Raw genomic sequence first — 72089 nt, forward strand, 5'->3', positions numbered from 1 at the left:
GTCAAGTTTTAGGCATCTTTAGAATCACCACAGATTCAGAGCATCTCTTTGGACTGAAAATGCACACATGACATGTGCAGAAATGCACAAAGAGTCTTTCTGTTAAGCGCTGCTAATGATAGGTCAGAATTCAGGACCCATAGAACTTCTGCTTTATATTCTGTCTCTTTATGTAAAAGACAGTTTATTTAAAGCCAGACAGGTTACACCTTGTAAGCTTCCATCTCCCTTTTCTGTTCGCCCCTTTCCCATATCATCAAATTTGTAATCCACAGCTGATTCAAAAGTCCGGAGGGAAATCACTGTACGAAATCTAAATGGGATTTCTTGACGTGTGCTTGTCATGATTAATTGCAGAATTCGGGAGGCAGTTTACTTTTTAAGATGAGGCATGCAGTCCTTTTACAAACCTCTGGTTGGGGGTACTGCAGAACCTTTGGAGTATATTTGACAGCCCTCAAGCAGCAGAACTAGTGGCATTACATAGTTCATTCACGCCAGGAGAAATGGCTCTGTTTAGCGACTCCTTTACCTATGTGTTTATGGTTATTGTGAAGTCACTTAAAGTGCTTCAGTGTGTTGCAGTCAGTGCAGACCACAGCACAGCAATTCATCTCTCCTGTTATCCTGCACCTGCGGGAGTTTGTTGGCAGCCTGCTTCCCTCCCCACCGTGCTTTCTTCTCTCCAACTGTCTCAGTGAAGTTGCCTCCGGCTTCCCATAGTAAGCAGGCCTAGTGTTGAGGGGGTCACTGTGTTTGCACGCAGTGCTAGGCCACTGCAGCTGGTTGGCTTAAACTCAGTGAGTACATCTGCCCACGATGTCCTCTCAACTGTATTATAGACTCCTGGAAATTAATGACTGTGAGATGAATTCTTTATATTGTTGTATGACACCTAGCACAGTCCTTTGCCTCTGGTAAGTATTCGTATTTCTTGCTTGTTTTTTAGATTGTTTGGGCTACACAGTCATCTTCTCCATGGAGTTCCTTTATTATTAATTCCACTCCTTTTTTTTTCTTTAATTTTTATTGGAGTGTAGTTGATTTACAATGTTGTGTTGGTTTCAGGTGTACAGCAAAGTGAATCAGTTATACATATACATATAGCCACTCTTTTTTAGATTTTTTTCCCTTATAGGCCATTACTAGCCAAACTCGAATGTGAATAAGGATCAGCTTGTTAAGATGTGGATTCTTTTTCACTAGGTCCAGGGTGGGGCATTTCTACAAGCTTCAAGGTGATGCAGATGTTACCACGTACAGAGTTCTGCAAGGCTTTAGACAGCAAGGCCTTAATGTGTAATGAAAACACTGTTTTCTGTAGGGGGCTATGGAAGAGCTGGTGGAAATTTCTAGATTGTATCTATATTAGCAACTTGGTGCTTACCTTGAGGATTTTCTTTCTTTCCCTCAACTCTGTCCTCCCTGGCCTTCTTGTGTACCTTCCTTTTAGCTGTCTCTGCAGTGGGGACTTGTTTCCATGGGGAGAGATGCTCAGAGGGTGAAGTCCGGCAGTGCCAGTGTTCCGAGGGTTTTCAGGGACCCCGCTGTCAATACGGTGAGTCGCCAACGAGACCATTTTATTATGATTTGGAGCTGTCTGCCTTGCTTTTAGGGGCCAGCCAACTTTGTCAATTCAGACTAATGGCAGGGTTATCCCTCTGGGGATTGGTGAGCATTTTAAATGAGCCACTAAGCAAAACCCCACAATCTACAGTGTACTCGGCATCGCCAATTATGCTTTGCAGTTTAGTTTTAATTATTCACTGTAAGAGTTCAAAGGGTAGCAGTAAGTACAAAACAGTCTATTTTGTAAAGGAAATGGCAGCTTAATAAGAAAACCTCTTTCTGACCTCAGATGTTAAATCTTTAATGGAGCCATGGTTTGGAAGTGCTGGTACAGTATTCTTCTGTGAGATTTATGTGGTTTGTGAATGAACAAGGTGGAGATTAAGACGAATTCAGTGTGATGTGATATTTACTACTTTTGTGTTCAGTGTTTTAAAAAAAGCATGAAAAACCTGACACTTGCATTATTCTCAAAGTTTCAAAACTCGGTAACCTAGTTTTTAAGGTTGGAGCTTAATCAACTGTCAATTCAGGACATGTGCATTTAACACGTTTCTTGTGCAGGAAATTTTCAAAATGGCCAATGATTTATCTTTTACTGTATCTGCTATGAGATTGGGTGCTTTCAAAAAGGATTTGTTTTGACTTGATCATCTGATTCTAGTCTCCAGAGAATGTGAATGCATCTGCATTTATCTTTTCAGGGCAGAGAAAACTAAACAAAGCAAAACCGATTGTATAGAAGTTAAAGAAATAGGTGTACAAAGCGAACAAAAATATTGTCTTCATTATCTTCTGCTGATGTGTTTGCCTTCTCTTATCCATTACTTGAATCTTTGTCAGTGAAATTGGAACGTTGCTGAGGGCTCATCACTCATGTTCATTTGTCTCCTCTGCCCTTGGCGTAAGGTTCAGGCTCACGTTTTTCATGGGGTACCTCAAAGCTATCCTTCTTGTAAATTAATCTTGATATTCTCTTCTAGGTTGTTTGCTTTTTATTTTTATTTGTGAATTAAAATAAAGCTGTTTTTTTAATCCCAATTTATTCTTTGACTATGGAAGACTAATTGTGAAACAGAGGTCTGAGCTCTAGAGTACATCTTCAGTTGTTTCCATTGTTTCTAAGATGCTAACAGCAACTGTACATTGTTCCATGAGACCAAATTATTTGCCGCTAAAGAAATTGTTTCAACTACATGTGCAACACTGGTTTCCTCATCTTGATCAGTATCTGAGATGGGCAATTACATGTCAGTGATTCATTAAAAATAAAAAACATCAATTATTACTTTCATTTGTTTTGGTAGAGTAAATCTTGCAAAACATCAAGTCCCTGAGGGGAAAGGTAATTAAGGAGACATATGGTAATGATCATAGCCTCGAAATTACACCTGGATTAATTTATTCTTTATTTTTCTACATCAGTACTTGAATATTTTGATTATTCCAATTTCATAACTTTAATTTGTAAAAGTAATTAAAATGATTTTTGAAATTCAAATAGTTAGATTTTGTATTTTTCAGTTTGGGGTTGGTGAAAATACTGGATTATTTTAAACATAGGCAGAATCAGTGTGTGTTTTCCACAACTTTGTTTTTTTTAAATTAAATTTAATTAATTAATTAATTTTTGGCTGCGCTGAGTCTTCGTTGCTGCGTGCAGGGTTTCTCTAGTTGTGGCGAGCGGGGGCTACTCTTTGTTGTGGTGCACGGGCTTCTCATTGCGGTGGCTTCTTTTGTTGCAGAGCACGGGCTCTAGGCGTGCCGGCTTCAGTAGTTGTGACATGCGGGCTCAGTAGTTGTGGCTCGCGGGCTCTAGAGCTCAGGCTAAGTAGTTGTGGTGCATGGGCTTAGTTGCTCTGCGGCATGTGAGATCTTCCCGGACCAGGGCTCGAACCCATGTCCCCTGCAATGGCAGGTGAGTTCTTAACCACTGCACCGCCAGGGAAGTCCCCACAAGTTTGTTTTTATACCAGGAAGTTCCAGAAGTCATGAGGGAAGGTGAACCACACAAAATACCGTTCAGGAGTCTGCATTGCACTTTTAAGTACTGTTGTCCAAGTGTTTACCTTTAGATTTTGACGTTTCTTCTCTCACTGTAGAACTCCTGTTGAATGTAAAAAGACAAATTGATGAACCCTGAGGGATATACAAAACCTGAAATAGAAGTTCAGGCATCTCCTATGTGATATCACATTTCATCCAGCAAAATGAGCTATCATGAAGTGTAGAAATTTAGGAGGGCTTGAGGGGGGAATTTTGAAGACTTTCTAGGAAATCAAATATTTGGTGAGACAAATGGAGAACACAGTTAAGAAGGAATGGCATTAGCTGAGTCTTGAAAGTAGATCAAAAATGAAAATTAGAAAAGATTGTTTTTAAAAAGAATATAATTGATAGGACATATACATACATAGTCTGTCAAGCAGGTGGATCATAGTCTGGCGGTACTTCCTATAGCCGATCTCTTATCCAGTGGCTGGATTTGAGTTCTGAATTATGAGTATATAAACCCTGGTCTGATTGACATTACTCTCTCTCCCTCTAGATATAGTATATATATCAAAATGAAAATTAATTTAATGTTTTTCAAATTATATAAACAATGATTCAAATGATCAAAATAATTCAAATTAAAGATTTTTTGATTATTAAAAACTAACCGGGCTTCCCTGGTGGCGCAGTGGCTGAGAGTCCGCCTGCCGATGCAGGGAATGCGGGTTCGTGCCCCGGTCCGGGAGGATCCTGTATGCCGCGGAGCGGCTGGCCCTGTGAGCCGTGGCCGCTGAGCCTGCGCGTCCAGAGCCTGTGCTCCGCAGCGGGAGAGGCCATGGCAGTGAGAGGCCCGTGTACTGCAAAAAAAAAAAAAAAAAAAGTAGTAAAAACTAACAGTATATACAGTATAAGAAAGTGAAAATGTATAATCCTTTTGCCCTCAGAAAACCATGTGGTCATCCTTTTATGTATATTTAATCATATTCATACAACATATGGAATTTTCCATAACTGAGATCACATCTTATATAATGGTTTTGTCATGAATGCCCCCTCTTTTTTTTTTCTTACATTACTCTTTCTTCTCTCCTCTTCCCATCCAGTATTCTCTCTCCTCCCTAGTAACAATCTTCTGAATACTCTTTTGTATGTCTCTCTGGGCTCATGTACAAACAGCTGTATAATATTCCATGGAATTGATATACCATAAATTTTTAACCACCCATTTATTGATGGACATTCATTTTGTTTGTAGCTTTTTGGCATAACATTAGTGCTACAATAGTATGGTGGTTTTAATTCCGTGATACAGATTCCCAGCAGTGGGATTGTTGGGTTCAATGAATATGTGTATTTTTAAGGATCAAAATATCCATTTAAATTATCTTTGAAATGTTTTGTTGGCCATGGTAATGGCTTTACAAGCTTATCTGGTTGGGATGGGTTAAAACCTAGATGAGTGCCAATTATTTACTTATTTTTTGACATATTAACATAATGGAGAATCACTTGCATCTTCATCTAAAACCAGATATCTGATAGATTAAAACATCTAGGATCAGAGTTATTGTAAACATGGATTGCTCTCAGTATAAGGTAAAGTTGATTTTATTTGAGACGTATGGGAAAAATAAGTCAATAAAATAAGCCAGATGGCCTTTTAAAAATGGAGAAAAGAATCCAGTCCTAGAGAGAGAAGGGACATGCTAATAACTGAGAGAAATGCTTGAAGTTGATAATGATTCTAAAATTGCTGATCTATTTAACTCATTTGAAAAAATCTGCTTCTAATAAGGAAAAATGAAGAAAATGAATTTGGACAATTAGGAAGTAATGAAGAGCTTTCTAAAATAGCTATTGATTAAAGGAATCAAAGGGAATACTTTGAAGATTGAACACATGCAAATCAAGCTAGATGGCTAGTGGTGAAATTTTCTCTTTTTTAATTCTGTGGATCCAGGCAAAACAACTTGGAGCTTCATTAACTGATTAATTTCACACGCAAAGTCACTCCTTTTCTCCTCATTACTTATCCCATCTTCCCTTTTCCTGGTCAGAAGTCAGGTTAAATTGCAATGTGCCTAAGGGTTGGATGCTAAGACTCAGAGGTCTTCTTATTTCTTTCACTTATATATTCATTCATTCATTCTTCTAGTCAGTCTTCTATTTAGTCCGTAGATACTAATACCTCAGTCTGTGTGCTAGGTGCTGCAGATTCCAAAACAAATGTGATATCCTTAGTGTGGTGGGAAATAGAGACCAAGAAATCAGTGATTCTAATATAGCTCATAGGTGCTACGATGGAGGATAGTTCTGTTCTAAAGAAAACAAGAGAGGGTTGCTGTGTGTGATGCTAGGACATAAAGGAAGTTTTATGGAAAGATTTGAAAATACAAAATACAACTTATTCTTAAAGATGAATAGAGCAGTAATATGAAATTTGGCATAGAAAATAGAATATTTACCAGGGACATTAAAAGCACAGCAAGTTCAAGGAATAATAATATAATAATAATAATAATACAAGTAGTTCTCTTGGCTTCAATAAGAGATTCACATGGGACATGGCAGAAAACGTGGCTTTGCTTTCCTTAACTTTTCTTCATCGAGCCAAACCAGCTCTTCCAGAACCTTATGCAGAGATGGTTACTGATTCTTCAAGGACTTTGCCTTCCCTAAGTCCAGGCCCTAAGTCCAGCAGGCAGTCCAGCAGTCGGGGTTTCATACAACCCTACTGGTTGGTGCTTTATTCCTATGCCAGAGTCCCCAAACATCTCCATTAATTCGAGGTGTGATGTTTACACACATTAAAAATGGAGTGTTGCTGGAATGTTGTCTGGTGACATGGAAAACCTCAGAAGTTCTGGGATTGAGGTTGGGTCTCACCAATGACGACTTGGAGAAGTCATTTTATAGCTCTAAGCCTCAATGTCATCATTTGTAAAATAATAACAGCTCTAAAATTTGCCTGAGCACTTTCCTCGTACCAGGCACTATTCTAAACAATTTATATGGATTAAATTATTAATCCTTACAGCAAGTCTATGAGGCGAACATTTGTATTTGTCCGTATTTGTAGCCAACTGAAGCATAAAAACCTATCCAAAGTCAAACAGCTGGGAAGAAGGGCATCTGGGATCCATGTACAAGTGTTGTGGCTCAGAGTCTGCAAGCTTAACCTTCAAGCCATGGTCCCTTTATAATAATATTTGCCATAATTATGTCTGCCAGGTTGTTATTTGTGAGTCACTTGAGATAATGCATGCGATCCATAAGTTGGAAGCATTATTCAAGCATTAGTTCTTTTTGTTGACTGTAGATTCCCTGAGAATCTTTAGGGGAAGTGAACAAAGTGAAGGGAAAAAGGCTCCTGTGGTTGCTTTGCTTCCCATCCTGTGGGAAATCTGAGCAAACCTTGGGCGTTGGGTCACAGGTGTGATTTTAAGCCAACCAGTAGGTTCCAATCAAGGAGTCCAATGAATTGTCTGCATGATATATCTATTCTATGCAGATACAAGATTGGACCAAAGCATTTTCTTAAAATGGCAAGTCCACAAGCATTTCAAATTTGAGAAGTGGTACAGGTTGAATTGTGTTACCCCAAATTTGTATGTTGAAATCCTAATCCCCAGTAGCTCAGAGGTGACCTTATTTAAAAATATGATTGTTGCAGGTGTAATTAGTTGAGATGCAATCGTACTGAAGTACGGTGAGCCCCTAATCCAGTATGACCAGTGTCCTTATTAAAAGGGGAAATTTGGACATAGAGGCATGCACACAGGGTGAATACCATGGGAAGATGAGGGCAGAGATCAGGGTGAGACATCTATAATCCAAAGGATGCCAAGGATTGCCAGCCAACGACCAGAAGCTAGAAGAGAAGCATGGAAAGTATTTTCCCTCACAACACTCAAAGGGAAGCAGCCAGCTGACACTTTGATCTCAGACTTCCAGCCCCTAGAACTCAGATAATACATTTCTGTTGTTTAAGCCACTCAGTTTGTGGTACTTTGTTACAGCAGCCCTGGCAAACTAATCTAGGAAGTTTAGAAAACATTTTCTCTTTATTCACAGCTTCATTTCAGCAGTAGGCCTACTGAAACGATGAAAATGGGGAAAAAGTGGCAGGGGGTTTATAAAGAGCAAATCATGCTAAGAAAACTTGATGGCTTATTTTAATTGAATTATAAAACTAGTGTGGGAAGAAGACTTAATTTGGAAAAATGCAAAATCATTAACTGAACATGCCTATTAATCTGCAATCCTAAATGAGCATTACTAGGAGACAGTATGAGATGAAACACAGGTTATATTATGGAGATAAATTGATATGCCTTCTTAGCATGAGCTGACAGTATTATTTTGTTCATCACATAAAGATGCATTGCATTAGAGCCTTAAGCCCTCAGCAGGGTTCTAGCAAGTCTATATTAGGGCTACGGCATTCTGCTTTACATAACTTGACAGAAGGATACGGCAGTATTGACAGGGATTGAGATAAGTACAGTAAAGGGACAGCTGGACCGTTTATGAGGAAAGTAAAGCAATAACCATTTGACATCTTCCTGTGAGCCTAGTAAAGGGACATCTTATTTGGAATCCATGAAGAAGATTTACTACCCTGACACTGATTTAAAACTAGAAGCCTTGACAGTGCTTTAACTAACATGCCCTTCTAGGTATGCTTTGCATGGCCAGTGTTAGCAGCTATAAGGTAGATGCAGTTTAAAAAAGACTGCTTGAGAATTGCCCGATATTGCAAGAAGGACAACCTTAGAAGAGAATGACCTAGCACCATCCAGGGTTATTTGATTCTACAGGGTATAGTTAGTGATGGGCTAGAAGAGATTGAAGATGGATAATAATGACAATAATAGCTAACTCAGAAATCATGAGTTTCTACATGGTAGGTGCTGTCCTAAATGCTTTTTGCATGTCAGCTCACTTACTAACTCACAACAATCCTGTAAGGTAAGTGCCATTAATAGTCCCCTTTTACAATAACACACCGGGAGTAAGGAGAAATTAAGTAACCTACATGAGATCATACGTGTAGTAAATGATAGAGCCAGGGTGTGGGCTCAGGCAGTCTGGCTCCTGAGTTTGTTCTTTGAACTACTGTGTGATGCTGTTTCTTTAAAATGGAACAACTCACCTGTTTATGAGAAATATAGTTGATATCATTTCCATGAAAGCGACATAAGGGATTTATACTTTACTTTTAGTGTTTAAAACTTGTCAGTATGCTGAGAAAACAATCTTCTTACAAAAAGTATGAGCTAAATGATTTTCTTCACTTAAAGTTTTGCTCATTAGACATACACGTATTGAGGGATTTTTAGAACCTGTGTAAGAAATACATAGCTCTGCTATTGAAAAGGCTACATTCTCGTTACAGAGATAGGAAAACAAATCATTATGATGTGATGAATGATGAATGGTGTTCTCAGAAATACACTAAAAGAGACGCAGGGACTAAGTCATAGTGGGGAGCAGGACTTGGGGAATTATGGCCAATAAGATGCATGTTAACGCCATGCCACTTATTATTGCCAAATTGGATCTCAACTCCTCAGACACATAATGCCACTGAAGATTTTAACATGGACATTTTACGTGTAAAACTGTGTTTCAAAGATATAGCTATAATACAATAGAAAGAGGCTGAAAATTCAAAGGAAAAGAAAACTTTATGTCATTCAAATGGCCAAATCTTGCATGTAGTCATGTGTCCTTTCTTCTTTTTCATTGCTTGCTGCCAAAAGGTTTTTGTTGCTGTTACCGGTTTTTTAAATATCACACTTCTCTTATTTTATCAGGTACATAGTAAAACTTAAAAATGCCCTTTTTAAATTTTTTTGACTATTTTTAAGTCCCATTTTCTCTTAAGAAACTTGATGAGCATAATTTGAAAGAAGAAATCCTGGATAAAAAATTTAACATGTTTTATGGCAAAAATCAATACCGTTCACTATTTTTTGGAATAGTGTAACTGAGTTTTTGCTTCCCATTTGAATTTGAAGTATATGGTGTATATGTGTGTGTGAAGGGTACGATTTTACTCAAGGTTATTTATATCTGGGCAAAGTGAAGTAGGCATACACCAACAGCATCACCATCAGTAATGGCCACTGGGATGCATCGCTTGCTTTGGGTGGTGCAACTTCATTTCTTAGTCATTTTTGAAACCATGCGTTCCTTAATCTACTGTAAAAGCCTACTAATAATGGCTGTAGATGGAATGGAACATTCCACACTTCTCTATTAGAGTTTAGGCCGGTCAGTGTTAGAAACTACTAGTATGACAATCAATCATTAAAATTCCCTAGAGTGATTAGGGTGTTTTATGTTGGGTAAAGAAAAATGAAACTTCTCCACGAGATTCTCTGCTCTCAGGGCAGTCCAGTGAGACTGTGTTAGAGGGTAGGAGTAGGAGATAGGAGGAAGCACCTGATGGGTCTTCTACCTCAGTGATGTTCTCCAGACAGGAGGGTGCTGGGGACCTAGTTAACCTGGTCATGGGCTTTTCTGACGGTTATTTAAAGGTATATTTCCTGAAACAGGCAAAGAAGAAGACTGGAGAAAATAAAGCCAAAAGTCAACTTCTAGGGTAGATAAAGGGTGGAGAGTAGTGATAATCAAGAGAATTGAGAGACTAGATGATATTGGAAGCTACAAATTTAGCTGCACAGATTCGAATCTTTTCTCAACAGGAGCATCTGCGCAGGACTCCCTCTTCCTTACTGGTCAAGCTAGTATAAAGCTGGATGTGCAGGACATAACGCCTTATTATTATATTTTTTAAACATGAGTAATATGTATTATATTTCTTAAAGTTTATTCTCTGGATCAGTGTTTCCACTGCATTTTAAGAAGTGTTGTAGGAAATGAAGTTTCTGTGTTTAAATAAGTTTGGGAAATTCTGTGTCAAATAGACTTACGTTGTGTTCATTCCTGTAGGATTTCCCAGAGCCTGGAATGTACTAATGTGTATCGTGACTCCCTCAGAGGACTATCTAGATTCCTGTGTTTCCCAAACACATGTGATCATATAGCTCTTTTATGGGGGTATTTTGAAGTATTATTATTATTTTTAATACCTTTATTGGAGTATAAATGCTTTACAATGTGTTAGTTTCTGCTGTACAACAAAGTGAATCAGCTATATGTATACATATATCCCCATATCCCCTCCCTCTTGAACCTCCCTCCCACCCTCCCTATCCCACCCCTCTAGGTTGTCACAAAGCATGGAGCTGATCACCCTGTGCTATGCAGCAGCTTCCCACTAGCCATCCACTTTACATTTGGTAGTGTATATATATATCAACACTACTCTCTCACTTCATCCCAGCTTCCCCTTCCCCACTGTGTCCTCAAGTCCGTTCTCTATGTCTGTGCCTTTATCCCGCCCTGCCACTAGGTTCATCAGTACCGTGGTTTTTTTTAGATTCCATATATGTGCGTTAGCATATGGTATTTGTTTTTCTCTTTCTGACTTACTTCACCCCGTATGACAGACTCTAGGTGCATTCATTACAAATAACTCAATTTTGTTCCTTTTTATGGCTGAGTAATACTCCATTGTATATATGTACCACATCTTCTTTATCCATTCATCTGTTGATGGACATTTAGGTTGCTTCCATGTCCTGACTACTGTAAATAGTGCTGCAATGAACATTGTGGGACATGTATCTTTTTGAATTATGGTTTTCTCAGGGTATATGCCCAGTAGTGGGATTGCTGGGTCATATGGTAGTTTGGGAACTATTTTTAGCTTTTTAAGGAAGCTCCATACTGTTCTCCATAGTGGCTGTATCAATTTACATTCCCACCAACAGTGCAGGAGGGTTCCCTTTTCTCCACACCCTCTCCAGCATTTATTGTTTGTAGATTTTTTGATGATGGCCATTCTGACAGGTGTGAGGTGACACCACATTGAGGTTTTGATTTACATTTCTCTAATGATTAGTGATGTTGAGCATCTTTTCATGTGTTTGTTGGCAATCTGTATGTTTTTTTTGGAGAAATGTCTATTTAGGTCTTCTGCCCATTTTTGGATTGGGTTGTTTGTTTTTTTGATATTGAGCTGCATGAGCTGCTTGTATATTTTGGAGATTAATCCTTTGTCAGTTGCTTCGTTTGCAAGTATTTTCTCTCATTCTGAGGGTTGTCTTTTCATCTTGTTTATGGTTTCCTTCTCTGTGCAAAAGCTTTTAAGTTTCATTAGGTCCCATTTGTTTATTTTTGTTTTTATTTCCATTACTCTAGGAGATGGGTCCAAAAAGTTCTTGCTGTGATTTATGTTATAGAGTGTTCTGCCTATGTTTTCCTCTAAGAGTTTTATAGTGTCTGGTCTTACATTTAGGTCTTTAATGCATTTTGAGTTTATTTTTGTGTATGGTGTTAGGGAGTGTTCTAATTTCATTCTTTTACATGTAGCTGTCCAGTTTTCCCAGCACCACTTATTGAAGAGGCTGTCTTTTCTCCATTGTACATTCTTGACTCCTTTGTCAAAGGTAAGGTGACCACATGTGCATGGGTTTATCTCTGGGCTTTCTATCCTGTTCCATTGATCTATATTTCTGTGTTTGTGCCAGTACCATGCTTTCTTGATTATTGTAGCTTTGTAGTATAGTCTGAAGTCAGGCAGCCTGATTTCTCCAGCTCATTTTTCTTTCTCAAGATTGCTTTGGCTATTTGGAGTCTTTTGTGTTTCCATACAAGTTGTGAAATTTTTTGTTCTAGGTCTGTGAAAAATGCCATTGGTAGTTTGATAGGGATTGCATTGACTCTGTAGATTGCTTTAGGTAGTATAGTCGTTTTCACAATGTTCTTTCTTCCAATTCAAGAACATGGTATATCTCTCCATTTGTTTGTATCATCTTTGATTTCTTTCATCAGTGTCATATAGTTTTCTACATACAGGTCTTTTGCTTCCTTAGGTAGGTTCATTCCTAGGTATTTTATTCTTATTATTGTTTTTTGATAATATTCTTCAAGTATTATTATTTTGTGGGACCCAAATGCTCTGGAGGATTATAAATTATATATAAATATATATATATAAATATATATATATATATTATAAATTATATATATAATAATATATATAATTTATATATAAATTATATATATTATATATATAATATATATATAAATTATATATAATATATATAATTTATATATAAATTATATATATTATATATATATAATTTATAATATATATAAATTATATATAATTTATATATAAATTATATATAAATATATATATATAAATATATATATATAAATTATAACACATAAAATATATACATATATATTTTATGTGTTAAAAACCATTCAGTTTTATTAATTAACATATAGTAATTTCACAAAGAGTCTAAATAAAGCCTTTCAGAATGTACTGTATGATCCTAGATCAAAATACAGATTACAAGAATTTAGAAGCATTCTTGATCTTCTGATATAATCATGTGACAATTGTGAATTCTATGGTTTACCCAATAGAGGCTAATTATTTAGTAAATATGGACTTATATTACTTTTATAACCTTTTAGAAAAGGGTTACCTATATTTACCTTGAATATCTTTGCGGTATCTGTATTTCAACCATGTCACCTAATATTAATTTGTATTGCTTTTATGAATATACATCAAGATTTTAATGAACTGTCATTTTTTATCCTGAAAAAAACAACTGAAACAACTATTTAAAATTTAGAGCAGTCCTTTTACTTTAATACAAAAATTTATATATATAAATTCTCAAAATTGGAAATAAAAAACTGAAAGCTATTTTTTCCAATCTATTCAACTAATAATAACATATTTATATAATAGTTAAAAAACATACATTAACAGGGTGCTTTCCCATATGTTATCTTATTTAAGCCTCACAGCCACTTTTTGAGGGAGTTCATATTATTCCCAAATTAGAACTGAAGTGACAGAAACTCAGAAAGCTTAACTGATGTGCCCAAATCACAGCTTGTTAGTAGCTGAGCCAAGGCTTTAACCTATATCTTTAACTCCAGTGATTTATGGTATTGTCTGTCCCACAGTTGCCTGGGGATAAGCAAGGCTTGCCATGGGCCCCAGGAGCATTTTTTTATTTTATTTTTTTCGGACGGCACTATGAACTGTGCTGGGCTAAGAAATGAAGGGGGCAAAGTAGGGTTGGGAAATTGTTTCTCATCTTTCTCTATTCTACCCCTCATGCAGTTTGCATAATTTATGTATTTCTTTTTTCTCCCCTTCATCCGTTAGAATTTAGTTCCATTGCTTCTCCTAGAAACAACTTCAAACTCAAGTATTCCTGGATACTACTGGTCTAACTACAGTCAGCTCTCAGTATCTGTGGGTTTTGCATCTGCAATACAGAGGGCCAACTGGACCAAGCCATTTTATTTCAAAAACTTGAGTTCCTGTGGATTTTGGTAACCTTGGCAAGGTCCTGGAACCAGTACCCCGTAGAGAGATGACTGGAGTAGCTTAACCTAAATGGTGACAGAGTTCTGGAAGTCAGCAGGTAGGCTGATCTTGTTGGTTAGGGTAGCTTTGAGGAATCCCTCTACATGTATTGTGTAGGCTGCTCTTCATCCAGAGGTGCAGAACTAGCTGTGTTGGCCCCCTCCCAGGCAAATACTAGATCTTGGCGGCAATCCACTCCTTCAGTATTTCCATCAAGTGAAAGAGCTCCTGCTATGTTTGTTCCAAGCCCATAATGCCAAGGTCTGGGTTTTTGACCAGGCATCATACTGCCTTTTACACCTACTGCCTTTTGCCTCCATATGTATTCTACTATAAACTAACTTTCTTAAGCTCTGTTTTATTAAATACATCTCCCTTGACATTCACAATGCCCAAGGGCATAGTTACAATCATAATGAGCATGTTTACCATTGAGATAAATGCCCCAAATCAAAGGCTTATGAGAAAAGTAAAGTGTGTAGTAAAGAATTTAACCTTATGCAGAAAAGACTTCTGCCTTTTGACCTCAGCTTCTGGGAGGTCATCTCTAAACCCTTGGAATATCATTATCTGATAAGAGCATTTTAAATTCCTGGGGGCCTTGGGTCACTGGATAGTCTGACAATATAACAATAGCCCCCAATGTCACTGGATGAGGGCTGGACACATCTAGATAGTCTTAGGTTACCACACGAGAAAGACCAACAACCTGATTTAGGGTAGGGGCTTCTGGTTACTTCCAGAGGGGCTGGAGACTGTAGACTGAAATCTGCCAGGTGGGTAGTCAGTCAATCAATCATGCCTATGTGAGGAGTCTCAATAAAAACTCTGAACACAGGGCTCAGCTGAGCTTCCTTGATTGGCAACATTTTATGTGTATTGTCACACACTGATGTCAGGAAAGTAACACATTCTGTATCCACAAGAAGAGGACAGTGGAAGGTCCACTTTTGGTACTTCCTGACTCCACCCTACCCTTCTTCCCTTAGCTGATTTTAGTGCAGTAGCCTTTAGTGATTTCTGTGAGTCCTTCTAACAAATTATTGAATATGAGTGTGGTTTTGTGAACCCTTTGAACTTGGTGTCAGAAATGGTGTGGTTCTTGTGGGGACTGTTCCTTGTAAATTCTCAGCTGGACTAAACTCTCTCAGAAGGGAGGTCACTTCTTTCTTTTCTTCTCTTTCAGGAGCAAGGTGCTTTTGGTCTTTCTTCTTCCTAGTGCGTGTGGGGCACAGGGAAGGTTACGTAGTACTCTGTGGCTGCTCAGTTGTGCAGGATGGTATTGGATGAGGGCTTTCCTCATCACTGGGGAAGAACAATAGTGTCTGGACTGCCTAAGTGGGTTGGAAATAATGGTCTAACCCATCCATTTATTAAATCAGAGGGCAAACCACAGAAGGCAAGTGCAAAAATAACATTTTTATAATCTGTTAGTTCTGAACAATGTAGGAGACTGGGGGATGCGGGGAAGTAGAAGAATAAAGTACATGAGACCTGAAGTTTTTAAGAACCTGCCTGCATTTTTAATGAATATTTGTTGAAGTCATTGTAATGGTTTAAAATGGTTTGAAAGACTATCTGCTGGAGAATATTTAACAACTGGAGATTTAGATATATAACTTAAATAAAGGCTGTTTTTTTTCATTCTGACAGAGGAGATGATATGTTTTGTTCTGTTGTGAGTTCTAGTGACCCCTGCTTAGCTTTCATTGATCACAAATAATCTTCTCCAGGATACTGCGATTGCTGCATTGTTGAGTTGCTTATATTACATTTAACCTTGACGAAGGGTCAAAATAAATCTGTGAATTAAGCAAGAATGCAGTACAGCTGGCTGAAGAGCATGTCAGGATTACCTGAAGAGAAAACAAAACTATTTTTCCCTACAGCCTGTGTACAAGTTGATGTGACTCCTTTTCCATCTACTTGGAGTTTAATAGAGAAATACTATTCTTCATTTGGCCCTAATTTGGGTAAATGTCCATCATGGACAGAGTACTCTCATGGAACAGAGAAAGGACATGGTTGCTGGCCTTAGCTTACTCACATATGCAAGGGGGGAGATACTCAGATAAGTCATCAGCTGTGATCAACCCCACTTACCCAGAAACAAAAACACACAATGAGAAGCTCAAATGCCTTGACTGTACAGATGTATAGTTGGCAGTGGGTTAGAGAAGGTGTGAGCATCAGGTGACCTCAATGGTAACTTCATTATTAACTTAGAGAATTATGGGTACATGCTGATGGCACCTGTAGAGGAAGCCGTGTTGCAAAAGAATACCGGAAGAAGAGTGAGCAAGATAGAAATTAAAATTGAAAGGAAGCAAACCAAACAAAAGACTTATACTGGAGGAAATAGGAATTGACTAATATACTAATGTAAGGAATATAAGAGTTAACATATTAGACATATCTTAAAAAATGTGATTCAAAGTCTTTGTCCTCTTCAAGTTTTTTCCTCATTTAGATAGTCCTACTTTATGATGATGGTACAATTAAAGAGGGAAAAATGTGTTTTCTCTGAGTGTCACTTGAAAAATGTTTTTTCATGACAAGCAGTGATTAAAATTTTATAAATACAGCAGGGCAAATACCATCCTTCAGAGGCTTTTTCATACCAACTAACAGATAAGAAAAGTTAGGTAATAAGAAAATTAAAGCTGAACAACTCTAACAGTTTAATAAACAGGAAATGATAGATGATGTTTTGCATGATTCAAAGTCATTTTTGTACTGAAAAAGAGTGAAGTCTTCAGTGAAGTCACTGATATGATAAAGGGTATTCTGCTGCTGTGTTGGGAGATGTTACGTATTCATTCATTCATTCAAAAAATCGTCATGCCAGATGCTTAGCTAAATCTTTTGACCACAAGGGTTAAATACTCTCAGGGTTAAGAAATTTTCTTGGTGGTTAAGCAAAATGGTTCAGTGCCTTCTGAAACTTTAAACATAAGCTAGTAGTAAATATTTTATTGTCTTCTTAAACATTTTGAAATCCTTCTAAAATGTATGTGACCTTAAGGTAATCGTATTTTTCAGAGAATAGGAACAGTCTTCCACTATTCTATATCAACTGAATTTTACTATAATGAAATGGTAAAGATTACGTTCAAGAAAAATAATAGCACAACGACAACAAAACAACCTTTCAAAAATCAGTAAAGGTGTTCCCCATCATACCCAAACGTCCACTGTTACTATACTCAGAAATTTCCCCCTTTGTTTGAAAAGGTATTGTCTGACTTCCTTACTCTGTTGTGTAGAAATACAGTATATACTATCCTGGCCCTCAGTCCTGGAAGAAGTAATCAAGGTGGATAGAAAACAGACTTTCAGGAGATTTCTTTGTGACTTTAAACTATATTATGATCCTTCTGGCTTCAATTTATCTCTGTTGTGAAATGTTGCCTGTGGGAAACAGCTGGGGATCAGATCAATAGGTGAGACTCAATATTGTGATTCTAAACAGCTTTTAATGTTAAAGACAGTTTTTTGGATATCTGATTATTAAAAGAGAATGTATGTGTACTATTTATTGAATTACACAAATATTTTTGCTAAGCAAAAAGAAAATGCATGAAATCCAATTTCAGAGGCTTGATTAAAGTGGCTACTTCAGTTTATTTAGTTATTTTTGGGCATGACATTGAGTCCTACTTAATTTTTTTTAACACTTTTTTTTTTTTTTTTTTTTTTAGCAAAAATGGAAGATTTTTCTTCCCAGGGAGATAGTACGTTTCCTCTCATTGAAGGTGTACACTTAGATTATGAATGACCATGTGGTAGGATTGGCATAAAGAAGATTGCAAAGTTAGAGAAAAAATGACCTTTAAGTCCATTTCAAAGTCCAAGATTCTGTGATCTCTACATGGTGATTTTGAGGCCAGAACTGAATCTTAGCCATTTTATATCTGGACCCCAGAAAGGGGCCTGAAACAAATTGAGCTTGAAATGTGCCTGTTGAATGAGTGAATTAATAAGATTAGTAAGAATTTTATTTAGCTTGTTGTGTAGATATAAGTTTGAGGCTGCAAAGTGAGGCTTAGAAGGTGGTTTCTTTTTCTTTGAGTGACTATGTCAACCTTTGGGTCCTTGTCTCAGGAGGAACAGTCTTGTGAGGCTGTGGCAGTCTGATCAGCCCTGCTGGGCTTCTCCTGGGGTGGTCTTAGCTTAGTCTCACATTATACCACATGACCCAATCAATAAAGTTATCTTTTGAGAAATAAACTTTTTATTCAAATAAAACATTCCCATCAACCAGTCACTGACGCTGGCATATATTTTTAAAGATGTAAAAACTCTGGAGCAAAATTGAAAGAAATATAAATATCTAGCTTTGAATTAAGTGCTATTATTAAATTTCAGAAGCAACTAATCACTACCTAATCCCACTCCCGTATCCTCCCAGGGATTAAGTAACCAATTCATTCCACAATTTTTTTGGGGTTAGCAATCTTCCCAGCTGTATTCATGGCTTCACAGCGCTTTGGGGCTACAGAGCAACTTGGGCATCAAAGCTTTTATTTCAGTCTTTGATCCTTCTCTTCAGGTTAGACCTTTTTCTGCCTGCTTGCAATTTCTCAAAGAGAAGGCATTAATAATTTGCCATTGGAAGACTTCCAATTTCATTCTCTTGTTTCTTCGTCTAACAACTTTTTTTTTTTTTTTCACAAGGAGAAAGCCTTTTGTGACACTATGTGCTTGGCTTCAGTAACTTGGAGGAGGATTACAGAAGCATTCCTATGGATGTCTGTAGTATGACTTCCTGTGTTAATAGCATTCTCACTCCACTTGCCCTGTTTCTCTTGCCTAATTCCTAACCTTGTAGCCAGCCTTGTAGCTTGTAGCCTTGTAGCCAGTTGTGAAGTTACTATGCATTAAATTAAGATTCCATTTTAACAACTCTTGCAGAATTACTGCTGTTGTAATGGACAGTTTTAAGCTCAAATCTTCAAAAAAAACCAAATCTGATCTCCCTTTTACCTGTAAACATTTAAGTAGAATAGCACTAAGTTTTAAAATGTAGATCTAGTGGATTGCTAAATGATAATTCTGGATGATTCCTTTCCCATTGTAGGAACTCAATATATATTTATTATTGAATGAATGAGAGTGAGAATCTCAGATGCTTGCCATATTTCTCTTTACTGATTTTAGAGTGAGACTGTTGGGTTAAAAGAAGAGAATATGCATTTAAGGTTTATGCTTCTTTTGTATTTCTCTAGAGGTGATCTTGGTACTTAGATGAAATTGTAATGGACATTTGAAAAAGAAATCTTTTTCCACATTGGCTTATTTCAAACTGAAACTAGTTGGATGCAAATCTGCCTATCTAATCGTCTTAGTATAAATTTGCCTTTGATGTTGTGGTTTCATAGTCTAGATGTGCCTCTTTCTCATTATGTCTTCTGGCACACTGGTATTTGGGGAGACATTTTCATTTCCTGTGCTGGCTTGATTAGGGGTGGGTGGGGGAGGGGGGGGGTGAAGGGATTGGTCTACCAGATGCCCCTGCTTGATGGTTGCTCACAAATGCCTACATTGAATGTGCATTGAATGTGCATGTCTATATCCGCAGGCATAAACCTTTGGAAAGCATCTCTGCCCAGGCCACCCTAGTGGCATTCTTTATCTTCAGTTTTCTGCCTCTTTAGGGGGCCTCTCTTTAAAGAGGCATAAGTACAAAACATTCGCTACTGTCAGCAATTTAAATTCATACCACATTTCTGTAATTAAAGTATTTTTAAAATTTCTATTTAGTGTTTTATTTGCTGACAATTTTCAGGTTAAAATGTGGATGCTGAAGACAGATTATAATTATTTAGATTCTACTAAGATACCAGTTTAAAATAGCAGAATTCTTCTAGCCTTGCTATATGCTTTATCATAGAATGTGACTTTTCCAATACTGCAAATATACCTTTATATTTGAGAACAAGAAGGAAACATATTTTGAAGTTAAAACATTTGAAATGAAAAGGATGAAACTAAGAGAGATTTATTTGAAAAAGTCAAAGATATAAGGCGGGAAATTTGGCCAATTTTGTTTGTAGTTCTTCAAAGGTATTTTTCAGGCTGGTTGCAGTTGCGAGAGGATTGATTAATCACGCTGAGTGGCTTTATATTCCTGTATTGAAATGGATGGGTGCTAGGCATAAACACAAGATAGGATATAAAGGGCCAGTCCACTACTATAATTAATTTTTTTGTTTTTTTTTTTGCGGTGCGCGGGCCTCTCACTGTTGTGGCCTCTCCTGTTGCGGAGCACAGGCTCCGGACGCGCAGGCTCAGCGGCCATGGCTCACGGGCCCAGCCGCTCCGCGGCATGTGGGATCTTCCCGGACCGGGGCACGAACCCATGTCCCCTGCATCGGCAGGCGGACTCTCAACCACTGCGCCACCAGGGAAGCCCTACTATCATTAATTTTAATTGAAACCTCTGGGTGACCTCCAATTTCACATTTAAAACTAAAATATGTTTGGTGTTTACCATGTGCCACACAATAGTATAAGGATTTTAGAAGAGAGTAGTTTGCATTTTTCTCCTAATCAAAATGGAAGAGACAGACTGAGATATTAGTGCATTTATTCCCCATGGTAGCTCTATGCAAGAAGCATTTTATTATCATTTCTGTTTCAGAGATGAGAAGATGGAGGCAAAAGAGCAATTAAATAAATGGCTTGAGATCAGTGTATGTGTAGGTGATGGGACTCAAATGAAGAGCCCATGATATGAATGTTATTCTGCCTCTTAGTCTTAGACTTAATGATCCTATGAATTCGTCTTTGTGGTTGACAGCACTGTTTCTGGTCCCACAAAGCTCTTGTCATCTGTCTTGTTAGAGAACCCATAGTTTAACTGGACAATGCAAATTCTCTTGCCTCTGGGTTTTAAAATGACTCCTGGCCAACAGGAATATCTTCTTAGATTTGAAAAGATGTTTTAGGTTTTTAACACGTTATAAATCATAGTTAGTGCCATTTGTCAGAAATATTTTATCGCCTAAAAGTGCACTTGCCACTGATTCACATGCTTTATAGAGCCTATTTAAAATTGAGGATCTTCTGTCGCTTTTAACTCTTTCTAAAAAGAAAACGGCAAAATGGTGATTGAAAAATCATCAGCTGGCTAAGTTCCGATGGTGATATAGTCCATCTTGAGGAAGCACTCACAAGTTTCTGAAATTTCTGCAGCTGTTCATTCAAAGATTCAGGGAGATAGTGCACAAAATAGCAAACAAAGGCACTGCAGCCTGCAGGAGAATTGGGATTTCATTGTGTGTGTCAAAAGTAAATGAATTCAAGAATAACCACTTGAAAAGGAATTCTCCCTTAATGTCTTTGGTGCAAAAATGTGCTCAGATTGTACTGGCTCTGAAGAGTGACTCAAAGAGGTAAATTACTTTCTAGCTACTAGCTTTCAATTGCTACGGGCTCAAAGTGCTAGCTAACCTTGTAAAAGTGGAGCAGAGAAAAGAGTAGTTTGCATCCTAATCAAAATGGAAGAGACAGACCGAGTGAGATCCCATAGTGGCACCAAGATTTCTGATGGCAGAAGTTTATAAATAGGCATAAACAGACCATTGCAAGCCTCAACAAGAACCACTTAAATGTCCTGTATACATTTTTCAAGCAATTTTTCTTTGGAATAAGAGGTCTAGGAAATGGTTTTGATGTGTGAAAACTGATGTTTATAGAGAGTAAACTGTTTTCTTTGAAGGCTTTTCAAGTATGTATTCAGCAGCTGTGTAATTATGTAAATTTGCCTGGGATAGTTAGAGCAGTTAGAAACCAGTACTAATGAAATAATGGGGCATGGGTTCAACCATGGTCTGGGCCAGTGTGTTTTAGCCAGAGAAGCCTTTAGCATAGCCCAGGAAGCATCTCTGAGACTACCCTGCGACCTGGTGGACTCCTTTGGCCACAAGAGGATTGAGGACATAAAAATCAAACCCCTTTCCCAGGAAACCTACCCCCCAGACTGCATGGTGGTTGCATCCTTTGTATCTCAGTGGGTAGAACTGAATAAAATATATGGTCTGGAAGAGAGCTGTGCTGTGAATCTGAACACAGTAGAATGTGCATGGCGTAAACAATGCAGGACATCTTTATAATGTGATTTCATTGAATGAGTTTAGGAAATCTGTGACTTCACTCACAAAATCACTCCAAAGGATTGCACACTTCTTGAATTGCCTCTACCTTGTCCCCATCTGTAAAATGGAGCTACTACTGCCAGTTTCAGGGTTGTTGAAGAATTAAATAAGGTAATGTGTGGGTAGCACCCACTTCAATGCCTGGCAGATACTAAGTATCCAATAAATGTTGCCATTATTATTATTTTCAGGAATCTCCAACAAATACCAGTATTAACTAGATACCACAAACACTACTTTGAAGCATTGATATGAATCAGTTAAAACAAGAATCACCATTTATATACAGAACATTAATACCTGGATTTTATGGATCTCAGGAATTTTATATGCCTTACTGTATTGTAGCAGATAGCACAGGCTTTAGTGAAGAATTCTCTCACCATTACTGTAATCTGATTCATACCAGATGTTGAGGAGTCAAGAAGTAGGTGCATATAACATGCAATGCTTGTATGAAAATGTGTTAGAAAGTTAGGAAGCATTCAGAGATGAACTCCAGTAAATACAAAAATGCATTTCAGGAACCTAGTAGAAGCTGTTGGGCAGATTGACTGAAAGAGAGGGCAACAGCAATGGAGAGTAGATAGACCAGCAACGGGATACATCTTCTTGTGCACAATGTTATTTTGTTTGTTTGTTTGTTTGTTTTGTGGGGGAGGTGATGGGTGATAACAGCAGTCCATTCAAAAGAGCATGTACATAATAGTAGGGGACTTTAACACGCCACTTTCACCAATGGACAGATCATCCAAAATGAAAATAAATAAGGAAACGCTAGCTTTAGCAGACACATTAGACCAGATAGACTTAATTCATATTTATAGGACATTGAATCTAAAAACAACAGAATACATTTTTTTCTCACGTGCCCATGGAATATTCCCCAGAATAGATCATATCTTGGGTCACAAATCAAGCCTTGGTAAATTTAAGAAAACTGAAATCATATCAAGTATCTTTCCTGACCACAATGCTATGAGAGTAGATTTCAATTACAGGAAAAAAAACAGTAAAAAATACAAACACATAGAGGCTAAACAATACACTACTGAATAACCAAGAGATCACTGAAGAAATCAAAGAGGAAATCAAGAAATACCTAGAAACAAATGACAATAAAAACACGACAACCCAAAACCTATGGGATGCAGCAAAAGCAGTTCTAAGAGGGAAGTTTATAGCAATACAATCCTACTTCAAGAAACAAGAAAAATCTCAGATAAACAACCTAACCTGACACCTACAACAATTAGAGAAAGAAAAACAAAAAAAACCCAAAGTTAGCAGAAGGAGAGAAACCATAAATATCAGATCAGAAATAAATGAAAAAGAAATGAAGGAAACAGTAGCAAAGATCAATAAAACTAAAAGCTAGTTCTTTGAGAAGATAAACAAAATTGATAAAGCATTAGCCAGACTCATCAAGAAAAAAGAGGAGTGGACTCAAATCAACAGAATTAGAAATGGAAAAGGAGAAGTAACAATTGACACTACAGAAATACAAAGAGAGACTATTACAAGCAACTATATGCCAGTAAAATGGACAACCTGGAAGAAATAGACAAATTCTTAGAAATGCACAAACTTCCAAGACTGATCCAGGAAGAAATAGAAAATATGAACAGACCAATCACGAGCACTGAAGTTGAAACTGTGATTAAAAATCTTCCAACAGACAAAAGCCCAGGACCAGATGGCTTCACAGGTGAATTCTATCAAACATTTAGAGAAGAGCTAACACCTATTCTTCTCAAACCTTTCCAAAATACAGCAGAGGGATGAATACTCTCAAACGCATTCTATGAGGCCACCATCACCCTGATAACAAAATCAGACAAAGGTGTCACAAAAAAATAAAGCTACAGACCAATATCTCTGATGAAAATAGATGCAAAAATCCTCAACAAAATATTAGTAAACAGAATCCAACAGCACATTAAAAAGGTCATACACCATGATCAAGTGGGGTTTATCCCAGGAATGCAAGGATTCTTCAATATACGAAAATCAATCAATGTGATAACTCCATCTTAACAAACTGAAGGATAAAAACCATATGATAATCTCAAGAGATGCAGAAAAAGCTTTTGACAAAATTCAACACCCGTTTATGATAAAAACTCTCCAGAAAGTGGGCATAGAGGAAACCTACCTCAACATAATAAAGGCCATATATGACAAACCCACAGCCAACATCATTCTCAGTGGTGAAAACCTGAAACCATTTCCTCTAAGAGCAGGGACAAGACAAGGTTGTCCACTCTCACCACTATTATTCAAAATAGTTTTGGAAGTTTTAGCCACAGAAGTCAGAGAAGAAAAAGAAATAAAAGGAATCCAAATCAGAAAAGAAGAAGTAAAACTGTCACTGTTTGCAGATGACATGATACTATACATAGAGAATCCTGAAGATGCTACCAGAAAACTACTAGAGCTAATCAATGAATTTGATGAAGTTGTAGGATACAAAATTAATGCACAGAAATCTCTTGCATTCCTATACTCTAACGACGAAAAATCTGAAAGAGAAATTAAGGAAACAATCCCATTTACCATTGCAACAAAAAGAATAAAATACCTAGGAATAAACTTTCCTAAGGAGACAAAAGGCCTGTATGCAGAAAAGTATAAGACACTGATGTAGGAAATTAAAGATGATACAAACAGATGGAGAGATATACCATGTTCTTGGATTGGAAGAATCAACATTGTGAAAATGACTATATTGCCCAAAGCAATCTACAGATTCAATGCAATCCCATCAAACTACCAATGCATTTTTCACAGAACTAGAACATAAAATTTCACAATTTTTATGGAAACACAAAAGACCCTGAATAGCCAATGCAATCTTGAGAAAGAAAAACGGAGCTGGAGGAATCAGGCTCCTGGACTTCAGGCAATACTACGAAGCTCCAGTAATCAAGACAGTATGGTACTGGCACGAAAACAGAAATATAGATCAAGCAGAAATATAGATCTATGGAACAGGATAGAAAGCCCAAAGATAAACCCATGCACATATGTCCACCTTATCTTTGACAAAGGAGGCAAGAATGTACAATGGAGAAAAGACAACGTCTACAATAAGTGGTGCTGGGAAAACTGGCAGCTACATGTAGAAGAATGAAATTAGGACACTTCCTAACACCATTCACAAAAATAAACTCAAAATGGATTAAAGACCTAAATGTAAAGCCAGATACTATAAAACTCTTAGAGGAAAACAGGCAAAACACTCCATGACATAAATCACAGCAAGATCCTTTTTGACCCACCTCCTAGAGAAAAGGAAATAAAAACAAAAATAAACAAACGGGACCTCGTGAAACTTAAAAGCTTTTACACAGCGAAGGAAACCATAAACAAGGTGAAAAGACAACCCTAAAAATGGGAGAAAATATTTGCAAATGAAACAACTGAGAAAGGGTTAATCTCCAAAATATACAAGCAGCTCATGCAGCTCAATATCAAAAAAACCCCCAGCCCAATCCAAAATTGGGCAGAAGACCTAAATAGACATTTCTCCAAAGAAGATATACAGATTGCTAACAAACACACGAAAGGATGCTCAACATCACTAATCATTAGAGAAATGCAAATGAAAACCACAATGAGGTATCACCTCACACTGATCAGAATGGCCGTCATCAAAAAATCTACATACAATAAATGCTGGAGAGTGTGTGGAGAAAAGGGCACCCTCTTGCACTGTTGGTGGGAATGTAAATTGATAACAGGCGCTATGGAGAACAATATGGAGGTTCCTTAAAAAACTAAAATAGAACTAGTGTATGACCCTGCAATCCCACCACTGGGCATATACCCTGAGAAAACCATAATTGAAAAAGAGACATGTAGTACAATGTTCACGGCAGCACTATTTATAATAGCCAGGATATGGAAGCAACCTATGTGTCCATCAATAGATGAATAGATAAAGAAGATGTGGTACATATATATAATGGAATATTACTCAGCCATAAAAAGAAACGAAATCGAGTTATTTGTAGTGAGGTGGATGGACCTAGAGTCTGTCATAGAGAATGAAGTAAGTCAGAAAGAGAAAAAGAAATACTGTATGCTAACACATATATATGAAATCTAAAAAAGATAAAAATGGTTCCAGTGAACCTAGGGGCAGGACAGGAATAAAGACAAAAAGGTAGAGGTTGGACTTGAGGACACGGGGAGGGGGAAGGGTAAGCTGGGTCGAAGTGAAAGAGTAACATTGACATATATACACTACCAAATGTAAAATAGATAGCTAGTGGGAAGCAACCGCAATGCACAGGGAGATCAGCTCGGTGCTTTGTGTCCACCTAGAGGGGTGGGATAGGGAGGAACGGAGGGAGGTTCAAGAGGGAGGGGATATGGGGATATATGTATACATATAGCTGATTCATTTTGTTATACAGCACAAACTAACACAACATTGTAAAGCAATTATACTCCAATAAAGATGTTAAAAAAAAAAAAAAGAAAGAAAAAGCATGTGTTTAGAAGTTCTAAGCCCGAGCTCTGTTTCTGCTATAAAGTCTTTGTATTTTCCTTGGGAAAGTGACTTGATTTCCCAGGCATGATCATCCTCCTTCATACAAGGAAGAAATTAAGCTTGATTTCTAAGTTTTCTTTCTGTTCTCACATTCTGTGGAGTCTATGGATCTGAGAGAGGCAGGCAATAATGCAGGCAATTTGCTGTGTCCAAATCAGCAACCTTCATGAGACCCCACCCTAAGTAAACCTAAGTCATTGACGCACTGGTGATCACAATGATAAACATTTGTGTTTTCAAATTGCAAAACCAGGGGTGAGGAAGTAGCTGCTTGACACTGCTGAGAACATCTGAAGCTTTGGGGTTGAATAGGATTTAGTATTTATTTGGTTCACTAAGGGGAAAAAAAAAAGGTAGCTTTGTTGATTTGCTGGAAAGAACTGAGAATGACAGAAACCAAGGAAGATGGAGGAAGAGGGGGAAGAAGGAAATCAGTAGATAGTGGCCCCAAAGGAGGAATAAAGGTAGGGAGCAGAAGTGTGGGAAGGAAGCAGAGCTGGTCAGGAAAGGGTAGAATTGGGTACTCTTTCCTTCCTGCTTCCTCTCCCAATAGCAGATTTAATACCACTTATAGTATTGTTTCCCACTGAGTCCACATTTGGCTTCAGAATCCTTCTGAACACAGAATTCCACAAAGTTACTATCAACAGGATGAGCACATTAAAAAGAAATTGCATTTTGGGATTAGGGAATGAGTGCAAGTTTGTAAGTTGTAAGAGTTTCAGGCCTTAGTCCCAATTTTTCTATGGAATTCACTTCAGTTTCATCAACTCACTATTATTTTTCTGCCCTCTCAAATCCTATAGCATTTCCTGTCTGTCAGTTATTTGGCACTTCCCCCCTTCTGTAGTCTGTAGATTATTTGTGGTCTGAGTCTTGTCCTTCCAACTGGATATAAACTCTTTAAGCCTGAGATCATGTCTTCCATGTCTTTGCTCTCCTCACAGTATATACTTGACACTTTAAAGTTCATGGTTTATTTGTGAGTGTATCTTCGCTGAAGAAAATGATGTACCCAATTTTAGTAAAGTTTTTATAAACAGTTGAAGTAAAAGTTTTAGCACCAAACTGAAATGATCTAGAATGTGTATTTCATTAACTATTCTGAACAATGGGCATGACATTACAAAATGCTGAGAACAGACTAACCAACGGAGACACATGCTCATTTGTTGAATGTTAAGACATCTACAGGTTTCCGGAAGAGGCACATTTGAGTGCTGGCTATGATTCCAGTTAGTGACAGAGAAGACTTGATCTCAGCTTGCTGGAATCCCAGTAAAGGTGTACTCTGATTTCCTTCTGTGCTGCTGGAATTTTCCAGTTGCTGAATTTGATGGAGAAAACTATCCCCACAATATTATGGCATGAGCTTTTTTTTAAATGTTGAGCCTTCTTTTTAAATTTATTTATTTATTTATTTATTGGCTGTGTTGGGTCTTCGTTTCTATGCGAGGGCTTTCTTTAGTTGTGGCAAGCGGGGGCCACTCTTCATCGCGGTGCGCGGGCCTCTCACTGTCGTGGCCTCTCGTTGCGGAGCACAGGCTCCAGATGCGCAGGCTCAGTAGTTGTGGCTCACGGGCTTAGTTGCTCCGCGGCATGTGGGATCCTCCCAGACCAGGGCTTGAACCTGTGTCCCCTGCATTGGCAGGCAGATTCTCAACCACTGCGCCACCAGGGAAGCCCCTGGCATGAGCTTTTTAAATGACAGAGGGTCTTCTTCCTCATTAGTGCAGATGAGACACTAATAACTGATATATTGAACTCTTAATATTTGCCAGGCGTTGTTTAAAACACTTTCCATGTAAACTGCATATTCGATCTTTGCCACGTCTCAGTGAAGTATCAATAAATACTCATTATTGCTTCTTCAACCTGAAGTGCAGAGTGGTTATGTAGCTTGCCCAAGGTCACATAGTAACCTCGTAAGTAGGAAAGCCTGGGTTAGAGGCAGCCTGGCCCCAGAGTCCAAGCTCTTCACTCATACGCTCTGTCTCTTCAGGTGAGTTCAAGCCCCAGAGGACTTGTCTTTGATTGACTTCATTAGCTAATCGACATTAGCTAATATTCTCTGCTCCTCTCAATGTGGTGAAGAGAAGGCAACAGTGAATAAGCAAGTTACTTTCTGTAAGGTGAGCATCCGTATAAAGACTGCTTCATCTTTTAATTTGGGGCAATAGAGTCACGTGGTTAAAACAGTGTCCTGAAATTAGACTGTATGAGTTTTTAGTGAGTTCTGCAGGTTTCCAGTCGGTGACTTGGGAAGAGTTATTTATCCTCTTGACCTTAGTGTCTTCATCCATAACATGGAAAAAGAGAAACAGTTCTTACCTGACAGAATTACTGAATGAGTAGATGCAAGAACCTATATAAATTACTTGATACTGTTCCTGACATGTAGCAAACGCCCAATAAATGCCGCCATCATCATCATCATTGTCATCTCATTGCCATCATCACTGATTTGGCAGAAGGGTAGCTGTGCTACAATGTCTGGCAGCCAGCCACATTCTTTGTTTGCCCTTTTGTGAAAGGGACAAGTCTGTCATAGAGTCACCTGATTGAGTGGCCTTTTTCTAGACCCGATTGTCTTCATAGGACAACCAACTGCATGTATATCTATATCTACAAGTACATATTGCATAGAGTGAATTATTAATGACCCAGTGATGATCCTGAGTAGTGAAGAAGGTATTACCTAATGTTCACTCTGTGTCTTATATGTAAGAAGCACAATTCATGGTATATTTTAGAAGTATTTCTATTAAAATTATATTTAAGGTATGAAAGCTTAGACTTACCTATTTAGAAATCTTTTTTTTAACCTAGAATGGTTCATTCTCAAAGAATTCCAAGTAACACCCATTTTACTTTCCATCTTAATGTACTACCATTTTACATTCAAATCTAGTATAGATTATCAGTTAGATCACAAAAAAATACCCAGGAAGGCAGGGGGGCGTGATTTAATCCCACAGCTACTTGTGACTGAGTAAGAAGTACTGTGACAATCCTTTGGTAGGGGTGGGGCGGCGGAGGATGGGTTGGGGGGTGGGATGGAGCTGTCAGCCCCAGATGCGCCCTGCTGGGGAGGGAGATTCAGTTTCCCTGAGTGCCTGTCTTCGTGCTTATCACCTGTGTAACCTTAGGGAGGTGACTTAACCTTTCTCAGCCTGTTTTGTCTCGTATAAAATGGGGACTGTAAATTCCACCTTGTACGATTAAAATGAGAATTATGTTGTGTGCAAAACACCTGATACATGAGAGGTTGCATACTCAACAAATATTTCCAGAGCACCAGCTCTATAGCATGTGCTGCCATTCAAAAACGGGGCTATTCCTATGATTTAGAGTGAACGTGCTGTGCACCATGTTGTTAAAACACAACCCTCCCATTGCCAAGAAAGGAAATTTAAAAGACTGTCCATATTTTGGAGCCTGTGCAGTGGAAGAGAGGTGTGTCTCCTTAAAATGCCTATACTCGTATGTATCTAAGTTTTGGTAAATAGGTATAGAAATAGCCAAAATTACTGAGATGCATGGACTTTAAAGCCTCAGCTTTGAAAAACTGTTAGTATGGAGGGAGAAGTTTCAGGACTGGTGATACAAATCACCCTGACATGAAGGAACCAATATGAACACAGGACTTGTTCCAATATGGGGATTCAGAAGAGCACCAGCAGGTAATAACTGACCAAATGTCAATAGGTGAATAGGGATCAGAGCAGATTCCGGGCTCAAGTGTTTTCCCTGCACTTGTCCTCCTTAATGAAGTGAGGCTGTCATTCCACAATGAACTCTGGTAGTTTCTCTGGGAGGCCTTCCCTGGCCTTCCTATCTAAAATTTCACCTCCCACTCGTGTTCACTTCCTGTCTCCTGCTCAACTTCATTTTTCTCGTTAGCATTTAACACTGTCTAATATACTGTATACCTTGTTTATTTATTTATTTATTTATTTATTTATTTATTTATTTGCGGTACGCGGGCCTCTCACTGTTGTGGCCTCTCCCGTTGCGGAGCACAGGCTCCGGACGCACAGGCTCAGTGGCCATGGCTCACGGGCCCAGCCGCTCCACGGCATGTGGGATCTTCCCGGACCGGGGCACGAACCCGCGTGCCCTGCATCAGCAGGCCGACTCTCAACCACTGCGCCACCAGGGAAGCCCCCTGTACCTTGTTTATTGACCGTTTAACCCACCAGATGGAAACTTCTTTAAGGATAGAATTTTTGTCTGTTGTGTTCACTGTTCACACCCTAGTGCCTAGAATACTACCTTGCACCTAGGAAGCACTCAGTGAATGTTTGTTGATTGAGCCTCATTATGGTTTATATTTGAATAATTTTTAATGATTGTGGGTGTATGTTCCACTTAAGTAGTGTTGATTGTCCATCACCTAGTATTGATTTGGTTATTTTCAGTCAGTCTGTTCTTACAAAGCTCTTTTGGGAATTACTAAGGAGAAATATGTTCACTGATGGATCAAAACCTGATATTCATAGTTAAGGGCCCTGAGTCCAGAGTAGGCAGAACAGACAAAGGCCCCTCCCATGGAATGGCATCTAAAGAAAGCAGCACTATCTACATACCTTGATGACATATACACAGTAACAAATCATATACATTTCAGAGGGTGAAGAAATATGAAAAGCAACTTGTAAAGTCATAGGATATCCCCAAATAGGTAAGAGAATGATCATTAGATATAAAGTTTGTCATCGAGTATTTTAAGGCTGGTGACATTCTGTTTATGCCACTAAATCCTTAGGACTCACAATACCCATGATGGCAGAAGAATGTGAAGCAGACAGTGGTGTGGGACTGATGTAGGTCAACCTGATGACCATGAACTGTTTCTCTCTGTCACTTTCTTATATGACATTAAATTATTTTCAATTGTGCTGAAAGTATTTTAAATAACATTGCCGATATTTCCCAGGAAAGATACTTCTTTCTTTCCTAATATGTGGTTAAGAGCAAAAAGGTAAATATTTTTATATCAAGGGACATATGCCTTTGATTTTGAGAATTTTTTTAATGTAAAAATTCAGTAAACAGCCACTGTGGTAGGCAGAGTAATGGCTCCCCCAAAATGATTACTTCCTAATCTCTAGAACCTGTGAATATGTTACCTTAAGTGGTAAACGGGACTGTGCAAATGTAATTAAGGTTAAGGACTTTGAGATGGGGAGGTTATCCTGGACTGTCTAGGTGGGTGTGATCTAATCACAAGAATCTTTACAAGTGGAGAACTTTTCCCAGCTGTGGTCAGAGGGAACAATATGAAGCCGCTGTGCTGCTGGCTTTGAAAATGGAGGGAAGGGGCCACAAGCCAAGGAATCCAGGTGGTCTCTAGAAGCTGGAGAAAGCAAAGGAACAAATTTTCCTTTAGAGCCCCCAGAAGGAGCCCCACCCTGCGGACAACATCACTCTAGCCCAGTGAGACCCATGTAGGATTTCTGACCTACAGATCTATAAGATCATAAATTTGAACTGTTTTAAGCCACTGTTTGTGGTGATTTATTATAGCAGCAATAGCAAATTAATGCATTCACTAATTGTTGAATAAACCATACTTATAACAAGGTTGTAGTCATATTTATTTGTCTCTATTTTTATTTTAAAACTTTTAGTCATAGAAATAAAGCAACTGTTGTTGCACTTGTGCAAGTAAACATATTACTTAGTACAGAAAAATTTCACTTCCTCGCTAATAATACTAATAATTAGTATGTCAAATACTAATTAAAAGGATTATATTAAAGTACTTTTGGGGTACTCTTGTACCATCACAATTTAAAAATCAGATGGTTTTGAAATACTTGAACTGTGACAGATTATTTTAAAGTCACTTAGAACATATTTCTTTTGAATTGTTAGTTCAGATGATGTGAGAGCACTTTGATATTGTTTTAGTATGTACATTTCAGTGTTTGACAAGATGACTTTTTTGCATTGTGAACTATGTCCTGTTTACATATTCTGGAGTTAATTTTTCATGAGTGGTAAATGGTCAGATAACATGAGATTTTGCAAGTGAAATCTGAAACTACATCTACAGATTGAACATAATGTGTATTAGATCAAATGGCTCGACACAAGTAAGCAATGCATTAGCACCAATTCGGTATCCTCACGATCCAACTGCATTCTTTTGCGTGGGTAGTATTTATAGTAGTTTAATTCATAGTATTCTTTAGCTCTGAGTTTTGTTTAATCTAAGAAGGCTAGTGAAGTTAATTATGTTGTCTAGAACTGGGAAAAGAAACCCACCAACAACCACTAAGATTGCTGCTAATGTTGATATGATTGAATTCATAGTAGAGGCAGCTGGATTTAATTATCAGCTTGCAGTGTTGTGGTTTTGGCAGCAATTGCTGAGGAACGGATAATGCAAGTAGCCTTCAAAGCCACTCACATTAGAGATAAAAACCTTGTCATTCAGGCAGACAGCTGACTGAACAAGTATTAAAATGAACAAAGATTTCCCAAGGGAGGTTGCAGACTAAGGTTTGGTTTTGTCTCCTTGGCTTCAATTCAAATATGTCAGAGACACAGGATCTTATTCTTTCTAACTTAATAAAACGTTAGCCATTCTTAACATGAGGGGTGAGTTGGGGGAGAGTTTGAGGGTAGAGGCATTGTGACAATTACAGAAATCCTTAGTTAGCTAATAACTCCATGAGCCTTATTCGGCTCATGTATGGGAGAAATGTAGAAAAGAATCCTTAGGTTCTAATTATCTTAGTAGCAATGTCTAAGTCCCAACTTAAATTCTGTCACAGCTATGACAGAGCTGGCTAAGAGCAACAGTGGCTACTGGCAGCAGAAATTCAATATTTTCCCTCTAAATCAGGGTTTCTCAAGAGAAGCACTATTGACATTTTGGGGCCAGATGATTTTTTGTTGTGGGGGACTGTCCTGCTCTCCTGTGTCTTGTAGGATGTTTAGCAACATCCCTGGTTCCTATGCATCGAATGCCAGTAGCACCCTCCCCTGGCTGTGAAGACCAAAACTGTCTCCAAATATTGCCAAAAGTGCCCTGGAGAGCAAAATCGTCCCCTGTTAAGAACCACTGCCATACATCTATGAGAGGAATATAGGTCAGTTACTTTTGGAAGGTATTACAGGTTTTACACACACACACACACACACACACACACACACACACACACACACACACACACACACACACCAGACCGCTATATATTAGCTCTGTTTGCTTTTATAAGTAATATCCTTATGATACTCTAGACAGAGCTTTCAGAAGCATAACGTCTCTCAACGTAAATTCTATATGGTGCTGCTTCTCCACACAGCAGTACTTCATACTCTAGGAAGCAGCCCTTTAGCTACATAAGATATGAAACAGCGGGAGGCAATAAGGAACGAATGAATCTTTAATGAATAGTTTTTAATAGAAGTCGCATTGTTTTAATAATAGGGAAGATAACATGTTATTAGTCCTGGCAATTAATTAAGGAATTCTTGCCAAGATAATTGATAATCATTTTCTTAATTTCTTTATGTGATTCAATAAATACATTTTGCTTTTTTTTTTTCAGTGTGATAACATTAGCTGACTGAATCACAGCTCCCTTTGCGTGTAGCTTAGTTACTAGATTGAGGTTCAAAAATGTTGAGGTAATTTGTCCTGCACTGTGTTGATGAATAAATCAAAAGAATAATTAAAATAAAAGGATTGCTCGTTTTTTAAAAGCATGATTCAAAAGAAAGGCCCTCTTAAACCCTATGTGGATGATTTTACTTGTTTTTGGTTATATTTGTAATCCCGGTTCATCTCAAAGCCCATACCTAAAGAACATAGAACTCAGATCTGGGATAGTTTACATGCAGGAGAGAGAACCCAGAAATCTGAGTTCTGTCCTTGGCTTTCTTACCTGTCTGACCTTGAGCAGCCTGGAATTTATTCTTCCTGTTTTCTTAGGTCTAAAGGAAGATAACCCCTCTCTCCCCAACCAACCATCCATAAAGTGTTCTAGGGATTAATTAGAGAAGTCATTTGAAGTGTTTTGCAAGCCTAGAAGAAAAGCACTCTCTGTAACAGCAGATATTACTCAGGGTTTCTCTTTCTCTTCCTCTCTGCCAGGCAGCTCTGCTTCCCCTGTCTACTCTCAGCTATACATTTAGCAGTTGGGGGTTGATGAAACTGTTACTCACACTCTCTTTCCCAGCTTGCATCAAAGGAACAGTATTAGATTTCATTTTGCTGAGAGATTTAAACCCTACCTTGTCTGACAGACTTTCAATTCACCTCTTAAATGCATTCCAAAGGCCCCAGTCACAGTATCAACAAAGTTGAAAACAGCAACTTTATTTCTTAGTCACCTCGAATAAAAATGATGCCATTTATTTTTAGCAAGTTTGGAATATTCTGATACAAACACTATCAGTTCTGATGTACTTCAGTAATGGGAATAGTATCTGTGCTATTTTTTTTGTGTGGAAAACTTATTTCTAACAGTTTCCTTTTTTTGGTAAATCTAATTGCTTTTGGTTCACCAGGAATTCATGGGCAATTGCTTTTCTCACTATTACAAATCTATTGCAAGTGGAGCTTTTATATTCAGGGTTGCTGACCTGAATCTGTTTCCTTCACAGTAATCTTGTGCTATTTCCAAGTTTAGGAAAACTGACGGAGTTTGAAGAGACAATATTCATCCATCAGACTGTGGGTGCTACTTTTGCATCCTTTACACATAATTGTCAAAAAATCCTATTAATACCCAACCACAGGCCAATGCATGAAAATATAATCGGAATGTTGCAGAGATGATTCAGAGTCAAACAGGAACCCTCATTTTTGACCCCAATTTACTGCTATCCCACACAAATTAAGTATTCTCAATTTCTGAAGAAATTATCTATATCAGACATGTAGACTCATGATCCAGAGGTTATAGGAAATGTCACTTTATATTAAAAAGGGGCCTACCTCATACCTGGCTTTGTGCTTTACTCCTTGCATTAATAATGTTGTCTTTTCAGCCTTTAATTCTGCTTTTCAATCCTGGGGGACACGTATTTTAATTTTTTATTGGTTGTGGTACAGTTTCAGCAGATTCATAGGAAGGCCTTCCCATATGCTTACTGATCTATTCAACCTGCAGCAAGATGTAAATGCTTCCGTGTGTGTGTGTGTGTGTGTGTGTGTGTGTGTGTGTTTGATGAGAAAGAAGGAAGTGGTAACAGTTGATTTCAACTGAAGGAGTACATTTGTGTCCTTATTTAAAGTGGATATAAATCAGAATATTTTTATGCACTTAGCCATATTTTTTCCTCTTATTAGGCCTTGGCCTTTGAAATTTGATGGCAAAATGGATTAGGCAGTTGAAAATAATAAAGGAGAAGTCAGTCTATCCATGAATTAATCTATATGATAAAATCCACTAAAACTCAAAACTTTATAAGGTAAAGCTTTAATAAAAAATAATGGTTCCCTATATAGTCAACTGGTTTCCACCATTTAGATGACTGCCTGGACTGACAGCATTTAGTAGATAGGGCACTGTGCATGCATAGGCATGTGGTCTTAATTTTTACTCCCTAAAATCTTTATGTGTAACTATTTTTATTTTTTTTATGCACACTTAGGTTTTTTCTATATTTTAGTTATTGTAAATAATGCTGCAATGAACATGAGGCTGCTTATATCTTTTTGAATGTTTTTGTTTTCTTTGATTAAGTGCCCAGAAATGGAATAGGTGTATCATACAATAGTTCTATTTTTAATCTTTTTTTGGAACCTCTATACTGTTTTCCATAGTGGCTGCACCAATTTACATTTCCACCAACAGTGCACAAAGATTCCCTTTTCTCCACATCCTTGTCAACACTTGTTATTTCTTATCTTTTTGACAACAGCCATCCTAACAGGTGTGAGTTGATATCTCATTGTGGTTTTTATTTGCATTTCCCTGTTGATTAATGGTGTTGAGCTCTTTTATGTTCCTGCTGGCCATATTTATGTTTTCTTTAGAAAAATGTCTATTCAGATCTTCTACCCATTTTTTAATTGGGTTGTTTGATGTTGAATTGCATGAGTTCTTTGTTTATTTTATGTGTAACTATTTTTAAATTTAAATGTTTAAGAATAAAATATACCTAGAGTTTTGAAAAAACCTCTAAAAGCCTAGAAGTTTGAGAAAAGCAGAAAATATATGTATGACAGCTTGCCCTTTGAGAAATGACCGTGGGCCTTTCAAATAAGTATTTGTAAGGCCTGGCTCTTTAGGTGAGGACTGCTTTGTTGATCAACAGCCCAGTAGACTGAGCTTGTCCAAGGAGTTCCATCTTGAATCCAGGTATAAATCACCTGGTGGGGCAGTAAACAAGCATAGATACTGTGGTACAAGTATTTATATCTGAATTCTAGCATTTATTCCTCACCTAGGCTACAGTGTATTCTGGCAAAAGGTGTCTCTGCTCCCTTTGTTGCCCCAGGGCATCACACTACTCGATGATAATTATGTTAGAATTGTCCAAAAAGGTTTTTTTGAGCAGATTTGAATCACATTTTCTATTGGAATCTTAATGATTTTTTAAAAATCTGAAATGTTACTTTTCATGTCTATAAGTGGAGGAACTAACTAAAAAGGTTTGTGTCATTAAATAAAAGTTAGCGGTATTTTCCCTTCCCAGACATCCCTAAAACTTATTTGTGCAATATGTTTTGATATCCAACGTAGTGCTTTATTTATTGAGCACTAGCTCTTAATTTATTCTTACATCATTTTAACTAAAGTTTGTTGCCTCTTAGTAGTGTGGGAATGATGGTACACCCGTAATAAGTTCTTTGAAGGTAGGGAATGTATGGTATTCAGAATTTTCTTAGGCGCCAAAATTTTACAAACTGAAACAATCTTTAAGGCCCATTTCCCCTACGCCTGGTTTTTTAAAGAGGACTGGACATGACCCAAACTCAGCTCCCTATCTGCCTCCTGAACTTACTACTCCCAGGGGGCTTCCCCTTCTCCTTGATGGTGACAACTTTCAGTTGCTCAGGCCGAACATCTGGATGGCAGCCTTGACTTCACTGTTTCTTTTACATCTCGTGCCCAATCTTTGAAAAATATCCTTTTGATTCTATGTTCAAATTATGTCCAGACCCATCACTCTTCTCCACCTCCACTGCTACTACCCTCATCCAAACTACCGTCATCTTTTGCTTTGATTATTGTAGTGGCCTCCTAACTGGCTCCCTGCTTCCACCTTTGCTCTCCTTTCTCTTCTTACAAAGGAGCTGGAGGGAGCCTGGTGAAAGCATAGCCAGAGCCTGCTACTCCTTTGATCAAACGCTGTAGTGGCTCCCCACTGCCCCACCGCATATGAGACTCTATGTGATCTGCCCCCACCACCCTTTTTCTCTCTCTGAACTCTCCTCTCCGCTGACTTTCTTTCCTCTCCCCTTTTGGACCACACTGGCCTCATTGCTGTTCTTCACATAAGCCAGGCATGTCCCTGCCTCAGGCTGAGCAGTGGCACTTGCATCTACCTCTGTTGCTCCTACACTCTTCTCTTAGATATTCGAATGATGGGCTCCCCCATCTAATGCCTCCTTCCCATCAGGGTGCCTTGACTATCTTAAAAATCACAGCTGTTTCCCCAGCACTCTCCATCCTCCTTACTCTGCTTAATTTCTTTTTCTCTCTGGCGCTTGCCACTGACTAGCAGACTCTACAATTTACTTATTTTATATTTTCGGTTGTCACTTACCAGAATGCTGTATGAAAGCAGGGAGGATTTTTGTTGGTTTTGTTCAGTGTCATATTCCCAGTCTGAACAGTGCTTGGCACACAGCATATAATAATAATATGCATTGCATATAAAAATAATAATATAATAATATGCATAGCATATAAAAATAATAATCACTCATTTACTTACCGCTTACTGTGGATAAATTTTCACTTTCATTATTTAACTTGATTCTCCTCTGCACTGAGGACCGTTTGACGTAAGAAGAGTTCGGTCTTGACTCTGAGTGGACTTTGAACAGTTAGTGAGAAACGAGAGGCATTCAGGCAGCAGAAAGAGAGTTTGAAAGACACTGAGAAGTGAGAGAGCGGAGTGTAAAGATTTGGGGATGAAGGGCTGTAAGAATGTAGGACAGGAAATGGGAGAACAACGTTCGAAGGTTAACAGCAAACAGCTTCTCAAGGCACTTGTATATCAGGCCAAGGTGCCCGGATTTATCACGTAGGCAGCGGTGAATCATTAAAAGATTACACAGGAGTTGACTTGCTCAGATTAGCATTTTGGGAAAGAAAAATCACTGCAATGTACATGCTTTAGAAAAAGTGTGAACTCCTCAGACGTATAGATGAAAATAGAGAACAGTTTTTCTCACAACATAATTATCATGAAACAGTACCCTGGAAAGGTTTATAACTTAAATAAATTTGGATCAAAGTTACAGATACGGCTACATTTGCACATCTGAGCATGAACAAGGGCTTGTGTAACCTATGTAAAATAAATGCCTTTGGACCCTACCACAGTTTTAGGAATTTTAAGAACTGATGTGATGTTCCTGGGTTACCATCACAACAGGCTAGTTACTACTGCACTTCATTATCATTGAACGAGCTTTGATATTATTTGCAGCTAAAGGGCAAATGATAACTTTCCTTTTAATTAGCAGCATTTTCAATTACTTTTCATTCTACATTTGTAAAGAAAAACAGACTAAAAGTTTTCGGCATGAAATCCACTCGCTTTGTGAAAGCAAAGACTTTTCTTAGTGGCAGAAAAATAGCCCCTAGAGGAAGAAATTTTATTTTGGAGGAAGTGTTAGAGGATGGTATTTTAGAGATAGTATGTGGGTGGCCAGCAGGGATTGCATTTTTCCAGGTAAAGAGAGCTTCTAGCAGGTGGACAGTCTCTGGAAACGGCCACATGTTCAATTAAAATGTTTTAGCGAATTTAGTGAGAGTTGGGTAGTTTTGCATCTTTATCTCAACTTCCAGCACATCAAAAGAATTTAGCTTTAATTGCCTCTTATAGGAATTAATCTGTATGGAAGCCTATCTCTAAATAGCCAGAAAGGCCATGCCCAAATGTGAAGCCAATCTTCTCTCCACACTTGCAAGTGCCCCAAAGAGATTTGCTCACATGTAAACAGACCCCTATTGGGTTCCTATTAGTAGGGCTAACAGTAACTTATTTTGAGATTTTTAAAAATTCTAATAAATTTTTGTCAGTTAGGATTCTTGGTTCCAAGCAACAGAAACTGGCTGGTTATTTTAAGCCCAGAAGGATTTCACTGGAACGCTACTGGGGGAGGAGAAGGGCACACAAATTGATGGGAGAGGTGCAGAGTCTGGGAGGGAAAATTTGCAGAAGCCAGGGAGCTCTGGGGGAAGCAGGAAGTGCAGTCAATAAGTAGAAGTCTGGTCTGTGCATGATTCAAGCTGCCAGAAGCAAGTACCTGATAAGCTTCCAGGGAATGTGCAATAGAAGAGTCTGTCTTCTTTTTAGAGACAGGCCACAGTACAAAAGAGGTCCTACTGCCAAGACTATGCCAAATGGACAGTTTCCCTTAAAGAAAGACCACAGTGTTCATAGGGGCTGGGGTGAGGAGGCCAGCTGCTATCAAAATGACCTGTATGTGCTAGTTTGGGTTTTTTATTGTTTGTTGCCTTGCTTTTTTTTTTTTTTTTTTTTGAAGTGACTGATATGGTGAGGGGTAAGGGTTCTTCCCTTTGTAAGTTGGTTTAAAATATCCATATATCTATATCTATCCATATAGTATATAGATTTTTTTCTTGTGGAAAAGGTGTTGTGGGTTAGAATGGAAAATGAAGAAGATTTGATACAGACCAAATTAACTGTCTGCCTAGAGTAACTCAGGATTATCTGTAGTACTGGACCCAAACTTGTTTCGAATTACTCTTGAACTGCTCTACTTTTTCTTTGCCCACTGCTCCAAATTACTAACAAAAAGGAAAGTAGGTACACAAAAAAGTCTGTTTGTTTTTCTTAGTCAAATCAGATTAGGATATTAGGGAACTATTGATTAAAATATAGGCAGATGTATGCATGTATATACACACATATGTATGTATTTATATATTTTATTTAATATCCTTAACTATTTAGATTCGGCTGCATGCCTGATGTCTTTAAACACTTCAGCGGGTATTTCTTAAGAACAAATAAATTCTTTTACATAACCAAGGATAATTATTAAAATCAGGAAATTAACATGGATATATTATAATCTATAGATCTCATTCATTTTTCACCAATTGGTCAGATGTCCATTATAGCAAAAGGAAATCTCTGATCCTGTGTTCTATTCTGTTGTCATGTCTCTTTCGTCTTTGTAATATGGAATACTCCTTCATTAATCTGGAAAGCGTTTCTTTGTATTGTAAGATACTGATATTTTTGAAAAATATAGGCTATTATATTGTAGAATATCCCTCATTTTGGGTTTGTCTGATAGATTTCCTTATGAATAGATTTAGGTTACTTGCTTTTGGCAGGAGGATTACTAAATGACATATTCTCAGTGCATCATCTCAGAAAGTTCATGAGGTCAGTGCCCATTCCTGGTAATGTTAACTTTGACTACTTGCTAAGGTGGTGTCTGCCAAGTTTCACCACTATAAATTTTCTCTGTTTTTCTTTTGTAATTAATAAGTATTTGGTTTGGAAGTATTTTGAGGCAATGGAAATAATCTGTTGCTTCTCAAACTTTCACCTACTGATTTTAGCTTCTATCGATAATTCTTGCCAAATACTGATTTTCCTAATTTAATTATTCCTTCTACATTTGTTGGACTTCTATTGTAAGGAGGAACTTCCTTTCTTTTTTTTTGGTTTGTTTATTTGTATAAGTAGGGTGGACTAACTGATGCTTATTTAGTGTGTTATAATCCTTTACTCTTGCTTATTTGTTTCGATGCTCGGAGTCTCCCAGTCTCCCAAATCTCTCGGATTTGCCCAATGTTAGTTCTTTTAAAATGGCTCGGTGGGTCTCTATACTTCTCTGCCTCCCTCAGGTAGGAAGACACTGTGTTTGTATTCCCCGTAGCGTGACACTTTGTATAACATAGATGCTTAATAATAACTATATTAAATTTGCCAATAATTCATGCATTGTTTCCTCTAAAATTCTCAGCCTTATCATTTTGTAAAATTGCCCTCTTGTAAAATAGACTTCCTAAGAAACCAATTCAGGAGAATATACAAAACTGTGTTGTTTTTATTCTCACACTGAGAATACCATGGTTTGAATAACGTTTGTATTTTTCTACTTTTATCTACATTTTATTTGATTTTCTTATTTTTAATAATTTATTTACATATATTCTTATTTTACATAATGTAAGATAATTTGCAAAATTTAGAGTAAGTATGCAAGTGGGTCCCTTGTCTGATATAACATTCAGACAAAGCAATCTGTGTGTTACCTGTCCATTTGCCATCCTAAGAGATATTGGGAAATTTGGGGCTGAATAATGACAACAGAAATTTTCTTCCATGATTAACTTCTGTCCTGCCAGACACCCCTTTGGAAATGGTTTAAAACATAGTTCCCCCTATTCCTTCCATAGACTGATGTTTTCAAAATTAATCATCATTCACCTCTTATTTCCTTCCTTTATAAAAAATAAGAAGCCATAAAAGAGATAAAATACCAAAATTCTACTCTTTTTTTTTTTTGCGGTACGCGGGCCTCTCACTGTTGTGGCCTCTCCTGTTGCGGAGCACAGGCTCGGGATGCGCAGGCTCAGCGGCCATGGCTCACGGGCCCAGCCGCTCCGCAGCATGTGGGATCTTCCCGGACCACGGTACGAACCCGTGTCCCCTGCATCTCAACCACTCTGTGGACTCTCAACCACTGTGCCACAAGGGAAGCCCTACTCTTGTCTTGATGTAATATTTTCAAGGGAGGACCTAGTGAAATCTCTTGAGAGGCCAGTGTTAACTCATCCAGCATTAATAGAGTGCTTATTATGTGGCAGGCATTGTGCCCAGACCTTAATAAGTTACTGTCCCTCTTCAAAAGGCTCATAGGATAGAGGTACATAAGAAAAATTCAAAAACGAGGAAATAAGGGCAGTGTCCAAGATGTTCTGAGATCCAGAGGAAGATGCTCACCCTGCCCAGAGGGAGCTGGTTAGAGAGATGCTTTTGAAAATAAGTGCAAATCAATGTGTCCGAGAAAGGAAAGATTTTTCACTATATCTTTTAGAATGGTTGAAGTCAAATGATAATTTATCCTAAAAGAGACTATATTTATTTGAACAAAAGTTCTGACCATTTAAAATCATAACAAAGAATGTTATATAACCAATGTTATGAGTTTGTGAACTTGTTCTATTTGAAATATTTGTTCTTGTATAATGAGGTGACATAACGATCATGTCAGTGAGCAGAAGTAGTAAATGAAATCTATCTAGAAAGTTATAAAGACTTTTGATTATTTTTTTATGTGGCATAATTGGAAGATTATGAATTCTTCATATTGAAGATTTGAAAAATACGAGCCTGGTGACTATGGCTCCCTGAGGATGGACAAGGATAAGCTTCATGAGTGTATGAAATCCTTTAAATTATAAGCCAGTTTTTTTGTGAATTTACAGTTATGTATATTTTTCTCTCATAGGGTCTATAGCTTTTATCAGATTCTTAGTGGGTTCCTTGAATTCCTCTAAATTAAGAGGTATTTGTGGACTGGTATGTTGAAAGTAGCACTCGACCACAGTTATAGCCCTAGATTAGTTATACTCAATGCAGTTGTAGACCAATAATTTAACTTTTCTAATCTTCAGTTCCTTCTTTTCTAAAATAAGAGTTTTAATTAAGGTCAAGGCTCCTCAATAGATGTATCTCAATCAACCAGGGTGTCTTAAAGAATTTTGCAATCTAAGTGGACACAGGTGAGGATTTTTAGCCATTACAGTGTTGGCCCTCACGGTGTATTAAGAAATTTGAATCTTGATTTTCAGGTTCCCTTGAAAAATTCAAAGACCTGCCTGCTCTGGGCCCATGTTACAGCCCAGCAGTAGTTTGGAGAAGGTCAGTGCTAACATGTCTGGACAGATGCATGTACTCCGGTCCTCTACAGTATCCTCCATGCTCTACAGTCTAACACCAGCCTGCTGCACTCAATTATATGGGCGTCCTGCCCCTGGAAGCATTTGCTATGGTGTCCTCACAATACACTCTTGAGCTGGAGAAGGAGAACAGGTCATAGAGAGGTGGCTAATGTCAGGCAGACATGTCTCAGTGTGCCTTTACTGAGAGAATTCTGAAGTCCTCTGTGTTCCAATGTGTGCCCCGATTATGGGGGAAGATTTAACACTTTTTACTGAAAAGTGTTCCCCTGCTTGGGGTAGATGCTGGAAACTGCTCACTAACTTGTATTGCTCATCTTATCTGACACTCTTAAGCATTTGCCATCCACCAATATTTTAAGATGTTATGCTAGGTCAGGCTTAATAGATCACAAATTCGAATAGAGAGAGAGGGTCTGAAAAAGTTGGACAGGGTGTGATAAAACTTTTCAGGCCCTGTTTGTTCATATATAAGATGAAACCTGAAGTAATTGTGCATTTTAAATAACTTCACTGACTACGTCAGGGGTCCACAAATATTTCCGTAAAGGGACAGAGAGTAAACATTTTTGGCTTTGTAGGCTATACAGTCTCTGTTGTAAGCACATAAGCCACCTTAGATAACACATAAATACATAAGTGAATGATCATGTCTGTTTTCCAATAAAACTTTATTTACAAAAACAGGCAAATTTGGCCTAAGGGTTGTAGTTTGCCAACCCCTGGGCTAGGCGCACATTAGAATACGGAGTATGGTCTTAAGAGGGGCTTAAAAATCTTGAAGAGTAATCACAAAGATTAAAATAGGATGCTAATCCAGGAGGTATTAGAAAAGAAGACCCATAGGAAAAGCGATCTGGAATTGTTTAACTCTACCAAGAGGAGGCAGTTGGATGACATAATTTATGTTTGACATAAAAGATAATTTCCTGACAATGAGAGTGGTTACATTTTAGAATGAATTATTAAGGCAGTTTGCGGACTCTCCCTGAAAGGTTGTAAAAATAGTATAAATTTTCATCTTTCTGAGATGGCTTTCTATAGAAATATGAACAAGGATCATCTGTAGTCACTGGGAGATGAGCAGCTTGGAATGTAGAACTCTCTTTGAAAATAAAATTGGAACAGGATTGAACAGAAGAAGACCAACAATTCAGAATTCTGATCTTTATATCAGTACTTGATGCATTTGCATTCTTAGGCAAGGAGTTTAAAACAAAAAAAACCTACTGTTCCAGGCAACATTGTTGATTAACATCTAATAAAGCTATTAGTAGTGTGTTTAATGATTGTGAAATGCTACATAAGTCTTAAATATCAGATATAGTATCTATGTAACAGATTTATCCTTAAGTTCTTTTGAAATCCCTAGAGTACATTTACCTACTCTATTAAGTTACCTGTGCAGAAACTTGTGATTTTTGTGAAGGGGGAAATCAAGATTATGCACCTATATTTCATTTACTTAGTTAGTCACATTGTGTGTCACTAACTTAAGACAGTAATTGCAACAATTTTAATTGGTTTCGGGTTACTATCTCACATCAAATAGATTCATAGGAAAATATTCTGACAGTGTAGGCAGGGACTTTGAAGGATGTCTAGTTCAAACCTTTCATATTTAAAATAGAGAAATGATAAGCCTGTCTTGGGTTTCTCTGCATCTGATAAAGAACTAGAATTTCAAATATATTGCTTATTCCACAAAACTAACTTTTTCAATTTGGCATTCTTTTGGGCCAAAAAAAATTTTTTTATATCATAAGAGAATAAATTCAAGTTTCACAGATCTACTTAGCAAAAAAATTATTGTATATAACCTGTTCAAATTTAAATGCCCAGTTCTCTTCCAGGACTGTGCTATGGTCATTTGGGCAGTTGCTTTTTTATTTTCTTAATGGGTGTTTTGTATTATGAGAATCTGTGCTCTCCATCCCAATAATAGAATAAAATAAGGTATGATAGTAGAGGGTTAGATTCATTCTATCCTGTTACAGTCTTATTGGGGAGGAGTAACCTGGGGCAGATATGATCAATGTGTTATATACTGTGTTATATTAGACAGTAAATAAAATTTAATAGGGAGAGAAGACCTCTTCCCTGTTAGTAGGGATTAAATTAAGCATAATTTTTTAACAGCTTTTTTGGAGTATAATTGCTTTACAATGGTTTCTGCTGTATAACAAAGTGAATCAGCTATACATATACATATATCCCCATATGTCCTCCCTCTTGAATCTCACTCCCACTCTCCCTATCCCACCCCTCTAGGTGGTCATAAAGCACCAAGATGATCTCCCTGTGCTATGTGGCTGCTTCCCACTAGCTATCTATTTTACATTTGTTAGTGTATATATGTCAGTGCCACTCTCTCACTTCATCCCAGCTTACCCTTATTTGAGAATATCTGTGTCTTTCAGATATTATATAATGAAAAAAAGATGTGAGGTATTTCTTTCTTGGTATCACAAAATATGTGTGATTAACTTATCAGGGCAATTATACTCTATCATCCCTTCTGCATGAGATTCAAGTTGCTCTCTTAAAAGTAGTGAATTAGGGAGGCTTTGACACTTATTTCAAGGATTCCACATTTCACCCAAAAGTTTTTGGAATGCTTAAATTGAATTTACTGTGCCAGTTGGTTAAGAGTAACTGTTTATGTCTATATTTGTGTTTCTGTGAGAGAAATCAGCCTCATTAAATTAATCAGTATTCCAGTGTGACAAACAAAAATGTTCTTTTCCAGCTTAATCACTTGTAGTGAACAGACTTGACCCTGAATGATGCTGGCTGTTTCTGAAAGTTCATTCCATTTTTATGAGATTCGCTGCCATTGATGTCAAAGAAATGTATTGTAGCCTCTGAATGCAATTCCAAAGGAGGAGTTCCAAAAACTCTGAGCTACAGGAACATCAGAGTAGGAGGACTAATCTTCTTAAGATGAATTATGTCTGGTACATATTTACTTTTTAAAACTTGAAGTATAATTTTCAAACAGTAAAATGCACAGATAGTAAGTATGCAGTTGAATGTTTTAAAAATTGCACATACCTGTGTAACCCACACCCCCATCAAAATACAGAACAATCCCATCACCATAGGGTTTTTCCTGCTACTTTCCTTCATTCTCTGAATCGAACCTCCACCACAACCCAGGCAACTGTTGTTCTGATATCTTTGACCACAACCTCGTTTTGCCTGTCCCAGAACTTCATATAAATGGCATCATAAAGTATGCCCTCTGTTGTACCTGGCTCTTTTCCTCATTTTTGAGGTTCGTCCATGATGTTGCATATATTGACAGTTGGTTCCTCTTTATTGCTGAGTAAGAATGCTTTTGTTATGACCTCTTGTTTTATGATGTAGGTTAAAACTATATGGGAAGACTGGACTATCTTCTTAGGAGTTAGAGAACAAGGTCACATTTAAGTATTTTCTTCTCCAGTAGACCAGTTCTTACTATAGCATATCTATTACACAAAGTATTTCTATATAAACAATTGAATAATGAATGAATAATTTAATAATGAATAAATAAAATTCAATCATGGTGACAACTAATAGTTCACATATTTTGCCATAAATATTTTAGAAAAAATTGTAGCAGAGCCTTAGTATTTTTAATCGATACCTATCGAATACTTATTAATTTCATTAAATGAACTCCTGTCAGGAGCACACTATGTGGCAAACATAATACTGTATGAATTTTCTCATGTGTTTTGAAATTATATGTAAAACCTCTAGAAGAAATGAAGCATCAGTAACTGATCTAAACGTATATACCTGTTTAGAATTGATGATCACCGGTTTTAGTACAAATCTGTCACTTTACAGGTTGATGGAAATGAAAAAAAAATTGAGAAGATGCAAGATCTGTTAGAAAGGTATAGGTACTGAGAAAAGTGAGTACCTATACACCATTTTTCAAAAATCATTTGTCCTGAAGGCTTTCTTTGTTGCTTGCTGTTGAAAAATGGACTCCATGGGGTTGAAGCATCATGGAGATTTTAATTAAGTTTTAATTAAATGTTTTCCATGGTTTTACATAATAAGGCGATCATATCAAATCTAATTCCTGCAAAATCTAACATATATCAACACATGAGGAAACTAAGCATCCACATTGTTTAGTACTATTTCTATTAAGTGTATTCTAAAAGGATGATCTTTACGATGCCTTTAAATGTGTTTATTAGAATCAGTGAACTCAGAACTCTTCAGGGGAGAAAATTTTTAAGTTTTTCTTCAAATTTCATCAGTTTACTACGATGGCGATGTAATGATTTAATGCCTCTGAAAATAGTGTGTTTTGGTGTTTGCTAATTAAAAAATCTTACATGAGCACTTTTTTTTTTTGACTTTTGAAGGTTGAAGGGGGATAGAATCTAAAGTGTTGCATCACTTTCAAATGTGTGAAGATGATAGAAGTTGCCTAAACTCTTTGTTGGTCTGTAGTTGGAGGTAATGATGTATCAAGAAAACAGGGTGGTTGTAAGGCTTGCATGAGATATTATCTCAGAGTGTTTCATTGTCATACACTGGTTAGAACCCATACTTTAGGCTTTATATCCAAATGAAGTTACTTAAGGATAATTACTAAGATGAACTAACAGGACTGAACATGTAAAATACGTCACAGTTTTGTTACTTGTTCATTTTTAATATACTGTAAGCTTTAAACAAATGAAAATACCCCATGCGTCTTCTCTTGACCTTTGGGAAACTCTAGTTTAGAAAAATCCATAACATGTAATGTATTCCAATTGACCAAATATATATTGAGTTTTCACTGGTTGCCAAGGTCTGTATGAAGTACTAGGAATACAAAGGTGGGTGATTCAAGATTCCTCACTTCCTTTTCTCTATTCATCTTTTTTTCCTTGTTTTTCTAGCTTTTCATTCAATCTGTACTTTTATCCCTAATTTCAAGACCTACATTTTAACTGTAAATGAATAGGTCAGACTAGATGGTTTCTAAAATCTCTCCCATTTCTTTAATTCCATGCCTTCTAAATCTACGCTCTGAATACGAACATGGATCTACACAAATACTGAATCAGACTTTGTTGAGAAATGCAGACAGTTTGAAATTATTTTATATCCAAACTAAAGAAACTAGGCTTTGGAGTCAGACAGGCCTAGGTACAAATCTTTACCACTTGGGTAAGCTACTAGATCCCCTTGAATTTATCTCTGTGGGGTAATCCATAAAATAGGGTTATAAATACTACTTACTTTATGAAGTGTTATGAAGATAAAATGAGATAATGCATGTAAGGCACTGAAACAGGTGTGTTCAGAATGTAATAGGCTCAGAATAAATATTAGTCATTATTATTCAGGTAGTATAAATATAGGTAATTTACCTATCCAGAAAAGTATTTGTAAATATTCCCAAGTTAGGTAGAATGTGTTTGTCTTCATTTTACAAGAACTTGGTGATGATGACAAACTAAATGTATTTTCAGTCTGTTGTAGTCAGGCTTCGAGATGCTTTGGTGGCAGAGGAATATGGCACGGTAGAAACATCTTATATTTCTACCTCAATGAGCACCTCCTCATTGCTAAGCACAGTACTGAACACAACAGCTCTACTGCATGTTTGCTGAATGAAGGAGTAAATGATTGGCTGGTGGAATGAATGAAAAGGATTCCACAAGATCATCCGTCCTTTATACACTAGGGGAAAAAACGTCTTACTCGAGACATCATCAGTAAACAGTTGAGTAGGGACCATAATCCACATTTGCCCACCTGTTGGTATTTTTCCATAATTCTGTAACCTTCTGTTTCTCACAATGACACAAATTAATGGACATGTTTCATTATGGTGACTTCATAAAACATGTGATAAAAATCACATTTTTGACTTATCTATAGCAAGAATCCTGGGTACTAAGTGGGGCAGTTAGCATCAGTTTTTCTATTTTATTTTCAGAAAATGTGGGACTAGGAGAAAAGTGATGACCTGGGATTTCAGACCAATTTTTAGTATCCAGAAAATGTGACTGTTCCAGAGGAGGTGCTTCTCACCCAAAGTTTTAATGTTATCTCATCTATTCAGAGTCATTGATGGCCTGATGACTTTGAGCTGTACTTTGCAACAGTGCCCTGTGGCTCTTTGGTATTCCCCTGGACCTCTTGTGATTCTGGAACCCCATTAAGAAGATTCCCTTTGAGATCTTGAGATGAAAGACCCTGAATGTGTATCGTTAAGAGTGTAACACTGGGCCAAAGTCATGCTTCCTTTTATCTGTCTTTGATCTTAATGATCTGAGTTTGGGCCAGAATGGAGTTATGCTCTTAGAACAGCTGTTGGGGTATGAAAGAGCATTTTTGAGAGGGATAGAGATTGAGAAATATGAATTGAAATCAAGACTAGTGAAGTCAATTCAGCAGCTGGGTGTAAAGGAGCATTTTGAAATCTAGTATGGCAATGCACCAATACTCATGGGCCAGGTGTTTTTAGTCAAACATATCTTAAAGTATTAAAAATTTGAAATGCATGCATCCTTCAGACTTTTCCCTGAATATTTTGTGTGTGAAGTTAGATAGAAAGTAAGAATATAAAAAGGAACTAAAGAAACTGCCAGTAGGAAAATCAGTTGAAATAATCCAGATGCTTCTACCATTTTTAAAGATCAAACCTGGTTTGCTCATAAAACCCTGAGTAGTATGAGAGATGTTTAATAACTCTTGGAATTTGGTAGTAGAAGAAAAGAGGTGAATTTACCGACCTTAAGCTTGGTTGCTTGGATTGTCACATTATGCTCAGAGTGGAAAAGATTTCTTCCAGCTGCAAAATTGTGGGTTAAAAGAAATGTCACACCAAGTTTTTTTTTTCTTATTTAAATGAATATCCATATGCTCTGAATGTTATCAGATTTTCAGGCTTTAGAAACTGAAGGCTTTTTATTCATAGAAGAGGCTTTGCAGGAGCTACTATAGTGCAAATTCATCCCCCAAACTCTCCTAACATACATATATTTCTCTTTGGAAATATCAGCCCTTGGGTAGCAAGAATAATTTCATTGTGGCCTTCCTAGCTTTTGCCTTTTGTCTGAAAGATCCAGAAAGTGCAGAGGTTATAGTGTATCGCTTCAGTGACAGGAACACTTGTCCCTTAGGATTGACATTTCAGGAGCTTCTTCATGTGTTACAAAGCCACCTGCAGAGAATGTTTGAAAGTCACTGGATAGCTGACTTCACCCACAGGGAAAGTGACAGGGACCTGGAGTAGATAGAGGCTTTTCAGTGGAACCCTTTAGGCATAATTAGATTATTCTAGCAGGTAGTGGATTTATGTCAATCTAGCCATCTCCAGGGGGTGCTGGGGGCTGCCAGCATCACGTGACAGCTTTGACTGGTTGCCACTGAACTGAGGTAACTTCAAGGACCTTTGAACTTCCTCCAGGGGGTTAGGGTTAGGAATGCAGCAAGCTCAAGAGACATTTTAAAGATTCATTCTTCATCTGAGTTGGCCTTAAAGATTCAGAGAGAACCTGGGATAGTGGAAGTAATTCTAGAGTCCTCAGAAATGTGAACTATCTATAAAGTACTGGTATAACATATAGTAAGCTATTCATATAATACTGGTATATATTATTCATAAAAATCTTCATAAAATACTGGGCTGCCATATAGTAAACTATACATAAAATATTGGTGTTGAAACATGCCTGATACTATGTATGATGGTTAATTTCATGTGTCAATTTGGGCTAATGGATGTCCAGATAGTTGGTAAAACATTATTTCTAGGTGCGTCCTTGAGATTGGTTTTGGAAGAGATTAACATTTGAATCAATCAACTGAGTAAAGAATATCTCCCTCACCTGTGCAGGTAAGCATCATCCAATGCATTGAGGGCCTAAATAGACAAAGAAGGCTGAGGAAGGGTGAACTTTTTATCTTTTCGCTTGAGCTGGGACATCCGTCTTCTTCTGCCCTCAGAGGACATCAACACTCCTGTTCTTGGGCCTTTAGACTCAGAATGGGCCTTATACCATCAGATCATCTGGTTCTCGGGCCTTTGGACTTGGACTGAATTATACCACCATCTTGTAGATGGCAGAGGGTGGGACTTCTGGGCCTCCATAATCACATGTGCCAATTTCTATAATAATCTTTCTATCTGTCTATTAAATCTATCTATCTCCCACTGGTTCTTTTTCTCTGGAGAACCTTGATTAATGCAGATTTAAGTACCAAGACTGGTTCTAGAGGAGCAGAATTTTAAGGATGAGTCTTATGAATTTATTCTGTTGTTTTTGGAATTGGCTCTCTAATCTGATTAGACTTAAAAGAAACTAATGACTCTATTTCCAGTAGTGAAGAGAGCACGGATAATTGGCAGTGTGAACTGTTTATAGGGATAGATAAAATATCTATATTGGATACTCCTAATCAACCATTTATAAAAAGCAAGGAGCCATGTGATTTTATATATGATACTTTTGAACATTATTGGAAAACTTAGAAATATCATGACACTGGTTGGTTGCTTCTAATGTCTCTGTACAAAGTGGTGAAAGAAAAGGATGAGCTCAGGCATTTAAATTCCCAGCTCAAGCACTAGTTGCATAAATGACCTAAGAGCTTCTGTGTGTGCCTTGAAGGAGAACCTTATCTCTTGTTACTGTGGGGATGAACCTCATCCTGTGGTTGACTGAATTATAACACAAGTTGAACTTGAAGCCTCAAGCGGTGTCACCATTAAAGTGAGGGCATTGATTGGAAAGATTGGGATTCTATAAGTTGAGATGAGGATGTGTGGGAAGACCCTGATTAAGCTGGGGTCATTGAGACCCTAAATTCTGATCAGTCTTTTTTTGCTAGTGGAAGTTGCCTCCTCATCCACTATGGTAACTGCTTCCCCACTCCCAGGAGTAGAGATCTCTCTGCTGAGATCTGACAGAAGGGATTAGTCCTGCCTGGTCTAAGGAAACAGTAACGGCCTCCCCTAAAGCAATTGCCATGCAAGACAATGCTGATTCTCCTCAGGATCCACCCACACCATCCCTCTTTGCTTCTAGACCTATAATTAGACTCAATGTGAGGTGCAGAGTGTGACCTATGAGGAGGTGTGCTACACTCCAAAAGAACTTCTTGAGTTTTCTAATTTATTTCAATCAGAAATGCAGGGAATGAGTATGAGAGTGGTTGCTAAGGGTGTGGGATAATGGAGGAAAGGCACATCAGGTTGGATCAGTCCAAATTTATTGATATGGGTTCTCTAAGCAAAGATTCTGCATTTAATGTTGCAGCTCCAGGAAAGGTTTAACTGTTTGGTTGGACCAAAAGATGGCCCACTGTGAACAAGTAAAAAATGTTCAAATTTGTGAGGGGTGCCCTAGCATCCTTGAAGAGCTCTGTGTCTGCTCTTCTCTGTAGACCAGAACTTACAGTGAGAACTACAGCCACTCAACTGGAAAACAAAATGCAGTGAGAGTAATTGGAGTCCAAGGTGGTGGAGGCCAAGTGGCAGTAAGGTAGACAGTGGTTACCGTAATGGACAGCAGATACATTGATAAATGCATAACGACTAGAGAACATATTTTAGTTATTGCATTTCAAGTGTCTATGCTGTCCTTTAAAGGTGATCCTATATTTGGAGGAATACTTGGCATAAAGACTAATGCATTTGAAATATCTCAGTAGACGATAGAAGAATTGGTTTACGAATGGCAAATTTTATATCTAATAAGCCACCACTCTAAAGTCTAAAAAAATTGTCTGGTGTGCCAAAATAGTTTTTCACATTCAGATACATACTGGTGACTATTTCATTATTTCAGCAGAACCTGGTGTGGGTGCGATGTTACAAATACCAACAGTGAGGGAATCTGGTTCTTTCAAGTCTGTGTTTTTGGCTGAAGCTCCAGCGTTTCCCAGTGGTGACTGTTATAAAGCAATGTGCAGGGCTTGGCAGCAGGTTAGAGATAACAAAACTTCCATCCCAAAGATTGTCCAAGCTGCATGCTAAATTTTCCCCATCTGTCACCAGTCTCCTCTGTCCCATGTCAGAGTCTGCTTTGGAACTGGTGACATTGGAGATACTTGTTATGCCTGTCAGAACAAAACCCAGAGGTCTTATTGTTCATGACAGTTCAGATGTACTTGAACAGTAATTACCGATTGTGTGGACCTCCTTGTGGTGTTCTCCTGTTTTATGAGCTTCCGTCTCCCCTTACATGGGTCCCAGGGTACATGGTACTGAATAGTAGAACCAGCAAGAGATGGTACCACAGATGCTTTTTAGGATATTACTTTATGTGAAAGCCAAAGAATGCTAGTACTTCACATTTGATTGGACTCTATTTGTTGCTTATTAACCAAGTAGGTAAGGGTAAGTAACATAGGGCTATAAATATATTTCCAGAGAAACTATGGTTTGAAACATTCAACTTTTATGAGTATATAATTGCAAATGTCACATTAAGACTTATCCATTTACACACGACAATACGGATGAATCTCAGAAACAATGTTGGATGAAAGAACCACACACAGGAGAGTAGGTACAGTATGATTCCATTTATATAAAGTTCAAATACAGGCAAAATTACTATATGATCTAAGAAATTAGGTTAGTGGTTACCTTTGGGGTAGTACTTGGGAGTGGGACAAAGTGGGGACTAAGGAGATGTCAGCGATGTTCTCTTTTCTTGATCCCGGTAATAGTTACATGATGTGTTAAAATTTATCAGGCTGTATATTGATAGTATTTTGTGTACTTTTCTGTTTGAATATCATTCTTCAATTTGAAAAGTGAAGAAACAATTCCCTTTTAAAGTAAAATAAGTTGTTATTTAAAAAAATTCACAAAACCATAAAGCAAGAGAATTATTTTTCAATATCATTCCAAATTACTGTCGATGATGATGATAATCATTTATTGAGCACATCTCCTATATTGGGCACAGCTCTAAGGGTTTGAATTACATTACTTATTTAAAGATTCCACCAATTTTGAGGTGCTTATTATCCCAATTGTTTGGAGTGCTAAGGAGGAATTGGGACTTGGAGAAATTAAGCAGCTTGCTCAAGCTCATATAGCAGGTTGGTCATGTGTGAATTTGAATGCTTCTCTGTTTAACTTCAGAGGAGGAGGAGGTCTTGTACTAGGCCACACACTTCCACTCACCATCCCACTTGCACATTGAGACAAATTGTTGATTTCAAGACTCTAGAGTTAATTTTCATTTTGGGGGCAGGCAGTTTTCTTTCTGGATTTAACTTTCCTTTCCCGTGATAATGAATGGTCATTATTACTAACATATTTTGCTCTCAATCTGTATTCAGAATGTATAGAACTCAGGATCAAATATAAAGCAGCAATATTGCTTTAACCCTAAAGTTCAGAAAAGCCAAAGAGTTAGTACCGTTTCACAGACAAGTCAAACAGGTAAATTCAGGAATGTTTTGATTGGCATCCTCATATTTATTTTTAATTTTAGGAAGCTGCTTCCTAGTTTTGGCTTTTGTGCTTCTAAAGCTTGTGGTTGAGAGAGAGGAAAAGAGATGTTAAGATAAAAACTTTGAATTTAAGAATTGTAGTTTTTAATTTATTAGGGCAATATTGGATGATTAGATTTTGAGAAACCGGGTAGTCTAAGGAATCACATTTATTTCTCATTAGAAAGTTGATTTTTTCCCCTGGGCTACACATAGTACATGCTGGTGTAGGGGAAAGGGATGGGGGAAAAGGGATATAAGGGAAGTTGATGCATGGCTTGAGGGAGACAGGCATTAACTTTCCTGCAAGTTAGAATTAAGAGGATGTCTTAATCCTTTTATGCTGCTGTAACAAAAATATCGACTAAACTAACAAACATTTACTTATCAGTTCTATAGGCTGAGAAGTCTAAGATCTAGGTTCTGGCAGACAGGTAGAAGAAGTGAAACATTAATGTTGTATAGTTATAAAAGCACTGTCACATTTCATTTTACCCTCATGATTCTGTGAGATTGGTATCTCAATTTTATAGATTACCGAGTCTCAAAGAATTTAAGCACATTTAAGTAGTAAGCAACGGACTGTGAAAATGAAGGGGGAGGAGCAGGTAATCATGACTAGATAAATTGGGAAGGCTTTTACGTAGAAAATGTATGAATTAGGTCTTGAGGAGCAAGTGAGATTTAAGCACAAGAAAGTAAGGGGAGGGGCACTGTTGGGGAACTGTGGAAGCCAAAATTCAAATGTAGGAGAAGGCATGGCTCTTTCGGTCTTGTGGTCAGCTGTTCATTGTGGGTGGAGAATAGGTCCTAGAGCCGCTGTAGTTCAGCTGCCTATAAAATTCTTTTGTGATCACGTCATGAGGTCCTGGCTCTGTAGGCAGTAGGAAGGAGTGACCTTCCTGTGTTAGAACACCATTATTGTGGGTGGGTAAGGGAAGTGAAGAGATGGAAGAAAAGAGGCCAAGTAGCGAATTATTACAACAGTGCAAAGGGGGCTTGAACGAGGATGAGATAGAATCAGGAGTGGGGGAGATTGGAGAGGATTCCAACTGTGACTGTTTCCCATTCAGGCCCAGGTGCTCCTTACTTTGCCTAACTTTTTCTCTGACTACCACTACAAATGCATCTTCAGGGATCTTGTTAGAGAATTTTCATTGTAACTCTCATGAGAAACTATGGTTCTTTATAAATTTATGAAGATTACAGAAAAAGTAAATGTGGCACTTTTCATTTTATTAAGATTATTTTCTTTTAATTTTACATAGATAAATTATGAAACAGAATTTTGAATTGCAAAGTCTTGACTTTAAAACTATTTGAGGTAAATACACACTACTATGACTTCCTGTCTTCAAAACTTGCATACCTAATACATTTGACACCAGAGCACATTGGTATTTTTTAACACCCTCTTTTGTATATAACAAGATTATTTTCAGTAAGAATTATGGGTTAATCAGCAATATAGTTATTTTTTGGTTCGTACTTAGTTTTAAAACAAATTATAATATGTTTTAATTTTAATGGAAATAAAAAATAGTTCACAATATTAAATATTAAACCTTAGAGTTTATACGGTTTCCCTATTTTAAACACAAAAATTCCAAGTCATTGCATAGAAGGACAGAATTAAAGTAATTCAAGTTCTGTTTTTCTTTCTTTGCAAAGACTGTGCTACTATTGGTTGTTTTGAATCTAAGGGTTAAATGTAGAAATGTATAGTACCACATATCTTGGAGGAATGAACTGCACCTGAAGGAGGCTCAAATGATTTTGAACTATTATAAAATTACGCTTGGATGTGTGTAGTTTGGTCCTCATCTGTTAGGGATTAGCTGTATTAGTGGAATTTAGATGTATGCTTGAAAGTTCTCCAAACTTCTATGTGGAATCCACAGTTTATGAAAGAATACATAACAAAAGTATGTGATTTTGAAACTTGCATATATTATTCAAAATCAACCATAATTGTGCATTGTTTAGGAATCAGACCAACAAAATATTTTTTCAGGGTATTTTGTCACTAACAGTTTTTAAATTGTAGATGCAGGGGATAATAAAAAAACTAACCTTGTTAAAATTTTTACAGTATCTACAGGGAGTGGACCCCCTGATTACCTGTGCCCAGGGTAGACTGCTTCCCCTCCCTCACGCTTGATGTTGCTGCCTTGACTGGTATTTTTTTCTCCTTCTGAAATGACTCCTTTTCCCCTCATCCTGCCTTCTACCATATATCTTCATTGCCCTTCCAGTCTCAATCAGACACCACCTACGTTAACTGACTCCCATGACTGAATGCTATGTTTCCTTTCTTTGATCTAACAGTGTACTATTATCATTATTCTGTGGGCCACCTTGTAATATAAACTTTGTGAATATTGTCCCTGAGAGTAGTGTCTTACTTCACTTTTATTTTTTGGCACCTAGCATTAAACACGTTTTTCATTTAGTCAAAACAGCCCTTAGACACATCAGATCAATTAAATACAAAGGAAACTGTTAGAGCGACCAGACCACATTTTGTTTTATTGTTGTTATAGAACCTTAAAAATAAGATTTGGGGGAATATTAATACATAATAGTCTTCAATGCAATATATATATTTAACTTTATATTTTTTCTACCAAAATCTAAATTTATTTAGTATTTCTATCTTCCTCCAGAATAAGACAAGGAACTCTGCCCCCTGATCTAGCCCCATAGTCTTTTCCTACTATCTTTCTAATGTCTGAACTTTTATTCCCACTTATATTTTTAACCCCCTCCAAATTAACTTTTTTACACTGTATTTAATCAGAATTTCCAATATATCTAATAATTACATTCAGCACTTTTTTATACATTCCATTCCTTCCTTCTAGGCCTTTCTTCTTCCTGGAGTATGTGCATTACTAATTCTTGCAGGGAGTACCTTTTGGTGGAAAACTCTCCTTGTCCTTCATGCTTGAAACAGTCTTTGTTTCACTATCATTGTTATTAAAGTTTAGTTTAGCTGGGTTTGTAATTTTAGGTGGATAGTTACGTACTCTTTGTATTTTGAAATACTCTGGCTGCTATTGTAGCTGTTGAGATATATGCAGTCAGTCTAATTGTCATTTATTAGATAGTTTATCTTTTGCCTTAGGAGGCTTTTAAAGTTTTTATCTTTAATGTGTTTTAGTTTCATTACTATGGATTTAAATGTGAGTTTATTTTTAATGTATCCTGTTTTCTCCTTGTTTTTTCTTTCCGAGGATATATTTTTCTTCAATTCTTGAAAATTCTCAGTCATCTCATTACAACTGTTAAAAAAAATATTGCTTCTTTATCATTCTCCCGACTTACTACTTCTGGAATATCTATTAGCAATGTGTGGAGCAGAGATTCCTAGTACTCAAGAGTATCAGAATATTTATTCCCTCAAGGGCATATGAATGACTATGCCTTTTTGCTCCTTGCAGTTGAAAACTATAAAATGGAAGTGGAAGTGATGTATGTTGTCTCGGGGCTGAGGTAGGGAAAAGGCCTTTGAAACTTTACTCTCTTTTTCTTCCACTTCAGCAATTATGGAAGAGGGCCTTGAATGATTGATAAATGAACTTTTATTAAGCCACTGATATTTGGGGATGTTTGTTACTGCAGTGTTAGCCTATCCTATCCTGACTAAAATAGGGAGCTTCTCAATCTATGCCGCATGTCTCATAAAATTATCTTTCATAGTTTTCAGTCATTTATTTCTCTGGTACAACCTTTCACTGGAATAATTATTTCTTTAACTATGATCAGCTTAGGATTAGTCCCTTGTTAGCTCTTATTCTAGAAACTGTAATTTACTTTGCAGATTTATAACTCTTTCTTCATCACAGGCATCTATTCTTGGTTTATAATGATTATTTATAATTTTTGTACTTGAATTACATATATTATTTCTTTTTATTTCCATGAGTATTTTGAACATACTTGTTTATAAATAATATTCAGATAATAGTTTTATGTTTTGCATTCCTCCAAAATGAATTCTTTCAAGTTGTCTAGAATGTCAGCTGCCTTTTGTGGCAGTTGCCTCACATGGTATGAAATTTTTGTTTGCTGACTCATTTTGAGTAGGGGTTTTATTGTTGTTGTTGCTGTTATTTTATTTTTAATGCCCTTTTCTCTGGGCTTATATACCTTGCCTACCAGTTTTTGCCATTACCTTTATCTAGCTCCCTGGAGCTCTCTATCCAGAACCAGGTCACATATTGGCATGTGGGGCCCCCAGTCCTGCAGAGGTATTGGTATGTTACAAGTCTTGTTTCTGAGTCCAAGAATGCCTGGACCCAGGGTCAGAGTGGGAAGGAGTCTTGGCTCCCACTCACTTTCCTGATTGCAGCTTGACGGAGTCTCAGCCCTGGGCAGTGGTCGCCATTTTGTTGAGACTCCTTTTGTAACTCAGGGAAACTAAACCCAACCTCTGGTTTCATAGCCTGAGTCTGGCCCTGGTCCCCTGAAACAAAGGGTGTGTTTTGAGCTCCCGTCATTCCCCCTCCTCACTTTGAAATGTCTTGTTTCTACCCAGGAACCTAGTAGTTTACTATTACTGTTTGTATTTCTGTTCCAAGATGTCTATCTTGTCCCTGAGTCCAGTTTTGTGTTTTTAAATATTAAATATATAACATAAAATTGTAAATATATGTGTGTGCATTTCTTTAATTACTATGGGCCTGAAGCAGAGGAATTGAGTATTTATACCTGAACTCACAATTTTGTCTTAATAAAAAGTCAAAGTCTTTAATTTAAATAAGATTAAACCTCTGACTCATCATATGGTGATCCTTCTCTTATTACAAATTACAGATATTTCATTTTGATTCAGTTCTCTCCCAGTGGTTTTCATTTGATTTTTAAAAAGATTTTCTGAGAAAGAAGAGGGTTTTTTGGTGTGGGGTGGGGCAATTTATTGAGTCCAAAAGGCCATCAGAGCAGCCTAGTCAGAATCATTAAATGCACTTACCACTCAACTTTCTCCTTTGTTAAAGGTGGCGAGTGTGGGTTAATTAAGCTTTTTAGTCTTCCCATATTTGTTTTTCTTTTTATCCTTCATTCAATTATATATATATATATATATATATATATATATATTTTAACATCTTTATTGGAGTATAATTGCTTTACAATGGTGTGTTAGTTTCTGCTTCATAACACAGTGAATCAGCTATACATATAAATGTATCCCCATATCTCTTCCCTCTTGTGTCTCCCTCCCATCCTCCCTGTCCCTAGATTGCTTTGGGTCATTTTCACATGCTGATTCTTCCAATCCAAGAACATGGTATATCTCTCAATCTGGTGGTATCATCTTTAATTTCTTTCATCAGTGTCTTATAGTTTTCTGCATACAGGTCTTTTGCCTCCTTAGGTAGGTTTATTCCTAGGTATTTTATTCTTTTTGTTGCAATGGTAAATGGAGGTGTTTCCTTAATTTCTCTTTCAGATTTTTCATCATTAGTGTATAGGAATGCAAGAGATTTCTGTGCATTAATTTTGTATCCTGCTACTTTACCAAAACCATTGATTAGCTCTAGTAGTTTTCTGGTAGCATCTTCAGGATTCTCTATGTATAATATCATGTCATCTGCAAACAGTGACAGTTTTACTTCTTCTTTTTTGATTTGGATTCCTTTTATTTCTTTTTCTTCTCTGACTTCTGTGGCTAAAACTTCCAAAACTATGTTGAATAATAGTGGTGAGAGTGGACAACCTTGTCTTGTTCCTGCTCTTAGAGGAAATGGTTTCAGGTTTTCACCACTGAGAGTGATGTTGGCTGTGGGTTTGTCATATATGGCCTTTATTATGTTAGTAGGTAAGTTCCGTCTTTGCCCATTTTCTGGAGGGTTTTTATCATAAATGGTGTTGAATTTTGTCAAAAGCTTTTTCTGCATCTATTGAGATTATCATATGGTTTTTCTCCTTCAATTTTTTAATATGGTATATCACATTGATTGATTTGCATATATTGAAGAATCCTTGCATTCCTGGGATAAATCCCACTTGATCATGGTGTACGATCCTTTTAATGTGCTGTTGGATTGTGTTTGCTAGTATTTTGTTGAGGATTTTTGCATCTATTTTCATCAGAGATATTGGCCTGTAGTTTTCTTTTTTAGTGACATCTTTGTTTGGTTTTTGTATCAGGGTGGTCGTGGCCTCGTAGAATGAGTTTGGGAGTGTTCCTCCCTCTGCTATATTTTGGAAGAGTTGAGAAGGATAGGTGTTAGCTCTTCTCTAAATATTTGATGGAATTCGCCTGTGAAACCATCTGGTCCTTTGCTTTTGTTTGTTGGAAGATTTTTAATCACAGTTTCAGTTTCAGTGCTTGTGATTGGTCTGTTCATATTTTCTATTTCTTCCTGGATCAGTCTTGGAAGTTTGTGCATTTCTAAGAATTTGTCCATTTCTTCCAGGTTGTCCATTTTATTGGCATCTAGTTGCTTGTGGTAATCTCTCATGATCCTTTGTATTTCTGCAGTGTCAATTGTTACTTCTCCGTTTTCATTTCTAATTCTATTGATTTGAGTCTTCTCCCTTTTTTTCTTGACGAGTCTGGCTAATGGTTTATCAATTTTCTTCATCTTCTCAAAGAACTGGCTTTTACTTTTATTGATCTTTGCTATTGTTTCCTTCATTTCTTTTTCATTTACTTCTGATCTGGTCTTTATGATTTCTTTCCTTCTGTTAACTTTGGGGTATTTTTGTTCTTCTTTCTCTAATTGTTTTAGGTGTCAGGTTAGGTTGTTTATCTGAGATTTTTCTTGTTTCTTGAGGTAGGGTTGTATTGCTATAAACTTCCCTCTTAGAACTGCTTTTGCTGCATCCCGTAGGTTTTGGGTTGTCGTGCATTCATTGTCATTTGTTTCTAAGTATTTTTTGATTTCCTCTTTGATTTCTTCAATGATCTCTTGGTTATTTAGTAGTGTATTGTTTAGCCTCCATGTGTTTGTATTTTTTACAGATTTTTTCCTGTAATTGATATCTAGTCTCATAACGCTGTGGTTGGAAAGATACTTGATACGATTTCAATTTTCTTAAATTTACCAAGGCTTGTTTTGTGACCCAAGATATGGTCTATCTTGGGGAATGTTCCATGAGCACTTGGGAAGAAAGTGTATTCTGTTCTTTTTGGATGGAATGTCCTATAAATATCAATTAAGTCCATCTTGTTTAATGTGTCATTTAAAGCTTGTGTTTCCTTATTTATTTTCATTTTGGATGATCTCTCTATTGGTGAAAGTGGGGTGTTAAAGTCCCGTACTATTATTGTGTTACTGTCAGTTTCCCCTTTCACGGCTGTTAGCATTTGCATTATGTATTGAGGTGCGCCTATGTTGGGTACATAAGTATTTACAATTGCTATATCTTTGTCTTGATTGATCCCTTGATCATTAGGTAGTGTCCTTCTTGGTCTCTTGTAATAGTTTTTATTTTAAAGTCTATTTTGTCTGATATGAGAATTGCTATTCCAGCTTTCTTTTGATTTCCACTTGCATGGAATATCTTTTTCCATCCCCTCACTTTCAGTCTGTAAGTGTCGGTAGGTCTGAAGTGGGTCTCTTGTAGACAGCATATATATGGGTCTTGGTTTTGTATCCATTCAGCCAGTCTATGTCTTTTGGTTGGAGCATTTAATCCATTTACATTTTAGGTAGTTATTGATATGTATGTTCTTATTACCATTTTCTTAGTTGTCTTGGGTTTGTTATTGTAGGACTTTTCTTTCTCTTGTGTTTCTTGCCTAGAGAAGGTCCTTTAGCATGTGTTGTAAAGGTGGTTTGGTGGTGCTGAGTTCTCTTAGCTTTTGCTTGTGTGTAAGGGTTTTAATTTCTCTGTCGAATCTGAATGAGATCCTTGCTGGGTAGAGTAATCTTGGTTGTAGGTTTTTCCCTTTCATCACTTTAAACATGTCCTGCCACTCCCTTCTAGTTTGCAGAGTTTCTGCTGAAAGATCAGCTGTTAACCTTATGAGGATTCCCTTGTGTGTTATTTGTTGCTTTTCCCTTGCTGCTTTTAATATTTTTTCTTGGTATGTAATTTTTGATCGTTTGATCAATATGTGTCTAGGCATGTTTCTCCTTGGGTTTATCCTGTATGGGACTCTCTGCGCTTCCTGGACTTGATTGACTGTTTCCTTTCCCATATTAGGGAAATTTTCAACTATGATCATCTCAAATATTTTCTCAGTCCCTTTCTTTTTCTCTTCTTCTGGGACCCTTTTAATCCGAATGTTGGTACGTTTAATGTTGTCCCAGAGGCCTCTGAGACTCTCCTCAATTCTTTTCACTCTATTTTCTTTATTCTGCTCTTCGGTAGTTACTTCCACTATTTTATCTTCCAGGTCACTTATCCGTTCTTTTGCCTCAGTTATTCTGCTATTGATTCCTTCTAGAGAATTTCTAATTTCATTTATTGTGTTGTTCATCATTGTTTGTTTGCCCTTTCATTCTTCTAGGTCCTTGTTAAATGTTTCTTGTATCTTCTCCATTCTATTTCCTAATTTTGGATCATCTTTACTGTCATTACTCTGAATTCTTTTTCAGGTAGTTTGCCTATTTCCTCTTCATTTGTTCAGTTTGGTGGGTTTTTTCCTTGCTCCTTCATCTTCTTTGTGTTCCTCTGTTTTCTCATTTTGCTTAACTTAGTGTGTTTGGGGTCTCCTTTTCGCAGGCTGCAGGTTCGTAGTTCCTTTTGTTTTTGGTGTCTGCCCCTAGTGGCTAAGGTTGGTCAGTGTGTTGTGAAGGCTTTCTGGTGGAAGGGAGTAGTGGCTGTGTTCTCTTGGATGAGGCTGGATCTTGTCTTTCTGGTGGACAGGACCACGTTCAGTGGTGTGTTTTGTGGTGTCTATGACTTTATTATGATTTTAGGCAGCCTCTCTGCTAATGGATGGGGTTGTGTTCCTGTCTTGCTAGTTGTTTGGCATAGAGTGTCCTGCACTGTAGCTTGCTGGTCGTTGAGTGGAGCTGGGTCTTAGCTTTGCAATGGAGATCTCTGGGAGAGCTTTTGCCGTTTGATATTACGTGGAGCTGGGATGTCTCTGGTGGCCCAGTGTCCTGAACTCGGCTCTCCCAACTCAGAGGCACAGGCCTGACACCTGGCCAGAGCACAGCCACATGCCTATTCAGCATATTTCTGAAGCTGGGAAAATTCTGAGGGGCTGAGGTGGGCCCATTTTTCCTGGTTTTTCATGGTGGTGGTGAGGAGATCTCTTACATACCAGGTGGGAAATTCTTTATTCAGATGTCTGGCAGAATTTATGCTTCAAAGTTTCCACATGGCATGTTTCATTATAAAATACCTCAAGCTTTCAAAATATGCATTCTGTCAACATGAGACCACTGTGGATATGGGTTTGTATTTTCAGTAAGGTATTAAAGCAGGCAGTGTGATGCAGGCGAAGCCTGGGCACATCTCTGAAGCCAGAACAACTGCTTTTCCAGAGAGGAACTGGGACTAGCCAGCTATCAGGATCCTTTCCAATTCATACACTCCACACAGTCAGAAGTGCCCCTCACGGCTCCGCTTCCCCAGAGGAGTCTCAGTTAATAATAGAATTAATAATAACTTAAGGAAAGAATTAAGTGAAAAGATATGTGAACATCTGGAATCAACTCACTTAATAAAATGTCAGTGGCAGCTAAATGAAGAGGTTATGCTACCTTCATTTTCTGTGTTACTCTGAGTGAGATAAAATCACACCCTGTTTCATTCTGCTTTGGTGAGCCTTTAGGTGCTAGATCTCTGAGGTCGCATAGAATATAAAATGCAATATTTTTCCAAAGAGGCACCCATGTAGATGGAACAATGTTTTACTTTTAAGATTAGGTTTGCTTTCATCCTTTTTTGCTAAGTGTTTGCTATCACAAATGTGTTTCTTTTGAGAATATTTTTATAGGAAATCAAAACATTGAAAACAATTTCAGGGATAATTTTCCACATTATTATAGAAGCCTTTCCTTTATTAAAATACTTAAAAACAAGCTTCCCCAGTGCATTTGCTTGTTTTCAAATAATTTCTTCTTTAAACAAAAAATACGTTACTTTACAAAAAATAATCATTTTGGTGAAACTAGTTCTAAAATGCATGACATAAATGTTACCTTTTGTACTGGGTTGAATACTGTTCCTCCAAAATTCATGTTCAGCCAGAACCTGTGAATGTAACTTTATTTGGAAATAGGATCTTTGTAGATGTAATTAAGTTAAGGTGATTTCATACTGGATTATGGTGTGCCACAATAATGGGCCAATGTGTTGTCCTTTATATGAAGAGAGAAATCTGGACACAGACTCACAGAAAGGGGAAAGACATGAGAAGACAGAGACAGAGTTAGAGTGATGTATCTACAAGCCTAGGAGTGCCAAGAATTGCCAGCAGTCACCAGAAGCTAGGAGAGAGGTATGGAATAGATTTTCCCTCGCAGCCTCCAGAAGGAATCAACCCTGCTGATATCTTGATTTTGGACTTCTGTCTTCAGAAATGTGGGAGAAGAAATTTCTGTTGTTTTAAGCCACCCATTTGTGGCACTTGTGTCATAGAAACCCTAGGACACGAATACATATTTTCACATAGCATGTTTTACTGAACATCATGCAACTTTTATCTATGGTATAAACAATTTGAGTTTGTTCTAATGCTGTGATATTCCGAGGGGCCTTTGAAGTGTTCTGGACTTACCTTGGCCCTCAAAGAAAGTAAATAAGGCAACTTTGATATTCTTGCTGGCCTTTGTGTCTTATGGTCATCAGCTATTATATTTCTGTATATGTCTTTCCTTTTTTCTTCCTCTCTGTGTCTAAATAGCTATCATACTCTAAGAAGGATTGAAGGTTTTCAGGAGAAAAAAGGCCAACCAACTTAAGTTTGTTAAATCAGTTCTTGATTTTTACACACAATTCTAAGTTTATGGGCTCAGCTCTAAGAGTTCCTAATTTCCCAAAGTGTATTTGGCCATAGATGATCTGGGAAAATATGGTGGGGGATGACGGTGGTGGTAATTGTGATGTTTATGGTCAAAAGCGGTTTGGGGAATGCTGCCTACTGTATACCCCCTTTGGCAAAGTCATAGTCTCTTTATACATAACATAATATGTGTGTGTATGTATGTGTGTGTGTGTGTCTATACTTATTTTTTTTAAAGATTCCTAGAAGCTCAAAAGTAAAGAATCTTGTTTAAACTAGTACTTGATGCTAGACCCCTTCTTTCATATTATCTATCAATATCTCAGGATTCTACAGAAATCACTTTGAGGAAGACTGTTTTAAAGAGGAAAATGTCTGTTCCCTAATAAACAGTTTCCTTTAAGCTTAGAGCTGAGGCTTTCTTTGTGGGCCTTCAGCTCTGTGACTTCGTTTTGAATATTTGAGGTTCCTGAAAACCAGAGGGTCAGAGACAAGAGGAGTTGTTCTAATTTGTTCTCAGCAATAATTAATCTTCCTAAAGTACCATTTATTTACATAGGAGTTTGTTTTTTGTTTGTTTGGGGGTTTTTTGGCATTTATTTACCTGTCATAATCTCGGTGCTAAGAAAGATTAAGTAAATCTCTATTTGGAAAATGCTGTATAAAGTTGAAATTGAAGACAGGCAAACAAACAACGTTGTAGTTGGACTCGTTTTGTTTTTTTTTTTCTGCCTATATATCCAGTCCCTCACATCTTCTATGTTATTTTAACTTTGAGGCTGCTTTTGAGTTAGTGCCAGTGCTTAATTATGTGTCATCCTGTCTTATATCTAATTATTTAAATTCAGAAACTGAACAGTGTTGTTGCCAGCCTTATGAGGAATTAGAACAAGCCATTTACGTATTAAATCAGTCAGATGGAATATCTTCTATGTGCCAGTTGCTGTTCTAGGAGCCAGTGATACAGGATCCTAAAAGAGCACACACCTCAGTGTGGAGAGACCAACAATAAATGATAAACTGGTAATATTTCTAGTATGTTAGTTGGCAAGAAGTGTGATGGAGAAAAATTAAATAGGCCGGGGGTGGGTAGGAATATGGGTGAGGGTAGGTGAAAGTTTGTGATTTAGATGATGGTGGTCAGCAAAGTTAACACAGAGAAGGTGGAATTTGATAAAAATATCGCAAGAAGGTTAGGAGAGCATTCCCATTCCAGGAAAAAGGAACAACCAAAGCAAGTCCCAGAGCCAGGGGATGTCTGATGTCAGCAACAGCACAGGCTAGTATGTACAGGACAGAGGGACAGGACATGAATAGAGGGGTATAAGATCAGAGAGAAGTGATGGTAGGCATGGCGTGGAGGTCTTTTAGGCCATTATAAAAATTTTAGCTTCTGTGCTGAGTGGGGTGGGAGATCACTGGAGAGATTTGAGAAATGACGTGATCTAGCTTAGACTTTTTTTGGATTATATAAGAGTTTATTTTACTTTAAAAATATTTTTTATACAATTTTAAAGGTTATACTCCATTTACAGTTATTGCAAAATATGGACTATATTCCCCATGTTGTACAATACATTATTAAGCCTATCTTAAACCCAGTAGTTTGTACTTCCTGCTCACCCACCCCTATATTGCTTCTCCACCCCCCCCGCAACTGGTAGCAACTTGTTTGTTCTCTATATCTGTGAGTTTGCTTTTTTTTGTTATACTCACTAGTTTGTTTTGTTTTTGAATTCCACATATAAATGATATCATACAGTATTTGTCTTTCTCTGTCTGATTTATTTCACTTAGCATATTACCCTCCCAAATCCATCCATGTTGCTGCAAATAGCAAAATTGTGTTCTTTTTTATGGCTGAGTAATATTCCATTTGTGTGTGTGTGTGTGTGTGTGTGTGTGTGTGTGTATGTGTATACACCACATCTTCTTTATCCATTACTATGTTGATGGACACTTAGATTGCTTCCATACCTTGGCAATTGTAAATAATACTTTTATAAACATTGAGGTGCACACCTGTCAGAATAGCTATCATCTAAAAAACACAAATAAGGAACGTTGGCAAGGATGTACAGAAAAGGGAACCCTCCTACACTGTTGGTGGGAATGTAAACCGGGCAGCCACTGTGGAAAACAGTATGGGGGTTTCTCAAAAAACTAAAAATCAAATTTACATATAACCTAGCAGTTCTACTCGTGGATATATGTCCCAAAGAAACAAAAACACTAATTTGAAGAGATACATGCACCCCAGTCTAGCTTATATTTGACATCATGCTTTTAGGAGCATGGTGACTGTTGAACTGTTGGCACCCAGGCTTATATATCAGCTCTCATAAAAAAGTATTTTCAAATAGACTGAGGTAGTTTCTCATGGAGGGGAACTCATACTATGGAGGCAGATGTCCTAGGAACTATGGGAATAAATTAAAATCTTTCATTTTCTTTTTAGAGAAAAATGATCTCGGGATATCAAAGGAGTCACAGTAGTGGGAAAATGTTTTTAGAAAGTCTGAGCTGAAGGTTTGTCTGTGTTCTCTCCTTTAGCTCTCTGGCAAGAAGGGCTGCTCAGGCTGATATGTGTTATTATCGGTTCTGAATTCACTCTGGCATTTAATGCCACCAGAATCAAGTAACCTGTCATAAAAAGTCTTCTGTTATAGAGATCCTAGGGGAAGTTAGAAGCCTAAGATATAAGCTTCTCTACTTTCAGTGTGTTTGAACATGCCATCGTTAGAATTTTGAAAGCTGGTTAGCATATATTTGTCTTTCTCTGTCTGACTTACTGCACTACGTATGATAATCTCTAGGTCCATCCATGTTGTTGCAAGTGGCATTATTTCATTCTTTTTTATGGCTGAGTAATATTCCATTGTATATATGTATCACACCTTCTTTATCCATTCCTCTGTCGATGGACATTTAGGTTGCTTCCATGTCTTGGTTATTGTAAATGGTGCTGCAACGAACATTGGGGTGCATGTGTCTTTTTGAATTATGGTTTCCTCCAGATATATGACCAGGAGTGGGATTGCTGGATCATATGAGAGTTCTATATTTAGCTTTTTAAAGAACCTCCATCCTGTTCTCCACAGTGGTTGTATCAGTTTACATTCATATGCTATCACTTATATGTGGAATCTAAAAAAAAAGGTACAAATGAACTTATTTACAAAACAACAACAGACTCACAGACATAGAAAACAAACTTATGGTTATCAAAGGGTAAAGGTGTGGGAGAGGGATAAATTAGGAGTTTGGGATTAACATATACACACTGCTATATATAAAATAGATAATCAACAAGGACCTACTGTATAGCACCAGGAACTCTACTCAGTATTCTGTAATAACTTATATGGGAAAAGAGTCTGAAAAAGAATGGATATGTGTATATGTATAACTGAATCATTTTGCTGTACACCTAAAACTAACACAACTTTGTAAATCAGTGATACTCCAAAATAAAATGAAAATTAAATTAAATTAAAAAATAAAGGAATAGAACATAAAAAAGATAACTGGTTAGTAAAGGAATAAAATCAAGAATCAGTCCTGTTTTTCTTAAACAGATTATACCTTAGGATAACCAAATGGTTAATGAGAAGAATGTTCTTGATGTAGAACTATGTTGCTTAATAAAGAACAAGAGTCATAATATGAACCATCCATTGATGAACCAACCACTCATAAAATGTACCCCCATTCAGATATCCCTTCCTGCAGATGTCTGTTCTCCTTCCTTCCCGCCCTGTTACCATCTTTTCTGGTCAGTATATCTCATATTGTTAGATGTGGCTGTACTGAGCAGTAAAATGTGAATCATTTCTAAGTGAAAATAGTCATCATTCAAAAAGACATGGGATTTCATGAAGTCCACAAAAGCAGTGCTAGAGAACTCCTTCAACCACCCTCAACATTATTAAGAAACAAGGGTCTGGCAGAGTTATGCTAGTTATCATTTGAAGGAGAAAAAATGTCACGATGGGTGAACATAGTGCTCTTAAATTCAAAGCTTTGAAATGTCAAAGATCAATAATAACAATAGTTATCAATTATTAATGTATACCGTGCAGCAAGTGCTATTCCAAGTGCTTTACATATAGTCTTAGTTGGTCTGTTAGTTTGGCTAAGTGTGTCACAGGGTCACAATAACCCTTTTGTAGATAAGCTAGAAGTTTATTTTTCTTAGACTGAACTGATATAGTGGCTCTGCTCAGCAAAATTCTGGAGGCCCAGTTCCTTTCATGCTGTTGCTCTGTTTCCCTAGAGTGTTTGCCTTATGGGCATAATCCAAGAAATCTCACTCTCTGAGTATATTTCTCCTAGTCACAGTTTTCTTCCCTTTCAGAGTCCACACTGGAAGTTCATGTATCACCTTTAATTTTTTTTTTTTTTTTTTTTTTTTTTTGCTGTACGCGGGCCTCTCACTGTTGTGGCCTCTCCCGTTGTGGAGCACAGGCTCTGGACACGCAGGCTCAGCGGCCATGGCTCACGGGCCCAGCCGCTCCGCGGCATGTGGGATCCTCCCGGACCGGGGCACAAACCCGCGTCCCCTGATTGGCAGGCGGGCTCTCAACCACTGTGCCACCAGGGAAGTCCCACTTTTGCTTTTATACATTGTTGAGTACTTAGTCCCTTGGCCACATCTGGATGCAAGGATGGAGGCAAAATGTAGTATTTTTTTTTGCTGGCCAAATGCTCAGATGACCACTGGAAGGCTCTGCCCCTCTGAGGTTATTTTATTCCATCGCCATAATAATCCTATGAAGTAGGTGCCATTACCATCACAGTATTATAGATGAGATACCTTAGGCATGGAAAGGCTTGACAGTTTCTCAAAGTCAGGGAATTCCTTAAGTGTTTTTGAAAATGTTACAGTCTTGCTTTAAACATCAAAAGAAATGTCAGTGTTTCTCAACAGACCACCTTTTCTTTTTCTTTTTTCTCAAATAATGTAGACTGATGCTTTTGTAAAATGCAATAAAAATATCATGCGATTGCTATAAAAGTTTCTAAATGTCTATTCTCAATTCTGAATATATTCTGTTGTAGACAAGGAAAAGTAGTCTGTGAGGAACTGGCACCAGTCCTCAATTTGTGTAGCCCTGAATTAGATTGTGTAGTTTTAACCATCAATTTTATTGGAAAAAGTAACAGTACTCTCTCACCCCTGACACGTTTAATTTAGTCAATGTTTGCTTTAAGAACTGGTACACAGTTGCAATTACATATATATATGTATTTGTATATATATTTGTGTATGTGTATATATATATATATATATATATGTAAACTCACTTTTATGGTTTTTACTGTAAAGAAGTATAAAGTTTTAGAACCTCATTTTATTTGTAATTATCCTCAGGGACCTCTTCATGTACATTTACAAATGTATTCAGAACCTTTGTCAGTCAGGAGAGTTAAGGGAGCCCTTAACTTCCAAAAAGAATTTGAATATACTTATGATGAAAGACATATGTCAGTAAATCTATCAAATAAACACAGGAAAAATTTAAGAAATCATATGCAGGAGGGGTAGCAAATATAGTTATCATCTAGGCTGGTTGTAGCCATTTCACATCATGTGTAAAGTCTGCTCAGTTGGTCTACTATAGCTAGAATATAATACTGAGAAAGATTTTGAGTCCAAGTGGGTTCAGCTGGGCAAGACTGTCATGCTTGATTAATGATGTCTGGAAGAGGAGCAGGTGGGGTGGCATGCATGCCATGTATTTTCCTCCATTAACTATTATACTGGTTCTGAGCTTCCAGCAACAAAGGGAAAGCATTCTACATAGTGGGTTATATTCATTATCTACTGAAAAAGGTATGTTCGGATTTGTAAGAAAGAACA

At 37.4% G+C, this 72089-nt stretch overlaps 1 long non-coding RNA gene across 1 annotated transcript; it reads right to left on the reverse strand.

Annotated features, from left to right (window-relative positions):
• Window positions 1-2598: 2598 nt before the first annotated feature.
• On the reverse strand, window positions 2599-38909 carry LOC141278550 (uncharacterized). The gene is made up of 3 exons (XR_012331375.1): window positions 38666-38909; window positions 4233-4421; window positions 2599-3676 (listed from the first exon to the last, which is right to left on the reverse strand). It is a non-coding gene; the product is annotated as an uncharacterized lncRNA (long non-coding RNA).
• Between the last annotated feature and the right edge of the window lie 33180 nt (window positions 38910-72089).

Source organism: Tursiops truncatus, chromosome 4 (assembly GCF_011762595.2).
Source record: "Tursiops truncatus isolate mTurTru1 chromosome 4, mTurTru1.mat.Y, whole genome shotgun sequence".
Lineage (NCBI taxonomy): Eukaryota > Metazoa > Chordata > Mammalia > Artiodactyla > Delphinidae > Tursiops > Tursiops truncatus.